This window comes from Lactuca virosa, chromosome 4, assembly GCF_052849685.1.
Source record: "Lactuca virosa cultivar CGN04683 chromosome 4, Lactuca_virosa_CGN04683_v6, whole genome shotgun sequence".
Classification (NCBI taxonomy): domain Eukaryota; kingdom Viridiplantae; phylum Streptophyta; class Magnoliopsida; order Asterales; family Asteraceae; genus Lactuca; species Lactuca virosa.
The window spans coordinates 372,456,646-372,528,734 of NC_136429.1; positions in this window are offsets into that span (position 1 = coordinate 372,456,646).

Genomic DNA, 72,089 nt, shown 5'->3' on the forward strand with positions numbered 1-72,089 from the left:
AAGGTTCTGATGTCAAGGCTTACACGACGAGGTTTAAAGACCTTACGCTCCTCTGTCCGGGCATGGGGAAACCGGAAGGCAAGAAAGTAGAGCATTATATATGGGGTTTGGCTCCACAAATAAAAGGGATGGTACTCTCTTCAAACCCTACCACGTATCTCAGTGCTAAACGTGTAGCTCTGCAAATTGATAAAAAAAATGAAATCGAAATGGGATTAATGGTAGCGAAAGTCGAAACTCCAAAAGTTAACAACAACAACCACAAGCGCAAATCCAATGTGGCGAACCGAAACCAACAAAAAAAACATCAAACTAAAAAGGTTTATGCTGTGACACCAGCCCCGGTTCAGACCCAACAAAAGGGTTACATTGGGAACATGCCTTTATGCACTCAATGCAATCGACACCACATTGGGGAATGTTTCCATTGTGCCAATCCATCAAGAAAGGTCATACTGCAAACTTTTGTCGGGGAATGGCACTAGTTGTTGAAGTACGGGGAAGGGGTAATGGATCGAGTTCTGGTGGAGGAGGAGCTTGTTATGAATATGGAGAAAATGGGCACATCAAGCGAAATTGCCCAAAGTTGAAGAAGGGTGATGGTAATGCTCGTGGTCGGGCTTTTGTGATAGGGAACTAAGATGTTATACAAGATCCCTCGGTGGTTACTGGTATGTTCCTCATCAATAATTTATATGGTACAATTCTATTCGACTTTGGTGCTGATAGAAGTTCTATAAACCCGTCATTTAAATAACTATTAAATCACGAGTCTAGTAAATTAGACGTATCATACGAGGTAGAAGTAGCAAACGGTCAGATAGAAAACACCACCGAAATCTTACGAAATTGCCTCCTAACTCTGAACGACCAAACATTCTATGTCAACTTAATGCCAATGAATATTGGGAGTTTCGACATGATTATCGGTATGGATTGGTTGTCTCTTCATCATGCTGAAATTCCCTGTTTCGAAAAAGTTGTACGACTAACTCTACGTAATGGGGAGACCATGATAATCTACGGTGACAAGTCGGGTCAAAACTTGAAGCTTATTTCTTGTACGAAGGCTCAAAAATATCTACACAAGAAGTATTACGCCTTTTGGCGCACGTAGTAGATAAGAAGAGCAAAACGAAAGAAATCAAGGACATACCCCACGTATGCAACTATCCAGATGTGTTTCCTGAAGATCTTCTTGGATTGCAGCCAAGTCATAGCGTCGAATTCCAAATTTATTTAATTCTGGGAGAAACCCCAGTAGCGAGATCCCCCTATAGACTGGCTCCATCTGAAATGCAAGAACTTTCAAGTCATCTGCAGGAAGCCAAGAACTACTAGACAAGGGTTTTATCAGACCATGCTTCTTACCGTAGGGAGCGCCAATCTTGTTCGTCAAGAAGAAAGATCGTTCTTTCAGGATGTGTATAGAATATCGAGAGTTGAACAAACTAACAGTCAAGAACCGTTATCCACTCCCCATAATAGATGACCTGTTTGATCAACTTCAGGGATCTAGTTACAATTCAAAGATAGATCTAAGATCCGGGTATCATCAACTGAAGGTACTAGAAGCAGACGTTTCGAAAACTGCATTTAGAACTCGATACGGACACTATGAGTTTCTAGTTATGCCCTTCGGATTGACTAATGCTCCAGCAGTATTCATGGACCTCATGAACCGTGTATGCAAACCATACTTAGATAGGTTCGTAATAGTGTTTATTGACGACATCCTAATCTATTCACAAATAAAAGAGGAACATAGCCAACATCTGAAGTTAATCTTGGAATTGTTAAGAAAGGAAATGTTGTACGCAAAATTCTCCAAATGAGAATTTTGGATTAGAGAAGTACACTTCCTAGGGCATGTAGTAAGTAACAGAGGGATACATGTAGATCGCACAAAATTCGAAGCAGTTAAGAATGGGGATGCACCAAGGACGCCAACCGAAGTACGACAATTCTTAGGCCTTGCCGGCTATTATAGAAGATTCATAGAGAATTTTTCCAAGATAGCCAAGCCACTCACTGAATTAACAAAAAAAGAAACAAAGGTCGACTAGGGAGATAAGCAGGAAACTGCATTTCAAAAGTTGAAATAGATGTTGTGTAGTGCACAAATTTTATCCTTACCTGAAGGAACCAAAGATTTTGTTGTATACTACGATGCGTCAGTTCAAGGATTAGGGTGCGTATTAATTCAGAGGGGGAAGGTCATTGCATATGCCTTACGACAACTCAAAGTCCATGAAAACAACTACATAACCCACGACCTCGAATTGGGAGCAGTAGTCCTTGTCTTAATGATTTGGAGACACTACTTATATGGAACGAAGTGTATCATGTTTACAGACCATAAGAGTCTCCCAACACATATTTGATCAAGAACAACTAAATATGAGGAAAAGAAGATGGATTGACTTAATGAATGATTACGAATGCAGGATTCAGTATCATCCTGGAAAAGTAAACGTTGTATCACCCACTTCAGCCCAACACAGAGGAGATTTGCACTTGCGGCCATAGAGGTTTGTATGGAAAAGTAAACGTTGTATCCCAAGCTTTAGCAAAATCTATCACACAAGCTCTCAACATGTCTTCCAACGTTTGTATGGTCCTTTCGCTTTGCCCATCCGTCTTAGGATGGTACGTTGTACTCATGTCAAGATTGTTTCCTAAGGACATTTTTGAAGTGATTGCCAAAATCGCGAGGTAAACCTACTATCTCGGTCAGAGATAATAGATATTGGCACACCATGCAATCGTACTATATCTTTAATGTACGTCCTTGTTAACTTCTCCATTTTATCAGTTTCTTTTATTGGCAGGAAGTGTGCGGATTTGGTTAATCTGTCGACGATTACCCAAATGGTGTCATGACCACCCGTTGTCCTGGGTAGTTTGTTATGATATCCATTGTAATCCGCTCCCACTTCCACTCAGGTATTTCTGGTTGTTGAAGTAAACCTGAGGGCTTTTGATATTCTACCTTGACTTTGGTGCAAGTTAGGCATTTGCCCACATAAATAGCAATTTCAACTTTCATTTTTGGCCACCAATAGAGTTTCTTAAGGTCCAGATACATCTTGTCTGAACCCGGATGAACGGAGTATCGAGTTTTATGGGCTTCGTTCATGACAACATTTCCGTAACCACCAAACTTCGATGTCCAGATCCGATTCATGAGATAACGAACTCCGTCACCCTTGATTTCCAAGTTCTTTTCCATTCCTCTTGATGCTTCACCCGTCTCGTTCTCAGGTTTCAAGGCTTCCAGCTGAGCCTCCTTGATCTGTGTGGGTAGATGGGAATGGATAATCATAGTTAAGGACTTTACTCGGCGGCCCAAGTACTCTTTCTGACTAAGGGAATCTGCTACCACATTGGCTTTGCCAAGATGATAGCGAATCTCACATTCTTAATCATTGAGTAGCTCTACCCATCGTCGTTGTCTCATGTTAAGTTCCTTCTGATCAAATATGTGCTGGAGACTTTTATGATCAGTAAAGACTATGCATTTCGTGCATACAGGTAATGCCTCCAGAGCTTTAGAGCAAAAACCACTGCTCCCAGTTCGAGGTCGTGTGTGGTATAGTTGACTTCGTGGTTCTTAAGCTGTCTCGAGGCATAGGATATAACCTTTCCTCGTTGCATAAGAATGCAACCTAGCCCTTGCTTGGACGCATCACAGTAAACTACAAAATCTTCCGTCCCTTCTGGGAAGGACAAGATCGGTGCACTGCAGAGGGTTTGCTTTAGTATCTGGAAAGCAGTTTCTTGTTTCTACTCCCAGTTGAATGCTACACCTTTCTTGGTCAAGGTGGTGAGTGGCTCGCGATCTTTGAAAAGTTTTGAATAAATCTCCTGTTGTAGCCAGCGAGATCTAGAAACTGGCGAATCTCTGTTGGGGTTCGTGGGGTTGCCTACTTTTCTATAGCCTTGATCTTGGTGGGATCAACATGTATCCCTTCCTTGCTGACTACATGACCCAAGAATTCTATCTTCCGGATCCAGAATTCACAATTTGAGAACTTCGCGTACAATTCCTCTGCCCTTAAAGTTTCCAACACATGTCGTAAGTGTTGGCTGTGTTCTTCCTTACTTCGGGAATAGACTAGTATATTGTCAATGAAAACAATAACAAACTTGCCAAAGTAAGGTCGAAACACACGGTTCATCAGGTCCATGAATACTGCAGGTGCATTCGTTAGACCAAAGGTCATCACTACGAATTCATAGGACCATAGCGAGTTCTAAAAGCAATCTTTGGAATATCAGTCTCCTGGACTCATAGCTGATGGTATCCCGATCTCAGGTCAATCTTGGAGAAGAAACTTGCCCCTTGAAGTTCATCGAAGAGCTCGTCTATCCGTAGTAAAGGGTACCGGTTGTTAATGGTAAGTTTGTTTAGTTCGTGATAGTCTATGCACATTCGGAATGATCCATCCTTCTTTTTCATGAACAAGACCGGTGCTCCCCAGGGTGAGAAGCTTGGTTTAATGAAGCCTTTACTCAGAAGTTCGTTCAATTGGCTGGATAGTTCCTGCATCTCTGAAGGTGCAAGACGCTATGGGGATTTAGCTACAGGGGTAGCTCCAGGAATTAAGTTGATTCGGATTCGACTTGGCGTTCAGGAGGAACTCCTAAGAGATTTTCGGGAAATACATCATGGAAATTACAGACTTCAGGAATATCCTTGATTTTTTTCACTTCTTGTGTTTTATCAACCACATGAGCTAAGAAGGTACAGTAATCTTTGTGAAGATTTGAAGATTTGCACTGGATTTGTCGCCATAGATAACAAGAGATTCGTTACTTGGCAGATTAAGTCGAATGGCTCTTTCAAAACACAGGATATCAGCACGATGAAAACTTAACCAATCCATGCTGGTTATAATGTCAAAACTTTTAATTGAGACCGACATAAGGTCAATTTGGAATGAATGGTTGTTTAGGGTAAGTGTTCATCCTATGTATATGTCATTTGTGCTCTCGGTCTTTTCGTTTTCCAGCTCTACTGTGAATGTATCTTTTAATGATTGGGGATTTTGTTTTAGTAGATGTTTGAATTTCTGGCTCATGAAGCTTTTCTCCGCACCACTATATAAAAGAATGCATGCATAAGAATTGTTGAGAAGAAACGTACCGGTAACCACGGCAGGATCTGTCATCGCTTCTTCATGGCCAATTGCCAAAACTCTCCCCACACCGACAACATTCTTTATCTTTGGGCAGTCTCTCTTGAAATGCCCGATTTCACCACACTCATAACAGGCTTGACTTACTCCCACGGCGGGGACTTGAGATATGGGTTGTGCTGGTGCTTTATAGAAACGAGCAGTGTGCCCCTTCTTGTTGCAGTTTCTGCAGGGCATTTCTTTGAAAACTCCCGTGTGATGGAAGTTGCATTTATTACATTTTGGCAAAGTTCCAGCATATCGACTCGAAGGTGCTGGTGTAGCAGAAACAGTGGTAAGTGTAGAAGTAGGAACAATAGCAGTGTGTACCGCCGTAGTTTGTTGTTTCTTAGAAGGCTCTTGTGATGATTGCCCCTTTCGTTTATTCCAAAATTTCTCTTTGTTGCTTCCTTCTTTGGGATTTCAGGAATGACTGGTATGTACTCTTGAATAACTCCATGATCCACTAATGTTTGTGCCAAACGTTTGGCAATATCAAAAGTAAGTGGATTGGCGGCAATAACATTTCCTTGAGTCGGGGGAGTTAATCCCCATATGTACCTCTCCACATTTTTACTCTCCGGGGTGACCATCCCGGAACACAGTAGAGTCAGGTCACTGAACCTAGCAGTGTAAGCAATGATATCGGAGCCCTTCATATTCAGACTCCAAAGTTCCTGTTCTAGTTTTTGCATTTCACCCCTCGTGCAGTATTCAGCTAGCATTCGTTCTTTCAAATCATTCCAACTCATACCGTTGGCTATCGGGAGAGTCAGGGACTTGACTTGGCTATTCCACCAAGTGAGAGCTCTATCTGTAAAGGTGCACGCTTCAAATTTCACTTTGCTAGACTCGGGGCATGCGCATATTTTGAATATTGATTCGATTTTCTCGAACCAACGAGTTAATGTAATGACACCTCCCGTGCCATCAAAGGATCGAGGTTTAGCATTAGTGAAATCTTAGTATGAACATTCCTTCGGATGACCATGATTATCCCCATGATTTGAGTTGTGAGCACCACTACCAGCTGCACTAGTACCACTGGCGTTGATTTGCGTCATGGCACCAGCCACGACGGCGGCTACTGCTGCTTGAAAGACAACAACATCATACTGCGGAGGTGGTGTGTGGTGGTGGATTTGGTGGATTTTTGTTCTTTCTGTTGGACTTCCTTGGAGACATCTTTATCTATAATGATTTAAGAAAAATGGTTATAAGTACTCTATAGTGATCATGAGTCAGGTAATATTGAACAAGACATATCTTAATTCTAATTGTATTATTTCCTGACTGATATAGTGTTCTATTAAGCGATTTACAATAAAAGTCTACTAATATAGGTAAACAATCGCCAATTTTGTTTATAGCATCACTTAAATAATTATAGATTTATCATGAGTAAACAAAATGTTATGAAAATTATGCTAACTCCCAATGAAATAAAATGCTTGTCATTTGATACATATTTTTTCACATACAATTAGAAATATTTAACCTTGATATAGATCTATATTATATCTACATAAGGGAAAATTTGACAACATTACGACCTACGAGTAGTGTATTCACTTAATCGCAGGGTGGAGTTTTATATACAGATAAAAGTAGTATACATATATGAGTTCCTAGTCTATATCAAAATAGGAGTAGTGTAAACACTACTTGTGGCGGGTACGGTTCTGAGCAATGGACTCTGTCACATGGTGCTCCTTTCCCAGCAAACGCCTCTCTAGTGTAGTTTGATGCTCCCGAAGTTTGGATTGAGCAACAACCATCTCTTCTTGAAGCGTTTCAATGTGGTGTATGGTTTGATCATGATCTCCGTCCAGACGACAAAGATTAACGGTGTTAACTTGGGAGGTAGCGTTAACTTCCATAATTCGTTTGATCGATATTCGTGATTGATCAACCTGGCGTGAAATGTGGCGTACTATAACAGGGAGGGCCCTGTCAGCTGAACCTCCATTGCTGATGTTGTAGAAGCCGCTGTTCATATCGAAAGGAGGGCGTTGTCCTTGCTGATGGCTCCACCTTCGTAGGTCTTCGCCCCATGCTGGTATCGGACCTTGGAAGTTCTGTCTACCTGCGGGGTTTTGTACAATCAGCGGTGGGTTGTTTACTTCTGGATCTGAGTCTGTACCTTTTGAATCCTCTTCTTCTTCATCTTCGTCCTCCTCGGGATCCTCTTCAGGATCATCTTTAACCCAACCATTATTCCCTTGATCAGGGAAGTAGGGATCTCCGTGCGGGGGATATCCTGCCATAAAGTCTATACGAGAAATTAAAGATAAGAAGCATAGAAAGGATGTAGTTTTATAGTATTACATAATACTCCTATACTATTTTAAATTTGTATAATAAAGGTTCTCTGTATGGTTTATCAGTAAGTTTTAGACTTTTTGCACCACTATGATCACTCCTAAACACATGTTGGTTATATCCCAAATAAATATAGTTGATCAGGCTATATTTATTCCATATATAATTACACAACTGTCTAGGTTTGACTGTAGTGTCCAACATCTAAAAACTTCTGTTTTGTTCTTCTTGTGATACTTGTCCTAGTATGTAAGCATGTATATATACTTTTATAAAATGATTGTTATATTCTAAAAGTATAACTCTTGGTCAGAGTGCTTTAGCCCCATTGTATTTTTAGCTGTATGTCTTTTATGGTTTGATATACTTAGTTCACTATAAATAATGCTCTGATACCAATCTGTCACACCCCCAAACGGAACAGTGGAAACGTTCTAGGTATAGTTTATGAGACATATATACAATTTATTCATTTCAAAATGAATTTTCATTATTCTACACGTAACCGTCGATATAGCTTTGTGAGACATACTTCAATCTCAGTCCTGAAATTATAACTAGAGTCTCCTGGAGGGAGAGCGTGACACTTGTACATAGATCTATATGGGACTGACAATCCCGCACCTGAGCTCTTGCAACGACTAGGCCGGCAGGCCTGAGGTGACAAATGTCGTACCAATTACGACGCCTGAAGAACGTCGTGTTCAGGCATTCAGATGTCATCAAGCATGGTTATGATAACTCACAAGTTGGTATTGAGCAATACGATTAATGTTAGAATAAGTAAACAACTTCACATAGTTTTATTAAATAATAAAACTATAATACAATATTTGACAAGTACAGCTGGTAAAATAAGATATTTACAATTACACCATTTTCATACAAACACAAGTAAATAACACTATTCTGGTATAAATAAAGCATACTTTTCATGGTTTTATTTGAACTAAGAACTACATTTTACTATCTCAGAGTACAAAAACATTTGTATGATTTGAGTATAGTATATTGCAACAGAAAATATAGGATTTTCTGGGTAAAACATACTTACACCTACAAAGAACAAATATCAGATTTCAGTTACAAACATGCTTATGAACTCACCAACTTAATTGTTGACACTCTTTTGAAAACTACTTGTATTCTCAGGAAAGAGGTAAGCAGGTACATCCACAGATTTTTGAGAAGACGAAGCTTCATTGACTTATGTCTTCTAACTTTTTGGTGTCATGTATACAATGACTTGAATACATATGTAAAAAATTATACTTTATCAATGCATGGTTCTTGTACTTTGATTACTATTATGCAATTGTTGTGATATTGTACATGACGTCCTCCGCCCCCGAATGTTTCTGCCGTTCCGGTTTGGGGGTGTGCCAGATTGGTATCAGAGTATTGTTTATAGTGAACTAAGTATATTGAACCATAAAAGATATACAACTATAAATACAATGGGGCTAAAGCACTCTGACCAAGAGTTATACTCTTAAAATGTAACAATATTTTTATAAAAGTAGATATACATGCTTTCATACTAGGACAAGTATCAAAAGAAGAACAAAACAGAAGTTTTTAGATGTTGGACACTACAGTCAAACCTAGACAGTTATGTAATTATATATGGGATAAATATAGCCTGATCAACTATATTTATTTGGGATATAAAGAACATGTGTTTAGGAGTGATCATAGTGTTGCAACAAGTCTAAAACTCACCGATAAACCATACAGAGAACCTTTATTATACAAATTTAAAATACTATAGGAGTATTTTGTAATACTATAAACTACATTCTTTCTATGCTTCTTACCTTTAATTTCTCGTATAGACTTTATGGCAGGTTATCCCCCACACAGAGATCCCTATTTCCCTGATCAAGGGAATAATGGTTGGGTTGAAGATGATCCTGAAGAGGATCCCGAGGAGGACGAAGATGAAGAAGAAGAGGATTCAGAAGGTACAGACTCAGATCCAGAAGTATACAACCCACCGCTGATTGTACAAAACCCCGCAACTAGACATGACTTCAAAGGTTTGATACCATCATGGGGCGAAGACCTACGAAGGTGGAGCCATCGGCAAGGACAACGCACTCCTTTCGGTATGAACAGAGGCTTCTATAACATCAGCAATGGAGGTTCAGCTGGCAGGGCCCTCCCTGTTATAGTACGCTGCATTTCTTGCCAGGTTGATCAATCACGGATATCGATCAAACGAATTCTGGAAGTTAACGCTACCTCCCAAGTTAACGCTGTTAATCTTCGTCGTCTCGACGGAGATCATGATCAAACCAGACACCACACTTAAATGCTTCAAGAAGAGATGGTTGCTGCTCAATCCGAAATTAGAGCACTTCGGGAGCATCAAACTACACTAGAGAGGCGTTTGATGGGAAATGAGCACCAGGTGACAGAGTCCATTGCTCAGAACCGTACCCGCCACAAGTAGTGTTTACACTACTCCTATTTTGATATAGACTAGGAACTCGGATATGTATACTAATTTTATCTATATGTAAAACTCCACCCTGTGATTAAGTGAATACACTACTCGTAGGTCATAATGCTGTCAAATTTTCCCTTATGTAGATATAATATAGATCTATATCAAGGTTAAATATTTCCAATTGTATGTGCAAAAATATGTATCAAATGACAAGAATTTTATTTCATTCGGAGTTAGCATAATTTTTATAACATTTTGTTTACTCATGATAAATCTATAATTATTTAAGTGTTGCTATAAACAAAATTGGCGATTATTTACCTATATTAGTAGACTTTTATTGTAAATCGCTTAATAGAACACTATATCAGTCAGGAAATAATACAATTAGAATTAAGATATGTCTTGTTCAATATTACCTGACTCATGATCACTATAGAGTACTTATCACCATTTTTCTTAAATCATTACAAATAAAGATGCCTCCAAGGAAGTCCAGTAGAAAGAACAACAATCCACCAAATCCACCACCCCCACCACCTCCACAGTATGATGCTGCTCTCTTTCAAGCAGCAGTAGCCACGGACGTGGCTGCTGCCATGATGCAAATTAACGCCAGTGGTACTAGTGGAGCTAGTAGTGGTGCTCACAACTCAAATCATGGGGATAATCATGGTCATCCGAAGGAATGTTCATACAAAGATTTCACCAATGCTAAACCTAGATCCTTTGATGGCACGGGAGGTGTCATTACATTAACTCGTTGGTTCGAGAAAATCGAATCAATATTCAAAATCTACGCATGCCCCGAGTCTAGCAAAGTGAAATTTGCAGCGTGCACCTTTATAGATAGAGCTCTCACTTGGTGGAATAGCCAAGTCAATTCCCTGACTCTCCTGATAGCCAACGATATGAGTTGGAATGATTTGAAAGAACTAATGCTAGCTGAATACTGCCCGAGGGGCGAAATGCAAAAACTAGAATAGGAACCTTGGAGTCTGAAGATGAAGGGCTCCGATATCATTCCTTACACTGCTAGGTTCAGTGGCCTGACTCTACTGTGTTCCGGGATGGTCACCCCAGAGAGTAAAAAGGTGGAGAGGTATTCACTTACTTTTGATAGTGCCAAACGTCTGGCATAAACATTAGTGGATAATGGAGTTATTCAAGATTCCATACCCGCCATTCCTGAAAATCCCAAAGAAGGAAGCAACAAAAAGAAATTTTGGAATAAACGAAAGGGGCAATCATCACAAGAGCCTTCTAAGAAACAACAAACTATGGCGGTACACACTGCTATTGTTCCTGCTACTGTTCCTACTTCTACACCTACCACTGTTTCTGCTACACCAGTACCTTCAAGTCGATATGCTGGAACGTTTCCAAAATGTAATAAATGCAACTTCCATCACACGGGAGTTTGCAAAGAAAAGCACTGCAGAAACCGCAATAAGAAGGGGCACACTGCCCGCTTCTGTAAAGCACCAGTACAACCCATATCTCAAGTCCCCACCGCGGGAGTAAGTTAAGCCTGTTATGAGTGTGGTGAAATCGGGAATTTTAAGAGAGACTGCCCAAAGATAAAGAATGTTGTCAGTGTGGGGAGAGTTTTGGCAATTGGCCACGAAGAAGTGATGGCAGATCCTACCATGGTTACCGGTACGTTTCTTCTCAACAATTCTTACGCATGCATTCTTTTTTATAGTGGTGCGGAGAAAAGCTTCGTGAGCCTTAAATTCAAACATCTACTAAAACAAAATCCCCAATCATTAAAAGATACATTCACAGTAGAGATGGCAAACGAAAAGACCGAGAGCACAAATGACATATACATAGGATGCACACTTACCCTAAACAACCATTCATTCCAAATTGACCTTATGCCGGTCTCAATTAAAAGTTTTGACATTATAATCGGCATGGATTGGTTAAGTTTTCATCATGCTGATATCCTATGTTTTGAAAGATCCATTCGACTTAATCTGCCAAGTAACGAATCTCTTGTTATCTATGGCGACAAATACGGTGCAAATCTTCAAATCATTTCTTGCGTCAAGGCCAAGAAGTATCTTCGCAAAGATTACTGTGTCTTTTTAGCTCATGTGGTTGATAAAACACAAGAAGTGAAAAACATAAAGGATATTCCTGAAGTCTGTAATTTCCCTGATGTATTTCCCGAAGATCTCTCAGGAGTTCCTCCTGAATGCCAAGTCGAATTCCGAATCGACTTAATTCCTGGAGCTACCCCTGTAGCTAAATCCTCGTATCGTCTTGCACCATCAGAGATGCAGGAACTATCCAGCTAATTGAATGAACTTCTTGTTGGATTAATGTCTAAGTCCATAACTATAATTGGTAAGACTTGACCCGACCCGGCATGGTTCATTTGGGTTGCATGGCATCATGCATTTGGATAGACTATAATGAGAGAAATAACACTTAAGGATGGTTAATATATTATAAGTTCTAATATATTAATAAGGTTATTTAATTAGTATTGATCAAGAATTAATTTGGAATTAATTAAGTGATCAAAAGGAGACTAATTAAATATATGGGTTGATTGTGTAAATCATTCATTCTTATATATGTGGGCTTGTGATCCAAGATTCCTTATGTTGGACTAAGTCCATGGGGTGACCCATGGATACTCCATGGTTGTTAAAATCCATGGAGCATAAGGAATGGGTAAAGTTATGAGTTACATGGTGTAACCCTAATAGCCACCATATAAAAGAATCCCATGGCTCAAGAAATCGTGCACTAATGTGTGAGTGTGAGGGCTAGACGATTTCAAGGAGTGTTCAAGTTTCTCTCAAGTTATTCCAAGTATATTTGGTGTTGTGTGAACCATTTGAGGTGTCACACTTGGGGCACTAGGCACTCAAGCTTCATGAAGACATTCTACATCAAAGAGGTATGTATTCTATCTTGTTATATTTATTATTTTGTATGCTAGATTAGGATAATACCTTGGATGTTCATAATTATATGTATAATAGAGAAAACATAGATCCAAGGTATTTAGGGTTGCATGTACACTTAGGAGTGTTAGAATGCTCATAACCCAATAGTGGTATCAGAGCCTATGCTTGTTTTCTTGTTATACTTGCAAAAGTAGCTGAAAAATCGAGTTGGATGCACATATTCGATTGTTTTGGCTGGAATTGGACTAGGAACATTACCCTAAGATGTTTTTGGACTTATAAACTTGTTTTTGATGTGGTAATGTTCATGCTAATCCAATTTCTAAGATAATTGTCATAATTTCAAGATTTATATTAGTTTGTATGTTCATGCTAATTTCTTGAAGATTGATGATTTGAATTATCTTGTTCTTATGAGGTTCTTAGATTAATAGAAAAGTTGTGTGAAATAGTTGTTTTCAATCCATTTTAATCTAAGAGTTGACTCCAAAGTGTGTTTTTGTAACTTGTCCTCAAGTTATATGAAAAGTCACATTTAAGAATCATAAAACTCATAAAAGTTGGCAAAGGTTACAAAATGAAGAGTCTAGTTCTAATTAAATGGTTTTATGACTCCATAACTTGTCCTCAAGTTATGGAGGTTCAAGAGTCTCTTCATTAAATTAAAAAAAAAAATTAACCTTAATTAGTTCCATAAGTTACAATAAAAAAAAAGTTATTTTTTTTTATTAATTAGTTTAAAGTCTTCCATAACTTGTCCTCAAGTTATGGAACTTGAAGAGTTTTTTTTTTTTTTTTTTTTTAATTAAAACTACTTTAAACTCATAAGTTATGAAATTAATTAGTTTTGAATAGTTTCAAAACTTGCCCTCAAGTTTTGGAATTTGAAAAGTTTTCACTTATGAATACTTTAATTCCAAGTTAGCCCTTAGAATTTTAAAAGTTAAAATTCAACCCTTATACTTTATAATATTATAAGTTAATAATATTTATATATATATATATATATATATATATATATATGTATAAGAGTAAAGTCAGTCTTACCGTTAGTAGGCCTCATTCACGAAGCCGGTCTATAAGGGGGGTATAAGGTTACTGCCTATAAAATGGCAGTTTAATGGTGTCCACTCTCACCCACCGCTTACTTGACTGGTGGAGGGTCGTTAGCCGAACGGGTAGGACAAGGACTATAATTCTCCTTTCATTAAAAGTATTAATGATAAATACTAAGTAACTAAACTCTTATTAATACCCAATCTTAGTTACTTAGGAAAATGTGAATTTGGTGCTAACCCATGAAATTACACTTTGCACTTTGCTTAAGTCGTTAGTGGAGCGTGTGTGGTTAACCGGCACACTAACCTGGACTTAACAAGGTAGGCAAATGGTAACTTAATATTTATCATAGTATCGGTGGAGCGTTTGTGGTTAACCGGCACACTGATTAAGGGGTAAATATTAAGGGTACCAAGTATATTTGCATGGTTATTCACACCTTGTTTTGTGATCCTCGGCATCCCAGTCACAAAACCTGAAGGGCACACTCGAGATTGAAACATGCCTTTGAACAGTTCAATGAATCTCAAAGATCTAGGACTTTCAAATCCAATTAAAACCTAATAAATTATTTCGTTTTTCATGGTGGAAATTGGTAAATCGTCATTCACCTACCTTCAAATATTTTATAGCTTGGATTACGACATCCCTCTTCTAAGTTATAAAATAGTTTGTTGGCTCCTAGCCTTAATATTTCATATTGGGTGTCATATTAAGGACTTTAAATCAACTATCTTGAATATCTCCCAAAAAGATGTCTGGTCTAGACATTAATGATCTTCCCAAATCTCTTGAAACAAGCTTTCCTAAATGAAGATGATGTCCCATGGATATCATACTTCTTTCACCTCCTCCAATTATTCTCCCTAACCCACAAGTTCCTAAAACGTTTAAGGTCACTCAAGCCCTATTGGCAAGGCAAGGTCTAGGTGTGATCACATCTTGGAGATGTAGTCACATATTGACAAGCCGGGAGAGTTCGGTGTCAAAGTCTTGAGAAAGTTGGTGGCTCAACTACTTTCTAAATCACATAGTGAGTTCTTTTGGGAATCCTATGAAACAGACTAAGACAAGACCCTTAATGATCTTATCTATTTGCTAAGATCAACTTCCTAAAACGCTATGGACATTGACAATGATGACATTGGATATCCAGTAAAGCTCTCTCTTCCCAATGGAAAGGGATCGGCCATAGTCAACTCGGTTGACCCAATGGTAAAGAGAGAGGCGAAGTCTGAGATAGTCCCATTATCAAGGGTCCATAGGTAACTATTGCCAAAGGAAGGGGCATTGGTTACGAAGCTGCCAAATTTACCTAAGGATGTTAAAGTCAATAAGTTTGGCTCTACTTCAGGTAAAGTCCATTGTCTAACTCTATTAAGTACATGCTGATTCTGATCGCGAAGATGGATTTCAATCGCATGGTTCGGTGATCAGAATTTTGGGCTATTACTTAAGAGTTATGATATTTATATTGCTTAGGAATAGATAACAACAAGGTTTTCATATGGATTGTAAGGATAAGTTTTTCCGCAAAGTTTTAAAATAAAAGAAAAAGGTTTTGATTTTATTTATTTTAAGTATCCTTACAATGGCATTTGTGAAAAGTTGTTGCTTATAAGATTCCATTGATATCAATATTGGAAAAATGGATTTGATTCTTTCGGTTGTGGTAGTGTCTAATATTACCAAATAAGGAAAGATTCTCATCACCCAAGGTTCAATTGGACCGAAACTTGGAATCATGCAAGTTGTATAGTATGATGAATGAGAACTTTCAGCTTGGAAAATTAAGACTAATTCCTTATGTGAATAAGGAAAGGACTAAGGGATCGAGTACACATTCTTGTGCACTGGTCAAGTCCACCACAAAAGATCAAGAAGACTATTCGTCATGATTTACTTAAGTTCAGTAAATATGGTTATACTTATAAGTTTAAGTATAAGTCTGTAGCATTGGAGAAGTTTCAATGTGAGACAGAATGAATAAGAAGAATCAAAGTATGGCAGAAAGATAAAAGTTTCTCAAATCTGAAAAGATGGGAGAGTACTTTAGTACCATGTTTATGATCATCTTAATGATTAAGATACCATATCACAATTGGTCCTCTAAAGTCATCTCTTATGACTAAGAAGAGGAGTCATGAATTGTTGAAATGGTTAAATCAAAAAGATGAGTCATACTTCGTTCCAAAACAATTCTTAGAGTCATACTCCAAGATTGTAACTTGAGTGACATATCTTAAAGAGGGTTTGTTAACACTAGTCAAATGTAAGAGTAAAAGGTTATCTATTCTTGTACATTTGAAATTGGTAAGTTGTGATGTTTTGGATAAAACAGAGACCAACTTAGGCCAATTGTGTAAAGTGTTAGTCTTGATAAAGAATCCGCACTATCTCTTGAATATTTGACAAGGGAGTCTTATATGTCAAGAGGACAGTGGGAGTCTTAAAGCTCTTGAAAGTTTCAAGACTTAATCAAGAATAAAACCTAAAGTCCTTCACTAGCACACGACTTGAGGTTTATAACCTATCGTGTTGAAATTTTTGTGCCTATTCAAGTTGGCTTTGCATAGGAGTTCTGAGAGTTCTCAATTGGTTGCACAACTACTTGGAAGCAATGGCAGGCACCTGAGCTGCCAAATGGCAAGAATTTAAGATTGCACAAGTTTAATCAATATGAGTTTGGATTTGTCACTAACCTTGTCTTGTGATTATGGTTTGACAAATTCACATGGATAAGAACACATACACTATTAAATCTAAGTGTCATAAGGTTTCTCTCCGATTCATGAAAATGATGGTGAGGAAACACTTTCACTAAGTAGATTTTAGCTAGATAGCAATTGTGATATTTGCATTCTCAAAGTCGTTAGTGGAGCGTGTGTGGTTTACGGGCACACTAACATGGACTTGTGAGAAGTGGCAAAGGTCTAAACAATTGAGACTATGATTACGGCATCCCTTTTCATAGTTCTAAAATTGTTTAGACACACATGTGAGCTATCTAAGAGAGGTGTATGATTTTGATAAAGTTTTATCAAAACAATCTAGTATCAGAAATCTGAACTTTGGTAAGAAAGTCAGCTGATTTCTAAGTACATGTCAAAGCTAGTGGGAGCATAAGTGTTATGCTAATAATCATCATGTTAGTGGGAGCATGATAATTATGACAAAGGTTGCAAGTTAGCAATGTTAATTATAGAAAACAAAAGTTTCAATTCGTGAGGTTGCGGGGGTTGAAAAAGTTGTTTTGCTATAATTAAGGGAGAGGAAATTATACTTCATTTCAATTCTAAAAGCTTAGATTGAGATTTTAATCGTATTTAATCAAGGATATATATATGAATTTCATGTTGGAATGGCTCAACATAAGGAAATTCTATATATGGGTCCATTATTTGCGTTCTAAAATTCGATTATGATTACGGCATCCCTTTTCATAATCTGAATTTTGAGAACTTGGCAAATTGAAATGGAAATATTATAGCAAAAGACTGGTTTAGTCTTTATTTGCGTTTTAAAATTCAATTATGATTACGACATCCCTTTTCATAATCTGAATTTTGAGAACTTGGCAAATTGAAATGGAAATATTATAGCAAAAGACTGGTTTAGTCTTTATGTGAGACATCATGAATCGTGTCCCATATGCTTCGGATATAGGATCGATTACATGTGCTATATTCATCCTTTCTAAAATTTTCCAAATGTCTGGGGCATTATGAAGGGAAAAGGTCTAGAATTGGATATGACTAAAATGATTAAGCAATTGTCGAGGACAATCTAAGGTTTACCAAAGATTGGTTGCTCAAGGACAGTTGGAAGTATAATGTTAATTCTGGAAGGACCATATTGACATAATCTGTAAGGAGGCAACTCTTGTTCAGAAGTGATAATCAAAATGGAATATGGAAATGTTTCAAAGTTAGAAATTATTCAATCTGTGTAAGATTAGGAAACTTAATGAAAGAAGGATGTTTCAAGGAGCTGATCTCCTTTGGAATGCTCTGTAATGATTGTTGTCAAGTCTTTCTGACTTTGTGCATAATCATTAAGAGGATCAATGCATATAAGTTTAGAATCTAACAGATTTCAGTAAATGGCATGAATTTGGAATTCTTGCATTTGCAGTAAGGATTTGGGACTGTGAAAAGAGGATCATTGGAGTGATGTTCAATTGATCTATTTTACAAAGTAAAGATCATAGACAAACATAGTATGCATACTTGGTGTATGGCATGACTAATGTTTAGAAAACATAGTGTACATGCTTGGAGCATGGGACAACTATTGTTTTAAATTCAAGTATAAAGTTGATAAAACCGAAACAATGAATAATGAGTAATCAGTATGGTGATAAATAAAAGTGTTTATTTATATTCATAGGGTTTGATACCATATTTGATTCATTTATTCTTGTGTTTCACTTTGCATGTTTTGACTTCCAGAATAACTAAGTCGCTCTTCCTGAATGATTAAGTTATTCAAACCATCCACAGTCGGTCATATGTTGGAAGTAGATATGAATCAAGACTGTCATGGGTTGGTTTGTAGAGGTCCAAGTTGGTGGACAAAGTGGTGCTACAACACTCATGAGTGCTCATAAGTTCTGAGTATTGGATTCAACCCGCGCTCATTTGAATCACTTCATGGATTTTATCATGAGTGATCATGAGACGATAATATCTTATATTCTTCAAACCTAGAGATATGAGTTGTTACTATGAGTTGGTTATACATTGATTGCACGAAAACGCATTGGTAACTCGATGTTATAAAACGTGCCTTTGTGTATGATTCAACAAGTAGTAGAACAAGCCATATGAGTCGAAGTTTATCCATTCCTTTTACCTTCGGGATAAAAGAGATATATGTGGGCCCCTCGATGATTTAAAGATGATACATGTGAGTGCTTGGCCAAGCCAGGACTGATTTGATTTGTTCAATCAGTCAATCATCATGAATCGGAAATCGGGAAACAACAAATAGACAGAGAGAATGATTGATAATCCATGTCTCAGTCCATATGATATCTAGAATGGAGGAATATATGATCCCTTATCTAATGGACAAGTCATTGACAAAGGTCAGAGTTCATCGACAAGGTCAGAGTTCGACAGAAGCTTTTGAGAGCTACGATTGCTGATCGGTTCCTGAAGTCATACGCAATAATAGTTCTAGACTTATCCAAGTGGGAGACTGTTGGATTAATGTCTAAGTCCATAACTATAATTGGTAAGACTTGACCCGACCCGGCATGGTCCATTTGGGTTGCATGGCATCATGCATTTGGATAGACTATAATGAGAGAAATAACACTTAAGGTTGGTTAATATATTATAAGTTCTAATATATTAATAAGGTTATTTAATTAGTATTGATCAAAAATTAATTTGGAATTAATTAAGTGATCAAAAGGAGACTAATTAAATATATGGGTTGATTGTGTAAATCATTCATTCTTATATATGTGGGCTTGTGATCCAAGATTCCTTATGTTGGACTAAGTCCATGGGGTGACCCATGGATACTCCATGGAGGTTAAAATCCATGGAGCATAAGGAATGGGTAAAGTTATGAGTTACATGGTGTAACCCTAATAGCCATCATATAAAAGAATCCCATGGCTCAAGAAATCGTGCACTAATGTGTGAGTGTGAGGGCTAGACGATTTCAAGGAGTGTTCAAGTTTCTCTCAAGTTATTCCAAGTGTATTTGGTGTTGTGTGAACCATTTGAGGTGTCACACTTGGGGCACTAGGCACTCAAGCTTCATGAAGACATTCTACATCAAAGAGGTATGTATTCTATCTTGTTATATTTATTATTTTGTATGCTAGATTAGGATAATACCTTGGATGTTCATAATTGTATGTATAATAGAGAAAACATAGATGCAAGGTATTTAGGGTTGCATATACACTTAGGAGTGTTAGAATGCTCATAACCCAACACTTCTTAGTAAAGGCTTCATTAGACCAAGCTTCTCACCCTGGGGAGCACTGGTCTTGTTCCTGAAAAAGAAGGATGGATAATTCCGAATATGCATAGACTATCACAAACTAAACAAACTTACCATTAAGAACCGGTACCCTCTATCACAGATAGACGACCTCTTCGATCAACTTCAAGGGGCAAGTTTCTTCTCCAATATTGACCTGAGATCGGGATACCATCAGCTACGAGTCCAGGAGACTGATATTCCAAAGACTGCTTTTATAACTCACTATGGTCACTATGAATTCGTAGTGATGCCCTTTGGTCTAACGAATGCACCTGCAGTATTCATGGACCTGATGAACCGTGTGTGTCGACCTTACTTAGACAAGTTTGTTATTGTTTTCATTGACGATATACTAGTATATTCCCGAAGTAAGGAAGAACACAACCAATATTTACGACAAGTCTTGGAAACTTTAAGGGCAGAGGAATTGTACGCAAAGTTCTCAAATTGTGAATTCTGGATCCGGAATATAGAATTCTTCGGTCATGTATTCACCAAGGAAGGGATACATGTTGATCCCTCCAAGATCAAGGCTATTGAAAACTGGGTGACCCTGCGAACCCCAACAGAGATTCGCCAGTTTCTAGGTCTCGCTGGCTACAACAGGAGATTTATTCAAAACTTTTCAAAGATCGCGAAGCCACTCACCACCTTGACCCAGAAAGGTGTAACATTCAACTGGGAGGAGAAACAAGAAACTGCTTTCCAGACACTAAAGAAAACCCTCTGTAGCGCACCGATCTTGTCCCTCCCAAAAGGGACAGAAGATTTTGTCATTTACTGTGATGCGTCCAAGCAAGGGCTAGGATGCGTTCTTATGTAACGATGAAAGGTTATATCCTATGCCTCGAGACAGCTTAAGAACCACGAAGTCAACTATACCACACACGACCTCAAACTGGGAGCAGTGGTTTTTGCTCTAAAGATCTGGAGGCATTACCTGTATGGTACGAAATGCACAGTCTTTAATGATCATAAAAGTCTCCAGCAGATATTTCATCAGAAGGAACTTAACATGAGACAACGACGATGGGTAGAGCTACTCAATGATTACGAATGTGAGATTCGCTATCATCCTGGAAAAGCCAATGTGGTAGCATATGCCCTTAGTCGGAAAGAGTACTCGGGCCGCCGAGTAAAGTTCCTAACTATGACTATCCATTCCTACATATCCAAAAAGATCAAGGAGGCTCAGTTGGAAGCCTTGAAACCTGAGAACGAGACGGGTGAAGCATCAAGAGGAATGGAAAAGAACATGGAAATCAAGGGTGACGGAGTTCGTTATCTCATGAATTGGATATGGACACCAAAGTTTGGTGGTTACGGAGACGTTGTGATGAACGAAGCCCATAAAACTCGATACTCCGTTCATCCGGTTTTAGACAAGATGTATCTGGACCTTAAGAAACTCTATTGGTGGCCGAACATGAAAGCTGAAATTGCTACCTATGTGGGCAAGTGCCTAACTTGCGCCAAAGTCAAGGTAGAATATCAAAAGCCCTCAGGTTTACTTCAACAACCAGAAATACCTGAGTGGAAGTGAGAACGGATTACAATGGATTTCATAACAAAACTACCCAGGACAACGGGTGGTCATGACACCATTTGGGTAATCATTGACAGATTAACCAAATCCGCACACTTCCTGCCAATAAAAGAAACTGCAAAAATGTCCTTGGGAACCAATCTTGACATGAGTACAGCGTACCATCCTCAGAAGGATGGGCAAAGTGAGAGTACCATACAAACGCTAGAAGACATGTTGAGAGCTTGTGTGATATATTTTGGTAACGCTTGGGATACCCATTCACCGCTCATCGAATTCTCGTACAACAAAAACTATCACACTAGCATCAAAGTTGCTCCATTTGAAGCCCTCTATGGCCGCAAGTGCAGATCTGCTCTGTGTTGGGCTGAAGTGGGTGATACGCAACTAGCCAAGAACCAAATACCTAATAGCACTCTAACTGGTCTCGAGATCATTCGAGAAACCATAGAACAGATCGTACAAATACGGGAACGTTTGAAAGCTTCTAGAGATAGACAGAAAAGTTATGCGGACAAACGACGAAAACCCTTGGACTTCGAGGTTGGTGACCGCGTCTTATTAAAGGTCTCACCCTGTAAAGGAATGATACGTTTCAGCAAAAGTGGAAAACTAAATCCAAGGTAAATTGGACCATTTGAGATTCTTGCTAGAATTGGTCCGGTTGCTTACAAACTCAAACTACCGCAAGAATTCAGTAACATTCATCCCACTTTTCATGTCTCTAATCTCGAGAAGTGTCTGTCTGACGAGACTTTTGTAATTCCACTTGACGAAATCGAGTTAAACGAGAATCTACACTTCGTAGAAGAACCAGTGGAAATCATGGATATGGAAATAAAAAGAACAAAACAAAGCCGTATACCAATAGTGAAGGTTCGCTGGAATGCCAAGCGGGGACCTGAATTCACTTGGGAAAGGGAAGATCAGATGAAACAAAATTATACACATCTTTTCCCTAGTTCATGAGTACCACTTTAGAAACAATTTCGGGACGAAATTCCCTCTAACATGGGGATAATGTAACAACCCGATATTTCAACTCAATGTAATAGTCTAGGTCAACCATTGTAACTAATTTTAAAGTAATAAAGAGAAATTATTTGAATATTATGTGCATTTAATAATTTATAAAGATGTAATAAAAATTATTGTCAAAAATAAATGTTAGATAAACTCGATATCTATGAAGGAACTTGTAGTGGTCGTGACAAGGATTCCGAAAATATAAACAACATCGAAATCCGAGTTATAACGAAGAAGTTATGACCTATCGAAGTTCCGCGACGAAACCGACACAACGTTGTGTGACGTAAAAAGTGAACTTACAATAAAATGCTTTTTAGCCTTAGGTATCTAAATGAAAGTTGTAATATACGTTAAACCGAGAGTGTGCATAAAAAGAACGTCCAAAGATGACTTCGTATGAAGAAGTTATGATTTTTCTAAATTTCGATATAGCAGTACACAACCTGAAATTCGAATTAAAGATCGAACGATTTTTAGCCGACACAACCTAAACGAGAATCGAAGATCTTGTCAATAGTAGTTCGACGGTAAAAAGACAGACGAAAACGGATGTCGGAGGAAGAAGTTATAAAATTTTAACGAACTTTTCCTGTCCCGGCCTGTTAAAAATATAATATTAAAAACAAAGTCAAAATTAGCCGACGGAGTCTAAACGAAAGTCGTAGAGTATGGTCTGACCTACACGTGGATATAAAGAACGTCGAAAACGGAGCTCGTATGCGAAAGTTATGAATTTTTGAAGTTCCGGGCATAAAATCCAAGAACCTTCGCATGTGCTAGGCTCGGATTCGGCCACGTAGCACCCTCGCATGTCCGACGCGTGTCCGACCTGTGGCGCGTCCGAAGCGAGCCTTCCTCCGGAATCCGACGCATGCCCTCTCCAGATGCGAGACTTCGGCCCTATATAATGGGTGCGAAATCTCCCGGTGTTTGCTACTTTTTCACACATTTCACACTTTTTACCCTGTTAAGCCTTCCTACAACCCCCCGAAGCCTCGGGAACCTCCATAACACCCGAAGAAATCCCCGAAGCACCCGAAGTCCCCAAGAAAAGAGTCTTTCGGTTTGAAACTCGACCCTCGCAAAACCCGATTTTCAATAAAACTCCCGGTTTCGTCAAGAAAAATCATTTCTAGAAGCGAAGTGCTGTCTAAATCACCACCTTTATCAAGTGAGTTTGTTCCCCTACGTTTTCACTATATTTTTATATTTTAAGGGTGGGAATACAAGTAAAACAAAAGGAAATCTTGTGTTAATAAGAAGACTATTCAAATAATTTTCAACTGTCGTTTTACTAGGATAAACATACTACTTTACTAGTTCGGGATTTCATAAAAAAACAACATATAAACTATAATAGGTATAGTTTATGAAACAAACGTACTATTTTACAAATTCATGTTACAATAAAGAAACAAACATATAAACTATGATAGGTATAGTTTATGAGACATATATACAATTTATTCATTTCAAAATGAATTTTCATTATGCTACACGTAACCGTCCATATAGCTTTGTGAGACATACTTCAATCCCAGTCCTGAAATTATAACCAGAGTCTCCTAGAGGGAGAGCGAGACACTTGTATATAGATATATATGGGACTGACAATCCCACACCTGAACTGCTTGCAACAGCTAGGCCGGCAAGCCTGAGGTGACAAATGTCGCACCAATTACGACGCCTGAAGAACGTCGTGTTGAGGCATTCCGATGTCATCAAGCATGGTTATGATAACTCACAAGTTGGTATTGAGCAATACGATTAGTGTTAGAATAAGTAAACAACTTCACATAGTTTTATTAAATAATAAACTATAATACAACATTTTACAAGTACAGCTGGTAAAATCAGATATTTACAATTACACCGTTTTCATACAAACACAAGTACATAACACTATTCCGGTATAAAGTAAACATACTTTTCATGGTTTTATGTGAACTAAAAACTACATTTTACTATCTCAGAGTACAAAAACATTTATATGATTTGAGTACAGTATATTACAACAGAAAATATAGGATTTTCTGGGAAAAACATACTTACACCTACAAAGAACAAATATCAGATTTCAGTTACAAACATGCTTATGAACTCACCAACTTAATTGTTGACACTCTTTTCAAAACTATTTGAATTCTCAGGAAATCGGTAAGCAGGTACATCCACGGATTTTTGAGAAGACGGAGCTTCATTGACTCATGTCTTTTATTTTTTTGGTGTCATGTATACAATGACTTGAATACATATGTAAAAACTTATACTTTATCAATGCATGGTTGTTGTAATTTGATTACTATTATGCAATTGTTGTGATACAGTACATGACGTCCTCCGCCCCCGAACGTTTCCGCCGTTCCGCTTTGGGGGTGTGGCAAAGAGGCTGCTGTCCCTCGGTTTTTCAGCCAACATTTCACATATTTTCACCTTCTTTTTGCTTAATATTTTCACCTCAAAATACTCTTGGAAGTTAATTTTTATGCTACACTAAAATGAGGACTCAAAACAGTGGCTAAACCACTCTTTTCTTACCCATTTTGCTAAGAATTTTCGTGACAGCAACAAAGCCAAAACAGTGGCTGTTTTCGAGCATCAAACCAACACCCAAAAGTCCTCCATTTTGCTTCCCATTTTAGATATTCATATTAGCCCTAATGTTGCTAATTTCAATCACTTAAAACCCCAGATAAAATTTCCTTTCATCCCTCAAAAATCTTGTGTTTTCCACCACCTTTTGGCAACATACTTTAGATCCAAGTAAAAGCTAGGTACATTCTTGATTTTTACTCTTTCCTTTTATCATAAACTTCACTGGTTTTAAGTGATTTAAGACATGATAAACGTCTAACTAAGATGTAAATATATGTCTTTATGTGTTAAGACATCCAAAAGAATACTCAAATCATGAGCTTGAGTGGAACCGGAAACCGCACGAATCGTTCTCAAACCGAATAACTTTACCCAACAAAAGTGAGTTTTCTACATCCCCTCTTTTATGTTTTACAAGTTTTGGGGGATAATACATGCTAAATGATTTCTATTTGGATGAATTAAAGGCTTGATTAACTGAAAATACAAGTCATTTCTCTAAGCATTTCTAAGGTTAATTTTTAGTCTTTATAGAAAAATTAGGGTATGTTCAAGACCTGTTTTGCCATTCTTAAACCTTATGGTTTTCAAAACTGTACAATATGAAAATAGTTCAGGTCGATATCTTTTCAAGGACTACTCGCACGCATTTATACGATTTTTCTATAAATTATGATGATTTTTACAAAACTGCATATCATTTCTGTACCTTTCAAACCAGTCTGTAAAAACGGACATTTTCACCCTGGTTAGCGTCCACATAAAGTCAGGGAAAAAATCATGGACAAATTAGACTCAATTTCTAATATTTGAGAGTTTACGGATCCTAATTCCGACTCACGATGATTTTTCTATAAGTTTTCTAAAAATAGGGAAAGAGTTGACATTTTTAGTTAACCTTGCCGTTTAGTCTTTCAAATACATTGCGCAAACACTTGTTGTAGATTAGAGAAACACAACTTATGATATTGTTTAATTCACACATTTTAGGGTCACAAAAGTGTTAATTATAACAAGTGTTTCTTATATGATCATGTTGAAATCCTTATGGCATAAATGATTTGAAATATGTTTGTTTTGGTCACTCACAGCCGGAGTGCTGTATAAACTTTGTTTTGGTCACTCACAACCGGAGTGCTATATAAACTTTGTTATGGTCACTTACAAACCGGAGTGCTGTCTAATCTTTGTTATTGTCACTTACAGTCGGAGTGCTCTCTAAACTTGTACATGGTCACTTACAGCCGACGTGCTGTTTAAACTCGTGTAGGGACATATACGACCTTTGTGTTGTTAAAACTTTGGTAGCTTTACATTATTAAGCGTTACAACCAAAAGTTTTTGAACAAAAACAATTGGGAATTATAAGAAAATCCCAGATACATAAATACTAATACAAACTAGGATGAGGTTGTATGTAGCATAAATATTGTTTGTAGATTGTTAAACCGGTTGGTAGTGTTTATTTATATAAGCACTTAATATTTTGCTTCACAAAAATATGTTGGTATTTACTTTTATTACAAGTATATTAACATGGATACTCATATTGGATTTCAAGTATTGGGTCTCGCTCGAAGCATATCGGTAACATTGTTGATCATGTTTTTGCACAACTTACTTCGTTAAACATTTTACATTTTATAAGGATCTCTTTTTATAAAACTCACGGAGTCAAAACCTATGGACATCACCAACAATTTTTGTTGACGTATTTTAAAAATGTGTATTCTCAGGTAACTAAGAAGCCGGAGGTAGGACATCGGTTCTAAGGAAATTATAGTTCCTTTCTTTTGGAATAAACTTGACTTGTTTTAATTTACCGCTGTGTGTTTAAATTATGAAGATGTAATTTCAATTCCAAAACTTAAAAGCTTGTAATATACTGATTTAAATATGTTAAGTGTTCGATATATGTGGTTGACTGTGATCTAATTATAAAACATCGCAACCCCGGTCTTTTCCGTCGTCGGTCGGGGCGTGACAGATTGATCTCCCGAAGATGTTGTATGTGCTCCTCCTTGGTTTGTGAATAGATGCGAATATCATCGATAAATACTATCATGCATTTCTCCAAGTCAGGTTTGCATACTCAGTTCATGAGATCTATAAAAACAGCTGGTTAGTCTTGGGAATGTCTTCTTTCATTACACGGAGTTGATGATATATAGGTCTCGAGTCAATCTTAGAGAAATAACTGGATCCTTCCAGTTGATCGAAGAGATCATTGATTCGGGGAAGTGGATATCGATTTTGGATGGTTAACTTATTTAATTCCCTATAGTAAATGCATATTCGAAAAGATCCATCTTTCCTCTTGAGAAATAGAATGGGTGCTCCCTAGGGCGAGAAACTTGGTCTATTGAATCCCTTATCAAGAAGTTCTTGTAGTTGGCTAGAGAGTTCTTGCATCTCTGATGGTTCCAATATATAAGGAAACTTTGCTACTGGGCTAGTTCCTATATTTAGATCAATCTGAAACTCGACTTGACGTGTTGATGACAATCTAGGTAGATCTTCAGGGAACACATCTGGCTAATCAGATATCTGAGGTACTTCCTCGATCCTTATCTTATTGTCTTTCCTATCAACAATGTATAATACTTTTTCTGCATTTATTTTCTGGCCTTCATGCAGAAAATAATCTTAAGGTCTTTACTAAGTTTTTATCCATAGAAGCTTAAGAATTCTCCGCTCGATAAGGGTAGAGGCAATGCTCTCTCAAAGCATAAGACTTCGATGTGGTTAGGGACAACCAATCCATGCCGATGATGACATCAAAGCTTCCAATCACCATATGCATGGGATTGACGAGAAAAGTATGGTTGTTTAATGTTAATGTACAATTCTTTAGTACTTCCTGGTTACTGCCCACTTGACCATTGGCCATTTATAATCTATAGGCTTCCCTAAGTTTACTAGATGGATGGCTTAATAACTTCCTACACTCGGGAGTAATGTAACTTTTATTGCCACCAATATTGAAAGTACATTTGCATATAAGTCATTGATTAGAAAAGTACTTGTGACTAACGTTAGATCCTGGATGGCCTCCTTAGCTCCTACTACAAATGCCCGACCTCTAGCATTTCATCCCTGTGATTTCAACTTTGGACAATTTTTTCCTGAAATGCCCAACCTCTTTGTACTCAAAACATGCTCTACCTTCTCCTGCTATTGTGGTTCCTCAGTTTGTTGGAGCTCTACATCTATTGGCAAGATGACATTTTCTGCCACAATTGGTACATATCCAGTAAGCTCCGGTATGATGATACCCACACTATTTACACTTCGGACTATCTCCTGTGGTAGTCCTTGTTGGGGTTTTTGTAACCGTATATTTTTGAACCTATTCACGTCTGTTTTCTAATGGTTGTCTAGCCCTTTCTTTGGTGTCCTTTTCAAACTTTCTCTTTTTACCCTCCACCTTTTAAAGATCAGCCTTCTGGACCATTGTGTCGCAACAAATATCTTGATTCGTCACGCTGAAGGCAAGTCTCTTATCACTTTCATACATGGTTTGCTTTGAGGCATTAACTAAACCTTGAATGGGCTCGAGTAGACCCTAATTGTATGTTTCTACATTTTTTATATTCTGGAGTGACCATTCCGGGACATAAGGTGTCGAGATTGTTAAAATGGTTCGCGTAAGCAACAATATCATCTTCCTTCATCGTCAAATTCCACAATTCCTACTCCAGCTTCTGCATTTCTTCACGGGGACATATTCTTCAATAATGAGCTGCTTCAGCTCGCTCTAAGCCATGACATTCACAACACTAACGCCCATGGTTTTTTTATGACTAGTCCACAAGCTCATGGTTGCATTTGCCAGGGTACAAACAACAAATTTCACCTTGAAATCCTCCGCACAAAAGCTAATATCAAACACTTATTCTGTTTTCTCTATCCACCGAGTTAAACCGACTACACCTTCATTTCCATGGAAGGATTTCGTTTTGTAGTTCATAATCTCCTTATATGAATAAGATCTGGATGGACCTCAATTTTCTCCATGAGAACTTTCTCCTCCGTTACCTCCTGAACCTGTGTTCTTATTGGTTTCTAAGTTCGTAATTGCATCAGCGACACGTTGGGCCACTAAAGCCTCAATCACAACTACATTCATGGGTTCAGGGTTAGGGTCTTGTGGTCCTGGGTTTCTTCTTGTTCGTGGCATGATTCTATATTCAAGGTATATGTTAGTTATTATAATCCTTCTCATTAGTCGAGATTTTTTTGAGAATTAGATAAAAGAGTTAACTATATGAAGAAAAAAAATCAAGTGTACGATAATTTCATAATGCAACAGGATCAATTGCGAAATATATATCGTAACAACCGGTTATTTCGGGTCAATAAAAGTCAAACAAGTCAAACGAGTCAAAAATAAGTCAAATAATTAAATAGTTAAAAATTAAATAATGAAGATGCACTTTACTCTTGAGGATTTCGGTTTTTGGAATCAAAATCACCTTGGACCGAAATCACTCTCTTAGGCCGAGAACTCCTTTTAGACCGAGAACCCCATAGTCGAGAACACCCCATGACCGAGAACCTCTTTGACCGAGATCATGCAAGGCTGAGATCTCCCTTGGACCGAAATCACATGTGATTTTTGGTGGAAATTAAGAGAGTTATCGGTGAGGATAAGCCGAAATCTCAATTTCGATAGGGTGGCACTTTTACCAATGTGATAAAATGCACATTTCAATGCAAATGTCAAATAAATTTTACCCCCATATATAAATGTATAACCGAAATCACTCCTCATTTCTTCAATTACACTTCAAATTCTCGCAATTTCCTCTCAAGAAGGTGTTCTTAACATCTTCAAATCTTCAAGCCTTCATACAGTTTCCCAAGAACATCTTCAATATGTGCCCAGAAAACCAAATCCTTCAAGCTAATTCTTAAGATATATTGTAAGTATTCTTACATAAGCTATTGTTATACAACACTTTAATTATCAGTTCATAAAATTTACATAATTTATTATGTGTAAAAAACTATTAGGATTACGACTATTTTCACATGTTCTAACTTGAAGAACATTGCCACTTACATCGTTATCCAGCCAAGAACACACCCGAGTAAAGTCGATAACCATGACCATCCATTCACACCTATCCACGCAGATCAAGGAGGCTCAGCTAGAAGCCTTGAAGTCCGAGAACGTGGCAGGTGAAGCCTTAAGAGGAATGGATAAAAACCTGGAAGGTAAGGATGACGGAGTTCGTTACCTCATGAATCGGATCTGGACACCAAAGTTCGGTGGGTACAGAGACGTTGTCATGAACGAAGCTCACAAGACAAGATACTCCGTTCATCCCGGTTCAGAAAAGATGTACATGGACCTCAAGAAACTTTATTGGTGGCCAAACACGAAGGCAGAAATTGCTACCTATGTGGGCAAGTGCCTGACCTGCGCCAAGGTCAAGGTAGAATACCAGAAGCCTTCGGGTTTAATATAACAACCAGAAATACCCGAGTGGAAGTGGGAGCGGATAACCATGGATTTCATAACAAAGTTTCCCGAGGCAACGGGTTGCCATGACACCATTTGGGTGATCGTTGACAGGTTAACCAAATCCGCGCACTTCCTGCCAATAAAAGAAACCGAGAAGATGGAGAAGCTAACCATGACGTACATTAAAGATATCATACGATTACATGGTTTGCCAATATCCATTATCTCCGGCAGAGATAGTAGACTTACCTCATTGTTTTGGCAATCCCTACAGAAGTCCTTGGGAACGAAACTCGACATGAGTACATCGTACCATCCCTAGACTGACGAGCAAAGCGATAGAACAATACAAATGCTGGAAGACATGTTGAGAGCTTGTGTGATAGACTTTGCTAAAGCTTGGGATAGCCATTTACCACTCATCGAATTCTCATACAACAATAGTGATCACACCAGCATCAAAGTTGCTCCTTTTTAAGCCCTCTATGGCCGTAAGTGCAGATCTCCTCTGTGCTGGGCTGAAGTGGGTGACACGCAACTAGCAAAGGGACAAGTTCCTGACAGCGCTCTCACCGGCCCCGAGATCATACGAGAAACTATGGGGAAGATTGTTCAAATCCGGGAATGACTAAAAGCATCTAGGGACCGACAAAAGAGTTATATAGACAAACGACGAAAACCCTTGGAGTTGCAGGTAGGTGACCGTGTTTTGTTAAAGGTCTCACACTGGAAGGGAATGGTACGTTTTGGAAAACGTGGAAAATTAAATCCAAGGTGTTGGGTTTAAGTGTTGCGTCTTTGGACTCGTTTAATAGTCCATTTTGTTTACCCGGTTTGGGCCTATCCAACCGTGGATTATCATCAGGGTTAGCTTATATATTATGCATGCATGTATAGCTTTCTGGTTAACGTTTTCGTCAATAGCTTTTGCATTGTAACCCTTACACACCTCTACAGTCGAAGTTCTTCATCGAGCTCTTCTGAGGTGTGAGATATTAATCATTTGACACCATTTGATCCATTCTTGTGTTCTTTACTTGATTAATATTGTTTATCTGTTTAGAATCTATCGATCTTATAGCGCAATAATCTCATCAATTGGTATCAGAGCAGGAGACTGTGTAATACATATGCATCTCTTCTGTTTGAAGAATCCTTTAGGGTTTTTCGCTTTTATCAATATATAGAAGCCGTCTTCTTCTTGTCGACGGTATCTCTTGTGTTTGATAAAACCATAAGTTCAACTTTACAAGTTTGATTCTAGCAGATTAAAATAAGAAGTTCATCATGTCTCACGATGACTCTCAAATCAATCCAATCAACATCTCCAACAGTATAGGATCCACTACGAGGGTTCCCATTCTCTATACTCAAGATTATGAAGTATGGGCGCATCACTTCGAAGACTATGTCGTTGGATCTGAAGACAACAACTATCTTATCTGGGAGGCAATAACATTGGGTCCGTTTGTTCACTCTGGAACCAATAGAACGATCAAGACTCAAAGGGAGTATAACCAACTCTTGGCGGACGTAGAGAAGATTCCTCAAGACAAAAAAGACAAGGTGTTATGCAACGTTGAAGCGATGAGGATGATCAGATTCGCTTTGCAATCCGACACTTTTCGTATGGTAAGTTCATGCACAACAGCTAAAGAAATATGGGATAGGTTGAAAGAACTATATTCAACTGATGAGGATCTAGAGCACTCGATCCAAACCCTGTTTCTCTCTGAATTCGGTGCTTTCGAACAAAAACCTGAAGAGAAACTCATTCATACATTCGATCGTTTAAACCATTTTCTTAGCAAGATGATGAATCATGGTATTGAAAGGAAGGTGATCGAACAAAAGGTTACATTCATTAATGGCTTAAGGCCCGAATGGATGGTAGTGGTCTCGACCGTGAAGGCCCATGAGCAATTTAAATCATATTCGCTGGTGAAACTGATGGGTATACTTAAATCTCATGAAAGCGTGGTGACAATGGAAGCGAAGGTGGTTTCGGGTGTGGGTTCACTGGCCCTTGTTTCTGTTGGATAAGGTGTCTAAGTCCAAAACTATTTCTGGTATGTACTTGACCCGACCCGACATGGTCCATTTGGGTTGCATGGCACCATGTGGATAAACTAAAATGAGAGAAATAACACTTATGGTTTATTAATATATTATAAGTTCTAATATATTAATAATATTATTTAATTAGTTTGATCAAGAATTAATTTAGAATTAATTAAGTGATCAAAAGATAACTAATTAAATATATGGGTAGATTATGTAAATCTTCCATATCTTATATAGTGGGCTAAGAGGCTCCATGGATTATCAAGTTGGGTTCCACCCATAGGATGCTCCATGGATGCTCCATGGGAGTTACAAACCCATGGGTCATGGAAATGAAGAGTCAGACACATTAGGGTTTACATGGTGTAACCCTAGATGTGTCAACACTATATAAGAAACCCATTCTCCACCAAAATTGGCTACACACTAAGAAACAAGAGGGCTAGAGCCGATTTTGCAAGTGTAAGATTCTCTCAAAGTTTACTCCTTTGCATTTGGTGTTGTGTGAAGCATTTGAGGCATCACACTTGGGGTGCTAGGCTCACAAGGTTTCAAGGATCATAATCAACAACAAGGTAAGTTATTCTATCTTTCATTCAAGTTAAAAATGTTCCCCATGTATGCTAGATAGGAATATAACCTTGGAATTCAACTTTGCATGATTATTAGACAAACATATATCCAAGGTTATTAGGGTTGCATGTACACTTAGGAAGTGTTAGAATGCTCAAAACCCATCAGTGGTATCAGACACTAGGTTTCTTCGTTGTTTTTTTTTTTTTGTGTGCAAACAGCTTGAAAAAAAAAATTGTTTTTCTGTTTTCTGCTCATATGAAAGTTTGCACATTTGTTGCTGGAAATGGACTAGAAACATTACCCTAAACTGTTTTGATGTTTTAAAGCTTGTTTTAGATGGTGTAATGTTTATGCTAATCCATTTACAATGGCAATTATTAAAATTACAAGTTTTTTTAAGTGTAATTTTTGATTCTTGAAAGTGTTCATATTCATGTTCTTGAACTTATGAAGATTAGATGATCATAGGAATTGTTTGTAACCTTCATGGTAGTTTAATTCATGATCATAATGTGTTTTGATGGAGTCCATAACTTGTCCTCAAGTTATGGAAAACCAAAAGTCTCACTTTTATTAAAGCCATTAAAAGAACACAAGAGTTATAAAACTGAAGAGTCTTCATTTTTATTACTCAATTAATTCATAAGTTATAAGAAATGAAAAGTTTTGGAAGTTTACAAAACTTGCCCTCAAGTTTTGGAACATGTAAAGTCTTGATTAAAACTTTAGTTCCAACCCTTAGAATTTTAAAAGTTAAAATTCAACCCTTATACTTTATAATATTATAAGTTACTAATATATATATGTATAACATCAAGTCGTCTTACCGCTAGTACGCCTCATTCACGAAGCCGGTCTATAAGGGGGGTATAAGGTTGTTGCCTATAAAATGGCAACTTAATGGGTGTCCACTCTCACCCACCGCTTCCTTGATCGGTGGAGGGTCGTTAGCCGAATGGGTAAGACAAGGACTTATAAATTCTCATTAAAAGTATGATGAATATTATAAAGTAACTAAATGCTTTTATTAAATTCCCAATCTTAGTTACTTTAGGAAAATGTGAATAAGGTGCTAATCCATGAAATTACACTTTACACTTTGTTTAAGTCGTTGGTGGAGCGTGTGTGGTTAACCGGCACACTAACTTGGACTTAACAAGGTAGGTAAAGGGTGACTTAAGGTTTACCATAGCATCGGTGGAGCGTGTGTGGTTTACCGGCACATCGATTGAGTGATAAACCTTGAGGGTACCAAGTGATTTGCATGGTTACTTCACACCTCGTTTTGTGATCCTCGGTATCCCAGTCACAAAACTTGGAGGGCACACTCGAGATTGAAACATGCCTTTGAAAAGTTCATTGAATCTCAAAAGAATCTAGGAATTTCTAAGAACCAATTAAAAACCTAATATTTATATTTTGTTTTTCATGGTGGAAATTGGTGAATCGTCATTCACCTACCTTTCAAATATGTGATAGCTTGGATTACGGCATACCTCTTCTAAGTTATAATATGTTGTGATTCGATCCTAGCCTTAATATTACATTTGGGTGTTTTATTAAGGACTCTCTTAATATCTAAACTAATCTTGTCCTCTTCTTTCAGATGTCTTCAAACAATGCTGCTTCTGGCTCTAATCCTAATGGCTCCTTTACCCTTATGAACTTGTGTGGGAAAGTCACTTTTGATGGATCCAACTTCAATGAATGGATCAGAAACATCAGGATGATTACCCGCTACGAGGACAAAGAATATGTCCTTGACAAGGAGCTTAAGGAGATTGATGAGACCACTGCAACTCCCCAGGAGATCGCTGACTTCCGGGCACATGAAAGGGATGCTACAAAAGTGGCATGCATCATGTTGGCAACCATGACAGCGGAACTCCAAAAGTCCTATGAGGACTTCTACCCTTTTGAAATGCACCAAGATCTGATGGAAAGATACCATCAAAGTGCACGACAAGAGAGGTATGAAATCATATGCTCTATCATAACAACCATGATGAAGTACGGGGAATCCGTCACGAGCCACATGCAGAAAATGCAAAGGTATGTGGATCGGTTGCTGAAGCTTAATGTGAACTTCCCTGAGGAGCTTGCAATAGATATCATTTTGCACTCCTTACCATCGTGCTATGATCAATTCCGCATGACATATCACATGAATAAGGAAGAGGTCACACTCAGCAAACTTCAGGGACTCCTCAAGACCGCAGAAACAGGTCTTAAGGGTAAGTCGGTTGTTAACACTCCTACTCCAAACTCCGCCCCGGTTTTGGTAATCGGGAAAGGTAGAGGGAAGAAGAGGAAGAGCTCTTCGAAGGGTACCAAGGCTAGGACCCTTGATGGCTCTTCTTCAAGTGGAACCAAGAAAGGTTTCTTCACTCCTTCTTCTGACCCAAAAGAGGCTGAATGCTTCTATTGCCATGAAAAGTCACATTGGAAGCGGAACTGCCCAAAATACCAGCAAGATGTGAAGGATGGGAAAGTTAAACCCAACCATGCATGTATTTATACTATCTTATCTAATAACTCACCCCATTCTAACTCTTGGGTCCTTGATACCGGTTGTGGTATTCATATCTGTTCTGATTTGCAGGGACTAAGAAGAAGTGAGAATGTAGAGCATGGAAGAATAAACTTAATCATGGGGAATAGGAAAGCTTTACCTGTCACCAAGATTGGAGTTTATACTTTATTGCTAAGTAGTGGGTTTAGTTTAGATTTGAATAAGTGTTGTTATTCGCCAGAAATGGCAAGAAACATTATTTCCTTTCATGCATTGTATAAACAAGGTTTCACCTTTTCATTTGATAATGAAGTTGGTTCGATTAATGCTTTCTTTAATAATGTTCTTTATTTTAAAGCATTACCTTGTGATGGCGTGTATGAAACTGTATCTGTGGTTGATAACTTAGGAAATAATGTATTGTGTATTGATTCTGTTAATAATAATAACTTGGATAAAGCATCATTATGGCATTGTCGTCTTGGACATATAAGCAAGAAACGCATAGGCCAACTCCAAAAGGATGGAGTATTGGAGTCATTTGACCTAAAGTCAGATGATAGTTGCGAATCATGCTTACTTGGAAAAATGACAAAGTCACCCTTCACAGGTTCTTGTGAGAGGGGTGAAGGTTTGTTGGATCTTATACACACAGATGTGTGTGGGCCCTTCAAACATTCCACAAGGGATGCTAATCGTTATTATTTGACTTTTACTGATGATTACAGTAGATATGGATATGTCTACTTAATCAAGCATAAGTCAGAGACTTTTGAGAGGTTTAAAGAGTTTAAACAGGAAGTCGAGAATCAATTGGGCAGGAACATTAAGATGCTTCGATCCGATCGAGGTGGTGAGTATCTTAGTTCAGAGTTCCTCGACTATCTTAGGGAATGTGGGATTGTCTCACAATTGACACCTCCCAGGACACCGCAGTTGAATGGTCTAGCTGAGAGGCGTAATCGAACCTTGTTGGATATGGTTCGTTCCATGATGAGTCGAGCTTCGCCAACAATCTCATTTTGGAGGTATGCCTTAGAGACTGCCGCCCATATCCTTAATCTAGTTCCCACAAAGAAAGTTGCCAAACCTCCTCATGAGATGTGGACTGGTAAAGTACCCAAACTAGACCACATTAAGATTTGGGGTTGCGAGGCTTTCGTGATACGCGAGACTCATGATAAGCTCGAACCTCGAAGTGAGAGGTGTATTTTCATCGGCTACCCACAGAAATCCTTTGGTTACCTCTTCTACAGACCTAGTGAGAATGTGGTCTTTCTAGCTAGGAAGGCTTTCTTTCGAGAGAGAGAGTTCATAAGCCAAGGAGACAGTGGGAGGCAAGTTGACCTTGAAGAAATTCAAGAGTCAAGTGGTGAAGGAACTTCAAACCCTAGCACTCAACTTGAGGAGGAAACTCCTGTTGAGCCAATTGACAAGTCTGTACCTCTGAGGCGTTCCACAAGGGTTAGGAATGCACCTGAGCATTACTATGGATTCCATATTACTGCGGAAGGTGATACACTTATCAGTGATGAGACACTGATAGGTCTGGATGAACCTAACAGTTACGCGGAAGCCATGGTAGGCCCTGAGTCAGCCAAGTGGAAAGAGGCAATGGACAGCAAGATACAGTCCATGTATGAAAATCAAGTTTGGAACTTGGTTGACAATGTACCAGGTCGTAAGACTATAGGGTGCAAATGGATCTTCAAGAAGAAGACCGACATGGATGGTAATGTACACACTTATAAGGCACGACTGGTTGCAAAGGGTTTCTCACAAACTCTGGGAGTTGATTATGATGAGACCTTTTCTCCAGTGGCCAAGATTAAGTCTATTAGGGTTCTGTTAGCCATAACTGCATTTCATGACTATGAAATATGGCAAATGGATGTCAAAACCGCTTTCCTTAATGGAAAGTTGGCTGAGGATGTTTACATGAGTCAGCCAGAGGGTTTTGTCAATACAGAGTACCCTAATAAAGTGTGTAAGCTTGAGAAATCCATTTATGGGTTAAAGCAAGCACCTCGCAGATGGAATCTTTGCTTTGATGAGAAAGTCAAAGAATTTGGCTTTTCTAGGAGTGAAGATGAATCTTGTGTATATGTCAAGGCTAGTGGGAGTATAGTTAGCTTTTTGGTATTGTATGTTGATGACATACTACTCATAGAAAATGACATCCCAACTCTGCAGGAAGTTAAGTCCTGGCTTGGGAAGTGTTTCTCTATGAAGGACCTAGGAGAAGCTGCCTATATTCTAGGGATAAGGATCTTGAGAGACCGGAGTAAAAGACTAATTGGACTTAGTCAGAGTACTTACTTGGATAAGGTGTTGAAGAGATTCGGCATGCAGGACTCCAAGAAAGGAGAGTTACCCATCCAGAGTAATGCCAGATTGAGTAAGACACAAAGCCCTAGTACTGAGGCTGAGATAGCAGAAATGAGTCGAATACCTTATGCTTCGGGTGTAGGATCGATCATGTATGCTATGACGTGTACTCGACCTGATGTAGCCTTTGCTTTGAGCATGGTTAGCAGGTATCAGGGGAACCCTGGCAAGGCACACTGGACTGCGGTAAAGAATATCCTCAAGTACCTACGGAGGACTAAGGACTGGGTCCTTACCCTCGGTGGGAGTGAAGACTTGAGAGTTGTAGGGTATAGTGATGCTAGCTTTCAGACTGATAGGGATAATTTCCGCTCTCAGTCAGGCTGGGTCTTTACGTTAAACGGAGGAGCAATTTCTTGGAAGAGTTCCAAGCAAGAGACAGTGACTGATTCAACTTGCGAATCAGAGTATATAGCAGCTAGCGAGGCAGCAAAGGAGGCGATATGGCTGAAGAACTTCATTGGAGACCTTGGAGTTGTACCAGCTATTAAAGAGCCAATGGAAATTTTCTATGATAGTGAAAGTGCAGTTGCCTTAGCCAAGGAACCAAGGGATCACGGGAGATCCAAACACATCGACAGAAAATACCATTTCATCAAACATCGAATAGAAGAAGGACTCCTCGTGGCAAAGAGGGTATCATCGGATGAGAATCCAGCAGATCCCCTCACGAAAGGACTGACTCGGGTTAAGCATCTCCAGCATGCTCGGAGCATAGGGCTGAAGGATGATATTAGATAACCTTGAAATTTGTAAAGTGTAATTGACATTAGATGATGAATAAAAGGTGTTTTATTTATGAGTAAAGTGTTGCTATCTCTTGTCGATCGTTTACTATATTTCTTTTGCATGTTTTGACTTCCAGAATAATTATGTTTGGTATATCATATTATTCGAACCTCCACAGTCGGTCATATGTCGGAAGTAGGTATGAATCAAGACTGTCATGATTGGTTGCAGAGGTCTAAGTTGTTGGACATGGCTACAACACTCATGAGTGCTCATAAGTTCTGAGCATTGGACTCAACCCACGCTCACTGGAATCACTTCATGGAATTTATCTCGAGTGATCGTGAGACGGTAGTATCATATAAGTCTTCAAACCTAGATATGTGATTTGTTACTTATGAGTTGGTTATGCATTGATTGTACGAAAATGCATTGGTAACTCGATGTTATAAAATGTGCTCAATGAGTAGTAGAACAAACATATGAGTCGAAGTTTATCTGTTCCTTCTTGGATTAGAAGCTGATATCTGGGCCCCTCGATGATTTTGTTTTGACCTATGTACCGGGCCCGGTCAAAACTAAGTTGATGTGTTCAATTGAGTTCTATGTCAAACAAATTGGAAATCGGGAAACAAACTGCTGGACACAAAGTAAGACACTGTTCCATGTATTTGTCCGGCTGATATCTAGAACAGAGGATTATATGATCACTTATCGTAAATGGCGTATCATCATCTTCTCAGTTCCGAGAGACCTTCAAAGAGCTATGATTGCCGATCGGTTCCTAAAGTATTGCAGTTATAGTTATTAGACTTATCCAAGTGGGAGACTGTTGGATAAGGTATCTAAGTCCATAACTATTTCTGGTATGTACTTGACCCGACCCGGCATGGTCCATTTGGGTTGCATGGCACCATGCAATTGGATAAACTAAAATGAGAGAAATAACACTTATGGTTTATTAATATATTATAAGTTCTAATATATTAATAATATTATTTAATTAGTTTGATCAAGAATTAATTTAGAATTAATTAAGTGATCAAAAGATAACTAATTAAATATATGGGTAGATTATGTAAATCTTCCATATCTTATATAGTGGGCAAAGAGGCTCCATGGATTATCAAGTTGGGTTCCACCCATAGGATGCTCCATGGATGCTCCATGGGAGTTACAAACCCATGGGTCATGGAAATGAAGAGTCATGACACATTAGGGTTTACATGGTGTAACCCTAGATGAGTCAACACTATATAAGAAACCCATTCTCCACCAAAATTGGCTACACACTAAGAAACAAGAGGGCTAGAGCTGATTTTGCAAGTGTAAGATTCTCTCAAAGTTTACTCCTTTGCATTTGGTGTTGTGTGAAGCATTTGAGGCATCATACTTGGGGTGCTAGGCTCATAAGGTTTCAAGGATCATAATCAACAACAAGGTAAGTTATTCTATCTTTCATTCAAGTTAAAAATGTTCCCCATGTATGCTAGATAGGAATATAACCTTGGAATTCAACTTTGCATGATTATTAGACAAACATAGATACAAGGTTATTAGGGTTGCATGTACACTTAGGAAGTGTTAGAATGCTCAAAACCCATCAGTTTCTAAGAGCAAGAATGTAGCAGACGAAGAGGAGGAATCTGATATGTCAGAGTGCGATTTGTCTAGTGAAGAATATGCAATGATGGTTACAAACCCAAAGAAGTTTGCTCGTAAAAAGTTCCCTGTCAACAAGAACCGAAACTGGCAGGGAAGCTACAGCTCTGAAAAGGTGAAAGAAGAAACCAAGAACACCTCTCAAAAGGACAACGAAAAGAAGGAGAGTAAGCTTGTGGGAGTCTCTGGGTACGATTGCAACTACTGTCATGGCAAGAACCACTTTGCCAAGGATTGCATGCTAAGGAAGATGGCTGAGAAGAAGGATGGTGAAGATGACGAAGCATACTACATGAGAAAGCTGGAGGAGATAAAGAAGAAGAAAGCAACTAACATTTCAATGAATGCTTTCATTGTGCAGGAAAATATTATTGATGATGAGTTTGGTGGAGTAGAAGTCTGGTCTACACACTCTGAAGATGAAGAGGTACGCAGACCCTCGCATGGAAGAGCTTATGTGGCGAAAGTAGGAGTTACTCAGTCGGCTGGAAGATGCTTAATGGTGACAGCAGGGGTGTCACAAATGAGGGGATATACAACCGAAGGTGAGCATGAGGAAGCGAAGCTGACGGAAGATATATGTTTCGCTGCCAAGCCTATAAGCGAAAGGATCAACGATTGCGATCAGTTGATCAAGAAGGTACAATCCATACTTGAATCTCTTAAAATACCAGTGACAAACTACGAAAAGGAATTAAATGAATTAAAATTCAAGTTTTCTAACTTAAGTGGAAGTCTTATGCAAACTCGCTTAGCGAATTCTAACCTAACTGACCAACTCAGCAGGGAATCTTCCAAGAGTGAGGAGAGAAGGATGTGGATTCAGCAGAAGGAGTCAGAGTTAGTTAGAGCTAGGGATGAACTTATTTATTTGCAACGTGACAATTTAAAGTTTTTAAAACAAAGAAATGTTTTCTGTTTGATTGCTAAACGCTTATATACAAATATCACCCAGTTGCATCTAGATTGTGAGATAGGTAACCTACAAATATGGACTGGACAAAATTGAATATTTCATTGAGTCCAAAGAACATAAATGCATGCTTAAGAATTTACTGGACGAAAATGATAAATTAAAAATCAAGACCAAGACTATACAGAAGTTTGACTCATCCAACGCCAAATTAAGTTCAGAAAATAAAATAAATTTAGAAACCACTTCTAAATTTGATGAGGACAGTGAGATGAGCGAAATCTCCGTAGAAGACGAGGTCGATTGTTCAGAATTTCTTAAGAGCGAACCTGATGCAACAAAACCACTCATATATGAAAATTCGGTTGAGTACGCTCGGGTGTCAAAGGACAAATCCAAGAAACTCAAAGAAAAGGCCATTGTTTATCAGAAGGTACAAACTACACCAAACCAAGTGTATGCAGTCACAGGAGTAACTAAGAAACAAACGGCGGAGTTGACGTCCATGGTTGACAAAGATAATGCTGAAGGTTGCGATAACCTCTTCTGGTCAGCTCCAATCGATAATGCAGACGAAACAGTTGGATTGTCAGAGCAGACCTCATGGAGAGTTAAGGGACGATATATTCCCGAACCCATCAACAAGCCCTCAAGATTTGATAAACCCAGTTCAAGTGGTACAAAAGAAATACCAAACGAACCACTGAAAGCTTCCAGCGTATCATAAACAACAATCGAAGCTCATGAGAAGAAAACAAAACCTAAGGCCAACATTCACTTGACTCAAGAGCAACTTGCTGAACAGAAACGCTAGAGGAATAAAAGATACATGAAGAACCTCAATGAGAGAAAACAGTTTTGGCAATCCCAAAACCCCACTTATGTTCGCTCTGAAAAGACTTCCAATCTTAAGATTAAAGAGAAATCAAGTACCACATCTCCTTCTTGCAATCACTATCAATCGAGCAGTGAAATGAACCGGAAGTCAAGTTTCGGTCCCAACTCGTACTACGCCAAGAACCGAAAGTCAGGTCTCGGTCTTAAATCCCATCCTCCTCACTCCCAACCAAATTCCAACTCTATGAAGGATATCAAAGGAAAGGGAAAGCTCGTCTCAGATTCTGAAGTCCAAAATACCAAAAAGTCAGCTAACCCTAGGACTCCAAAGAAAACCTCAACTGTGAAACCAACTAACAATAACACACTCCAGTTAAAACAAGATAAAAATAAAATCAAAGTTTACACCATCAAACGAAAAGATGAAACCAATTTAATAAAAAGAACATATATGGTTGATCTTTCGGTTGCAATTCCCTATTCTGTAAAAAACTGACCAGGGCCCAAGAGACTTTGGGTTCCTAAATCTTCTTAATTTTGAAGGTTATCAGTGACGAGCAGTTTGACGACGAATGGTATATTGACAGTGGCTGCTCTCGTCACATGACAGGAAGGAGGGAAGAGCTTAGGGAGTTTCGGTCCCTTAAGGATGGTGGATGTGTTAAATATGGAAACAACTCATACGGCACGATCAAAGGGTATGGGATGATCACCAACGGAGAATTCTCAATACGAAAAGTAGCCTACGTGGAAGGATTACAACACAACCTCATCAGTGTTTCTCAACTAGTCGTGGGAACCGGTTTGAAAGTCTCGTTCGATGATAAAGGCTCAGAAATATTTGAAAAGCACATGAAGAAAGTTCTGTTGAAATCTGAGCGCAAAGGGGAGATGTATCCTCTAAATCTCAACCCGATAAAAGGAAAGCCAACAATATGCTTGCTGTCAAAGGCGAGCTCAGATGAAAGTTGGTTGTGGCACCGAAGACTATCGCACCTGCACTTCAAAGATATTAATAAACTGGTGCTTGGTGATCACGTGCGTGGACTTCCTGTTCTCAAATTTGACAAAGAACACCTGTGCGCAGCATGCGAGATGGGAAAGCAAAGCAGAAAAAGTCACCCTTCTCGTATCAATACAAAAATCGTCGAACCTCTTGAACTACTGCACATCGACTTATGTGGTCCTTGGGCTATCGAAAGCTTTGGTGGTAGTAAGTTTATACTTGTTATTGTAGATGATTTTTCTCGCTTCACCTGGGTTTTCTTTCTTAAACAGAAATCAGAGGCCACTCCCAAGCTGAAGGTTTTTATGAAGCAAGTGGAATTGCAGCTGCGAAAGGTGGTAAGAAATATAAGAAGCGATAATGGGCTAGAGTTCAAAAACAAAGACTTTGAAGACTTTCTGGCTGAAAAAGGAGTAACTCACTACTTCTCTGCTCCCTATACTCCACAACAGAATGGGATCGTTGAAAGGCGAAACCGTTCTTTAAGTGAAGCCACCCGAACCATGCTGAGCTTCGCTTCTCTTCCACTATACTTCTGGGCTGATGCAATTACTGCTGCATGTTACACTCAGAACCAATCCTTCCTCAACAAGCGATTTTCCATCACTCCATACGAGATTTTGAATAATCGTAAGCCCAATGTAAAGTTTTTCCACGTGTTCGGTTCAAGATGCTTTACTTTCAACTCCAAAGAGAACCGAAACAAATTTGATGTTAAGGTAGACGAAGGGATCTTTCTTGGTTATTCGCTTACTTCAAAAGCATATATGGTTCTGAATAAATGCTCGAAGAGGATTGAAGAAACCTACTATGTTACTTTTGATGACAATTATGTGAAGAAAATACAAACAACCGAAAGTCCAACGGAGGAAATCTTTCCAGAATCAGGTCAAGTCTCGATTCCTATTTCCAATCTGTTTGAAGAGTACATGCTGCTCTTTGATGAACCAAGAAGGCGATTCACTCAGAAGCGAAAGCAGCTGATAACAAAATCGACAACTTGAAGAAGATTATCGACGAAGCTGCAACAGACATGGGTAGAGAGCCTCAACATCCATCCGAGAAGCAACCTACAAGTGAACCTCTAGAATCTAGCAATGGTCCAGCTTCAAATGACCCTCCAAATAAAAGCTCTACAATCCAGGGGAGGGTTCGTCTACACCAAAAACAACCGGCATGCCTTTCCAGGGGGAGAATCCATCACAAACCCCAACCCATGAAGGTCCATTTGAGGGGGAGAGTACTGAACCTGACATGGGATTCGGTTCGCCATTTGAGGGGGAGAGTACTGAACCTGACATGGGATTCGGTTCGCCATTTAAGGGGGAGAATGAAAATGCAAATGACGAAGGCGATCTGGCAGAACTAGAAGAAGAAATTAATGCTGACCTGGATCCTGCCTATGATCCAAATTACCCTCCTCTCATAAAATGGACAAAGGATCATCCTAAAACTCAAATCATTGGTGAATCATCTTAGGGTGTTCTCACACGCTCTCAATTAAAAGCAAAGCAAACTGCTTTATTCTCTCAAGTAGAATTCTGCATGTTTAATTCTTTTGTCTCCAAAGTTGAACCAAAGACGGTAAATGCTGCTCTTGATCACTCTGATTGGGTGCAAGCTATGCAAGACGAACTCCATGAGTTTGAACGAAATCGTGTTTGGAGGCTAATTCCCACGTCAAAGGATGAATCTGTAGTCGGTTTAAAATGGGTTTTTAGAAATAAGTTAGATAAAGAGGGTAACGTCATTCGCAACAAAGCGAGACTGGTGGTGAAAAGATATTGTCAGGAAGAAGGAATAGACTATGAAGAGACCTTCGCTCCTGTAGCAAGGATGGAATCAGTGAGAATCTTTCTGGCATATGCTGCAAATAAAAACTTCGAAGTTTTCCAAATGGATGTAAAATTTGCTTTCTTGAATCGAGAACTAGAAGAAACGGTATATGTTGAACAACCACCCGGATTTGTGAACGAGAAGTATCCTGATCACTCCTACATACTGGATAAAGCAGTCTATGGTTTGAAGTAAGCCACGAGAGCCTGGTATGAAACTCTAACACGTTTTCTCAAAATGTCAAAATTCAAACAAGGTTCAGTCGACCCAACCTTCTTTTGCAAGAAAGAAGGCGAACACTTAATGATAGTTCAAATTTACGTCGATGACATCATCTTCGGCTCCACGAATCCTAGCTTAACAGTTGAATTCAAGAAGTTGATGGAGACTAAGTTTGAAATGAGCGCAATGGGTCCGACTAGCTTTTTTCTTGGATTGAATATAAGACAGGGACCAGAAGGCATCTTCATTAATCAGGAAGCATACACGAAGACTCTGTTGGCGAAGTTCGGCACGACGGGAGATTCCAAAGTAAAGGTTCCAATGGCATTTGACACGAAGCTGACTCCATCTCTTGAGAAACCGGCTGTTGATGTGACTCTCTATCGTCAAATGAGAGGGTCACTAATGTATCTAACAGCTAGTAGACCGGACATAATGTTTTCTGTCTGTTATTGTGACAGGTTTCAAGCAAATCCAAGAGAACCTCATATGATTGCAGTGAAAAATATCTTCCGGTATTTGAAGCGAACCTCGTCTCTCGGTCTTTGGTATCCTGCAAAATCCGGCTTCTTTGTTCAAGCTTTCTCTGACGCTGATCTTGGTGGATATGGATTGGACCGAAAGAGCACAACTGGCGGGTGCCAGTTCCTTGATGGCAAACTCGTCAGCTAGTAGTCAAAGAAACAAACTTGCGTGTCTCTTTCCACAGCCGAAGCTGAGTACATCGCTGCAGCATCCTGTACATCACAAGTCATATGGATACAAAGCCAACTTAGAGATTATGGCTTAAGCATGAAGAAGATTCCTCTCTACTGTGACTCTGAAAGTGCGATTCGAATATGTCATAATCCAGTACAACACTCCAAGACTAAACATATTGCACTGAGGTACCACTTCATCAAGGACCATGTTGAAGATGGTAATGTTGAAGTACACTTCGTTCGGTCCTCAAATCAACTAGCTGACATCTTCACTAAGGCCTTACCAGAAGCAAGCTTTAATAAAATACTCCAAGGCTTGGGAATGATAGAGCAAACGCTCGGTCTACTTCGGTTCCGGAATTTTCGGGAACCGAAATGAACCGAACGCTCGGTCTATTTCGGTTCCGGATTTTTCATGAACAGAAATGAACCGAACGCTCGGCCCATTTCGCTTCATCTTTTTTTAAGGTATGGTTTCAGTTGTATATTTTTTAAGCTTATTTATTCTTTCGTGTGTTTGTCGTTAGTATTATTCTTCAGAAATTCCAAAAATCCAAAAATATTTTCTTTTCTATTTTTATTATTTTTCAGAAATTACAAAAATCCAAAAAAATATTTTCTTTTCTGTTTTTATTATTTTTCAGAAATTACAAAAATCCAAAAATATTTTCTTTTTGTTTTTATTATTTTTCAGAAAAATTCAAAAACTACAAAAATATTTCTATTGGGTTTTAGTTTTATCTCTCAATTCTCACCTTGATTCAAGTTAACAGATGCGAAACCCAATGCCGTTGGGGCAGGTACAACATTCTTATCTTTGTACTAATTAAGTGTCCCTAGAAGCATGCTGCTGCATGTAGACCGAAGCCTCCAAGACTCTGAGTGAAGCCTTAATGATTCGATAAACACCAATCGTTTCTTCCCAATCAGGCTGCTAAAATCACTCAAGTCATGAGCTGCCTTACTCTTCTCATAGTGAGTTAAGAGTTTTCTGCTTTGTCATTCTTATATAGCAGAGGTACTTTCGGTTCCTTAACCATCTCCTCACATTTCTCCATTAAGTTTAGCTTCATAAAAGTAACCCTTGAGACTCTCAGCAATTACCACTGAGGTTTATGGTTACACAATCGCTGTGTTAATGATCTTAGATACGTTCACCACGTGCTAAGTGAAACCCAATATCCATTACCTTGAATGAATTGACGGTGAACGCTAAAATGTTCAAGCATTTACTTGTTACCTCAAGAAATCTTTTTTTTATTTTTGCGTGATCTTTATGAAACTGTCTAAACACTAAGACGTTTCTTCCCATAAGATCCAGTTTCACTTTTTTGAGATTTCTTATTATTATCCAGTCACTAAATATATTCTCCAACCTACTTGTTCAACAGACTACATCGGTCTCACAAGTACTTCATCCAACTTTCGGTCTTATTTTAAGTATTGATGTTCGGTTGAAGATAGACTACCCACTAAAGCCTATATTTGAAAAGATGACTTTCAATGTTTCTTAACAAACATTTGATCGTATTTCATGGGAAACCACACAGACACTTCTAAGTCTCTCTTGACTTTGAAGGAAGAGATTCATGCCCGGGATCCACTACTTCGTGTCTAAATAGACATCACTTAAATCCAACAAATATTTTGCTTTATTTCTTTTTCATTGGCACACTCTTGCATGAAGATCTTTATGATTTTCCAAATTCTAGTTCGTGGTACTAATGGTATTATTCCAGATTTGTGCTTTTGGCTCTAACAGAAATGGTGGTTCACTTTAATATGGAGCGAAGGTTCCTTCGTGTGAAGAGAAAGGATGAGCCTTGTCTATAGCTGCTTGTACTGGGATTTGAAGCATTCTTAAAATTTGAAGAGACGATAAATGGATAAGAACTGAATTGGGCGCATGAATTTGAAACAGTTCCTCAACCCACGCCTAGTGACGTATATCTATGGAAACCAAGCTGTCAAATCGCGCTTTTTCAGGCGACGTTGCAGAGATCATATCATCATTACAGTAGATACTTTCCCTCTCCTGGCAACGGTATAAAAAGGGTTTCTCACACCTACTGTACCTCCTTACCTTCTCAACCTCTCTCTCGAATACAACAGGCGCGTTCAACTGTTCATCTTCTTCTTTACTACAACAATGGCGGAATCATCTTCTCTTCAAGATCAATCAGCTTCATCAACTCTGCTCTCTATCAAACCCAATCAGAATCTCGTCATCCAACTGAATCCTTTTCTTTATGATTCGTACATGCTTCAGGTTGTCGAGTGTCTCAAGTATTCTCCATTGGTGATTTCTCTCATGCAAGTTGAATCTGTTCCCATGTCTCTACTATCATAGGTCTATTCCACTGCTTCTTACAACAAACCCAAGGAACAGATCTTCTTTGAAATCTTTAATCACAGGACTTCTGTATCAAAAGCACGTTTCTGTTCACTGCTAGGGCTTGCTGCAGATGCTTCTATCATCTCTCCTGATTTCATCACAACAACCCAGTTATTTTCGATGTTATACAATATGGGATACACCGACGTTCTTACTACGGTGACGAAATTCAACAAGTCATGTTTGCCACCTCAATGGAATGGTCTATTCACTCTCATCTACAAGGGGTTAGCAGAAAGAGTTGTTGGGTCTGATGGGGCAAGTAAAGGTTTCATGACCATCCTTTATGGTCTCTATAATGGAATCAATTTGGATTATGGTTCACTAATCTGGTCACAACTGGTGCAAAGCCTCAACTCCTCGTCCAGACATTCTGAGATTTCATGTGGTCGTTTATGGACATTAGTCACTCGCAGAGCCATTGAGACTTTTCAGATTCCAGTCATGGCGGATGCTCTGCTGTCTTCTATTGCCACTTTTCACACGAAAAAAATCATTTTCTTTGACTCTACAAAGTACATCTTCGTCGGTTCTATTCCTGAATCAATGTTCCGATGTGTTTCCAATGAAAGTAAAGTCATGGCCGAATACAGGAAGTTGACATCTTCGGGTCCATGACAACTCACTCCTGACAAGCGGGGGAAGAAATCGGAGTCTAAGAAAACCTAGACCGAAGGTCAATCATCTCCTAAAAAGCATAAAGCTAACAAAGCGGCATCTTCGGCTCCCAAATAGAAAAAGGTCAAGATGATGGCAAAGCGACCGAATGCACCTATGCCTACTACTTCAGATCAAGGTCCAAATACTCATGAAGAGGAGGTGTCAGCCGATGAAGAAGAGGAGGTTCAAAACGAAGGCTTACCAAGGGGAAACACACCTCCCCGATCACCAACTCCTGAGGTACAGATTGATGTTCCTACTCCTCCTCCTTCTCCAAATCATACCACAATCCCAATCTCGGTTGCCCCCATTCCACCACCTTTCTCTTCTCAACCTGCTACCACTGTTCCACTCATACCTCCAATCTTTTCTCAAGCTACAACAACCACAACAACTGGACCTTCGGTGAGTGTCAATGTATCTGATACGGGGGCACCTACCGATGGCATCGAAACCCCTGTTACCACCAAACCACTCTCACCATATCCTTCAACAGATTCTGAGCCTACTCTTGGAGGTGATAATTTTGATTTTGATTCCACCTATTATAGTCCTTATCTGCTTCCAAGTGAAGATGAAGCTGATGCACCAGTGACAAGGCAACATTTACAGGGTCTTCATGAAAAGCTTGACAAATTGGTTGCTACCCCGGCCACTTTTTCTGATGTGGTTCTGAAAGCTTTTCTTGACACTACTCTTCAACAGTATACTACTTCCATTGATCAAGCTACAAAGGCTGTGGATGCCTCTACCTCTTCTTGCACGAAAGCCACTGCTGATGTGGTGGATCTAGTTCGTGATTCAAAGATCTTCTTGGAATCATTCAAAGGCCATGCAGACTGCAATGCCGCAAAGTTCAATGCTTATGTTGATTCACTCTCCAAGTCCCTTCAAGAAGAGAAAGAAAAGTTTGACTCTGTTCGAACTGCGTTCCAAGCTGATCACACTTCTCTTCTCGCTTTGGTTAATTCTCGCCTTGATAAGCTTCAAGTTGACCTAGCCATGGAAAACAAGATCATGGAAGAACTTGCTAGGAAGACTACCCAAGTTGAAGTCCAATATGCTCACCTTGCTCAAGCCCAAAAGGAGATTGCATCACTCAAGACTGAGCAGCCAGTTCTTAAAAGTAGTGCTGGGGATGTTCTCTCGATTCTCAGTAATCTTGTTAATGCTCATGATCCTGTTCTCACCCTTACTATCCGGAATCACTTGACTGCTAAACTCCTTCCCGCTATTAAAATCTTGAGTCAGATTCAGGGTGTTACTGAGCCCGTTGTCACTCCGCAACAAGGGGGAGAAGGTGCTCAAGATCCTCTAATTCCACCCAAAGTCACTATTAAAACCGAACCAAAGGTTAATGTAGCTTCGGGTTCTGGTGGACAAGAAAAGCCGAAGGGTGTTGTGGAAGAGAGTGATGATGAAGAGGGAGAAACGATTGCTGACGTTTTAAAGAGGAAGAAAAGGGATAAAGAGATCAATGAAAATCTGAGAATAGCCAAAGAGGAAGAAGAGAAAGAGCGAAAGCAGAAAGAAGCTCAAGACGCACTGATATGCAAGCAGGCTCTCATTCCCACTTGGACCCGGGAAAGATTAATTAAAGAAGCGATTGAGTCTCCAAGCACTCATTGGCTGGAACCAGTTGCCTCGTTTGATTGTGAAAACACGAGAGATTCTCAATTTGACATACCCATCACCTGTAGGGCATTCGTGTTCCATTTTTATTGATTCAACGGTTGAAGTCCCTTCTCCTCACCCACAGGTTGATCAAGATCTAATAGATTATTATCTTGAATTTAATCAACCCCAATACTTGACTTGGAGTGCTCAGAAAATAACCTCTGTCAAGGTATTGAAACCAACTGTTGCTGGAAAATTTATCAACGTTAAGTTCAGGGTGACCCGAGGTTCTGATAACTCGGTTCATATGATTTCATTAGCTGATCTTCCAAACCTGAAATCCACACGATTGGATTCTTCTGTTCAACATTCTGCTAACCAATCAACAACAGTATGAGCCGATCCTCGATCACATTAAAAGAATGTTGGCTTCCTACATCCATGAAGTTGCTAAGATGGACCAGGAGGTTGCAAATGTTTTGAGAAAGAAGCCGATTGTGAAGAAGATCGGGAAGCCAAGTGATCTAAATAAAATGAAAATGGGCAAGATAGATCCGGTTCATTACACTGTTATGTTCACTAGAGGCGAAGGTGAAAATTTCTTTTCGCTCTTGTTGACAAACACCTGTTCTCCACAACTTGTTTGGAGCACGTACTTGATATAACTCACATGTGTAAACAAAACAGTGATTCGGATAAGAAGAACTTCTCTGACGTGCTTCGGTGGTATATAGTATTTCGTCACACTCTTTTGGCCATTATACTGAAGGTATTCAAGACAGTGAAGAAGTCTACACTTGCTCAACCGAATTGATCTCTCGCCTCTATTGACGCAAAGGGGGAGATTGTTGGGTTTAAGTGTTGCGTCTTTGGGCTCGTTTAATAGTCCATTTTGTTTACCCCGTTTGGGCCTGTCCAACTGTGGATTATCATTAGGGTTAGCTTATATATTATGCATGCATGTATAGCTTTCTGGTTAACGTTTTCGTCAATAGCTTTTGCATTGTAACCCTTACACACCTCTACAGTCGAAGTTCTTCATCGAGCTCTTCTGAGGTGTGAGATATTAATCATTCGACACCATTTGATCCATTCTTGTGTTCTTTACTTGATTAATATTGTTTATCTGTTTAGAATCAATCGATCTTATAGCGCAATAATCTCATCACAAGGTACATCGGGCCATTCGAGATTCTTGCTAGAATCGGCCCGGTGGCTTACAAACTTCAATTACCACAGGAACTCAACAACATACACCCCACCTTCCACGTGTCTAATCTAAAGAAGTATCTGTCCGACAAAACTCTTGTAATCCCACTAGATGAAATCGAGATAAACGAGAGTCTACACTTCGTAGAGGAACCTGTGGAAATCATGGTCAGGGAGATCAAGAGAACGAAACAAAGTTGTATACCAATAGTGAAGGTCCGCTGGTACGCTAAGCGAGGACCTGAATTCACTTGGGAACGAGAAGACCAGATGAAAAAAAGTACCTGCATCTCTTCCCTAGTTCATGAGTACCCACTTTAGAAATAATTTCGGGACGAAATTCCCTCTAACGGGGGAAAATGTAACAACCGGTTATTTCGGGTCAATAAAAGTCAAACAAGTCAGACCAAAGTCAAACGGGTCAAACATAAGTCAAATAATTAAATAGTTAAAATTAAATAATGAAGATGCACTTTACTTTGAGGATTTAGGTTTTTGGAATCAAAATCACCTTGGACCGAAATCACTTTCTTAGGCCGATAACTCCTTTTGGACCGACAACCCCTTAGCCGACAACACCCCATGACCGAGAACCTCTTTGACCGAGATCATGCGAGGCTGAGATTTCCCTTGGACCGAAATCATATGTGATTTTGGTGGAAATTAAGAGAGTTCTCGGTGAGTATAAGCCGAAATCACAATTTGGATAGGGTGGCACTTTTACCAATGTGATAAAATGCACATTTCAATGCAAATGTCAAATAAATTTTACCCCCATATATAAATGTATAACCGAAATCACTCCTCATTTCCTAAATTACACTTCAAATTCTCGTAATTTCCTCTCAAGAAGGTGTTCTTAGCATCTTCAAATCTTCAAGCCTTCATATAATTTCCCAAGAACATCTTCAATATTTGCCCAGAAAACCAAATCCTTCAAGCTAATTCTTAAGATATATTGTAAGTATTCTTACATAAGCTATTGTTATACAACACTTTAGTTATTAGTTCATAAAATTTACATAATTTATTATGTGTTTAAAACTATTAGGATTACGACTGTTTCCACGTGTTCTAACATGAAGAACATTGCCACTCACATCGTTATCCAGCCAACAACACACCCGAGGTGAGTTCATACCCCTACAGTTTTCACGATTTTTCCATGTTTTAGGGGGGGGAATATAAGTAAAACACAAGAATATTGGTGTTATTATACAAACCGTTACAATTGTTGTTTTTATAATATATATATATATATATATATATATATATATATATATATATATATATATATATATATATATATATATATATATATATATTGGGTACGAAATTTGGTTACAAATATAAAACTATAACCCTTTTGTAACATATTGAGCAAAAGGGTATAATTATATAAAAATAAATATATAATTATTTCAAACCATTTTATTATCATAGTAGATAAATGATAATGTATATGCAAATGATTCATCATTTCAGTGAACCATTTTTATAAACTATAATAGGTATAGTTTATGAGACACACACACTATTTTACCATTTCGACATACAATGCCAAAAATAATTATTAAAGGCATAATTATTTTACACCATGTAAATACTATAAAAGGATGATACAAACATTTACAAGAAAAGGAGTTTTCATTATACGACACGTAAACAATCACTACAACATTTGTGAGACATGTATTCAAGTACTTACCTAAGTACCAACAAAAGTCCTATATTATAACCAGAATCTCCCGTAAGAGAGCATGAAGAACGTCGTACAGTTGTACCGACAGGTTACAAGTGACAAACGTCGTACCATTCCGACGCCTGAAGAACGTCGTACATGCAATCTAGGTCATTAGCATGGTTATTAACTCACAATTGGGTATTAACAATATATTTGGTTTACGAATACATACATATCTTCAACTGGTTTTATTTAACAATAAAACTACATTACACGGTTTTCCAGTACAATACAGTTTACATTCTGGAAACATGTATACAAAAGGTTTTATAAAGATTAAAACTACATTATACTATTTTAGAGTACAGAAACACTTATACATTTTCAGTCTTTGGGTTGTTAAGACTACATTACATTTAAAAGAAAATATTAGATTTTCTAGAAGAACACACAATCATTTTCAAGGAACAATCACAGATTTTCTCATACAAAATGTTTATGAACTCACCAACTTAATTGTTGAAAAACTTTTTCAAAACCACTTGTATTCTTAGGGAATCAGTAGACAGGTACCCACACAGGTTTTGTGAAAATGGAGCATAGCATTGTTACGTCTTATATTTTTGCCATATGTTTTTGGAGTCAAACAAACAATGATTCGAACTCAATGTAAATATTAGATTATCAATAAAATGTTTGTAATGCTTTGATATCTATTATTCAATTGTTATGGTACTGTACATGACGTCATCCGCCCCTAGACGTTTTCACCGTTTTATCGGTTTGGGTGTGTGACATATATTTTCATTAATTTCAGTTACATTTTTACATCAATCTTCCACAAAAGTATCCAAAATAGTTTTTTGAATAGGAAAAGTGTTTATATTACATACAAAATACATAGCAAAACATACTGTATTCTGCTAACTTTTCCATTCTCCGAACCCAAAAATATACTTACCAACTTTCCTAGTTCAAACTGTCTACCATATACCGAAATAAACCACTATCTGTGCTACTAGTTGTGCCATCTGATACTGTAGGTAACCGATCATCGCTTCTGTAGTAATCACACTGATCTCTAACACTATCACCCTCTTCTCTAACTCTCACACACACTGCTCCAATCCATCTTTCTCAATCTGATGAAGCTGAACTTGAGAATGAGCCTCCTCCAAATGGTTGCATGTATGAAGGATCCTCATCCCATTTACATCCCTACTATGCTATAAGTATTTCACAATATTCGTCAACATCCTCATATCCCTCCTTAATGATATCAGATCCATCTCCATACGATGTATACTATCATCATGTCGGGCTACTCGTGGAACCAACACTGAAATCACCCTATCCGTAGGATCCTATGGAGTATTGTCTTGTAATGGTGCCTGTGAGGAATCTCCAATATCATAAAATCTGATGCTCTCCTCCTTAATCCATTCATAAACTTTAGGGGTCCACTTATGGGTAGGGTATGGATTCTTCGAAGCCCTAGGTGACAATGAAGATGATTATGTTCTCTTTCAGGATGAAACAAGCATAAATTTTATTGGGCTGTTTATCTTCCTAGGCCCTGAGGCATGATATCTGAAGGATCAACTAGAAGACGGGGGTAGCGGCGTCACAACCTCCAGGATGGCTCCGACTCGGCAGTTCCCTCCTCTTGAGTCTTAGCATGCTCGACAGGACCATCATTGGATGATGAATCTGGATAAGGTGAGTTTCTACTGGATCCCCACAAAACTCCTCATCATGATGCTCATCCTCCTCAACGGGCTCCTCCTCGTCCTCAAATGGTCCATACTCCTCAATGGGCTCCTCCTCCTCCTTGAATGTCTCATGATCCTCTTCGATTAATACTAAGGTAGGGGTAAAGGCATCGTAGGATCATAGCCATTCTCCGTCGCTGGTGTGTGTGGCACAACCTGGTCTTCTTCCGGTGAAGGATATGACATCCAAGCCCATATGTCATCCATGTCACTCTGATACCCTGCATAAGACATCAGACATGAAAGATGTTTATGAGAGATAGACTGAGAATCATCAAATACAAAGACTTTCCTATTATAAGTATGTAGTGGATAGTACTGTATCTCCTGTGATTCTCTATATGGGGGTATGGCAGATACCTGCCTCTAATCCATCCATGCGGATATCCACAAAGGTACAACTCAAGCTAAGTGTATAATCCTCATATAGTAAGTCTCGGGCTGAGTCTCCAATCCTCATGAAGTTGATCTAGTTCACAAATCCATAAATCCTCAAGCAGTAGGTTTCAGTCTAATTCTTAAATCAACTAATCGAACTAAACCATTGATCCATAAATCCTTAAGCGTTTAGGTTGTCAACTACGACATCCAGGTTTAGGTTTGAGTCGGTCAGTATAACGCCCGTGTTTCTACAATAGGCATTAATGATGATGTAATATTCTAGGTCAACCTTTGTAACTCATTTTGAAGAAATAAAGAGGAATTATGTGATTATTGTGTGATTATTATGTGTTTTATGCTTAATTGTTAGGATTTAATTAAATAAGAATAAAAATAAGTGTCGAAAATAAATATTAGATAAACTCAATATCTATGAAGAAAGTTGTAGTGGTCGTGACAAGGATTCCGGATATATAAAGAATACCGAAATCCGAGTTATAAAGAAGAAGTTATGACTTGTCGAAGTTCCGCGACAAAACCGGCACGGCGCCGAATGACGTAAAAAGTGAGTTTTTGATAAACTACTTTTTAGCCTTGGTGATCTAAATGAAAGTCGTAGTGTTCGTTAAACCGAGAGCGTGCATAAAAAGAACGCCCAAATCTGACTTCATATGAGGAAGTTATGATTTTTCTAAGTTTCAGCTTAGCAGTAGACAGCTAAAAACTCGAATTTTAGATCGAGTGATTTTTAGACGACACAACCTAAACGAGAATCGAAGGTCTCGTCAATAGTAATACAACGGTAAAAAGACAGACGAAAACGGACGTCAGATGAAGATGTTATGAATTTTTAACGGATTTTCCTGTCCCGGTCTGTTCAAATAATAATATTAAAATTAAAGTCAAAATTAGCCCACAGAGTCTAAACGAAAGTTGTAGAGCATGATTTTACCTACGCGTGCATATAATGAATGTCAAAAACGGAGCCCGTATGCGAAAGTTATGGATATTAGAAGTTCGGACACAAAAATCGAGAAAAAAATGCTAAAACCGAGGAATTCCGCATGGCTGGTGTTCGGCCACGTCACCCTCGTCCGGAACCCGCCTCGTGTCCGAATCAGCTTAGTCATCTGATGCGCGGTCCAACCAAAATCCGACGCGTGCCTGGTGACTCCTCACTTCTGAAGCCGTCTCGCCTCCGTCCGACGCGTGTCACGCCGGTGTCCGAGCCTCGCACGGGCCACCTGCCCCCCCTCACATCTGCTGCCGCGTGTTCACTTCTCAGCCCTCAGATCCGAAGCTCGCACCCTATAAAAGGGATGGCTGCGAGACTTTCCGAATAATTTTGGGATTTTGGCACTTTTTCACCCTAAATCCATATTTTAGCTATTTCCACTTCCCCTGAAGCCCCGGTATTATTTTCAACACCCGAAAAACGTCTCGAAGAGCCCGAGAAATTTATCCTTTCGGTTTTGAAGCTCAACCCTCGCAGAGCCCGGTTTTTCATTAAAGCTCCCGGTTTTATCAAAAACGATTGTTTTAGGAAACGAAGTGCTGCCTGATTATCGTTAAATCAAGTGAGTGTATAGTCACTTTCATGTTACACATAGATATGAAGTAGTTTATATAAAATACGTGCTATGCGAATATATATTGTTTGTTTATTTGAGATGGATGTTGAAGGAATGATTTATACAGGTTTTTAAATAAATTAAACTGTATATGTATTTTATATCTACAAAAATGTTGGGTAAAACATGGGTAGATGAAATAGTTGGTACGTGATGAAAGATGAGTTGGATAAATGAGATGATCGGTGATATAGATCATGATATGAGGGTGAGTGGTAAAATATGAGAGAAGCACTTACCCAAACGTTGGCCCCCGTCATTCAACAAAGTATGAATGACAACCATGGACAATTCTAGACGGTCCGTGGAACACTAGCAGGCTCGAAACTTGTAAGTGTGTGAAATATATGTTCACCAGTTGTACTCTAAAAACCCATTGACATGTATTGCAGGTGGATTCCCGTGAATAATACTGTCGATAAATGAGAGCTATGGACTTAGCACATGTTGTATAAACCTTGGCAGCTATGGACTTAGTGCCTGTCGTATAAACCCTGCCGACGATGTGACTTCGTGCCTATTCCTTAAGATGAATCCTTAGGAATAAGTAATAGATGATTCTTAGGGTAAATCCTTAAGAAATAAATAAGATAACGGGGTTGGGTAATTAGGTTGATTGTTTGATGTTTAAGCATAATAAATTTATTTATTGTGGGTTGAAAACCCTATATGCTCACCAGGCTCCCAAGCCTGACCCACTCAGTTTGTTTGTATCACAGGTATCGATACGAAGCTACTTTACACCGAGAGATTAAAAGAGATGTAGATCACTAGTGTAAATGAATGTAAGTTCTATTTATGCTTATGTTTCTGTATTGACGATGACATCCCAATGGTTTAAATTAATAAAACACATTTCTTCGGAAATGATTTGATAATATATGTATCATGTTTTTCTGGGAACAAATTCCGCAACATTTTTATTAAAGGGTACTCTGATTTTTATAAAGCATAAACAAAATTGGTCTTTTCTGGCTGAGAAATTTGGGGATGTCACAGTTGGTATCAGAGCATTAGTTTAAGCGAACTAGGAATTTGTAGGATTTCTAGACTTAAACTTAGAATGCTAAGTGATGATCGTGAGATGAGTGTCTACCATATTTTAGACACGAGCACTAGTATATTTTAGGAAAGATGCCTAAAATGCTTTTATGTGCTAAATGCTATATGTTTGCCATATATGTCATTATTTGTTTGGATCTATGGTCTGTTGTCGATCGGATCTGGAAACCTTATGTGTTCAGGATTCTAAGCGTATGACTACGATATTAGAACTAGCATGTAAACGTTTCAGAGTGATAAGGAGAATTTAAATGTCTATCGTAATAGAGATCTAAATTCACCTAATTTGGTGTAAAGATCGAAATGGCAAGCACACAAAGTGGATTGGGAAACGATAACCCGCAGCCAGAGCCAATCACTATGGTAAGGGTACAGGCAATGGTGCGGACGATGTTGGATCAACAGATGGAAGAGACAAAACATTTACTTCAACAAAGTAAGGACGAACTTATTGTGCCAGTACGTCAGGCATCTGCTCTTGAGGCAACTATCTGGGTTGCTAAGTCTATTGAAGAAATGATCAACGACAGGACCACCAACAAGGTTGAAGTTGGCAAGGAGAGGAAATTTGAGGGGTCTTCAAGGTCCAACAAGAGCAACATGTTCTCAAAGTCTGGAAAAAGAGGAGGTAAAGAAAAATGGTGCCGGAAGTGCAAAAATAAACACTCTGGAAATTATGGCAGGAAGGTGAATTGCTTCAAGTGTGGAGAAACTGGGCATTACGCCGATGAGTGTACGTTTCCCAAGAGGGTGTGTTACGGATGTAGGAAAGAAGGACATATTTCTAGGGACTGCCCGAAGAAAAATGACGTAGCAAGGCCAAGCGCACCACCAAGGCGAAGGGCAATCCACATGGTCCTTAACGAAGCAAATAACAACACTAGGAATTAAAAGTAAAGACTTTACACCCGAAGACAAGTTATGAAGTAGCAATTTAAATAGTAACATGTGGTGTAGCCTATTAGAGGCATAGTATAGGGTAAACTTAAACCTCGGTGTAATTGTTTCAAGAAATAATATAAACCCTGGTTTTGTTATCAAATGAATTGAATGACTATGTGAAATCCATGTATGGTGACTTGGAGAACTGCGAGACAATGCTTCGGACGAGTATGAGTAGGTATGAATGGTAGTAGAGGCCTATACTACTGGAAGCACAGGACTCGTACTTGGATCAGGGAAAGTCACGAGGTTACCAAGGAGCTAGTAGTTGATTCCGTTTTGTTCTAGTTTGTCGTTATCATCGTTTTGGTAATGACTGAGAAAGATGATTGTTATTCCGACCCAAGAGGTTATATCGAATCAAGTCCGACCAAGATGAGTTAGTTATGTGGTTCAGAGAACCAAGTCCGATGTATTATCTCACTCAAATGGGAAGATTACAGTATCCCAATCATTATTAAAGTAAGAGGCTTGTAGCTAGAAGTACTACATGTTAGAATGTAATCACATTGGAAAATGAAGGAAGATATATTATGTTCAGAAACTCGACTCTAAAGGACTTGAGTCTAAGCAGTACATAATATGATGAGAGGTCATTAGAACATGACCCATCAGTCTACTATGGTAATCGAAGGAAAGAACTTATCTTAAGTTTGTTAAAAATAAAGAAGAGTCTCCAATAAAGATCGAGATTGTGACTTGAAAGTCACAATTGAAAGTTCAAACATGGGATGGGGAGCGGGTGCAAGATCGAAAACCGCATGCATATAAGAATTCCAAAACTAGATACTCATTCGAAGGAAACATAATAGTTATGACTATTACCTAGGATGAAGAGATAACATATGAAGTCATTATACAAGCCATGTCTTGTTAGTGTTTTCGAAAACAAAGTTGAAGACTTTGTAGTCTGTAGTGACACATTTGGAGCTAGGTTCGTTTGTGTACTAACCCAGAGGAATAAGAGATCTTCTGGTGGAAGAAGTTCACAAGACCATGTACTCGATTCATCTCGGCAGCACAAAAAAATGTATAGGGATTTGAAACCCTACTACTGGTGGCCAACGATGAAGCTCGATGTTGCTAAGTATGTGGAGGAGTGTGTGACATGTGCTAGGGTTAAGGCACAAGATCAGAAACCGTATGCGAGTTTAGAACCTTTACATGTAGCCATGGGTGAATGGGAAGACATCACCATGGATTTCGTGACTAAACTGCCCAGAACAAAGAACGGTCACGACATGATTTGGGTGGTCGTTGATCGCTTCACTAAGAGTGCGCATTTCATAGCAGCCAACGAGAAATGGTCTATGGATAAGCTTGTGAATTCTTACGTGAAGTAAATTGTGAGGCTTCACGTTGTTCCATTAACGATTGTATCAGATCGTGACAGCCGTTTTACCTCAAGGTTTTAGAGAAGTCTACAAGAGGAATTGGGTACGAAATTATGTTTTACAACTTACCATCCGCAGACAGATGGTCAGAGCGAACGAACAATTCAAACGTTGGAGGATATGCTAAGAGCATGTACCCTGGAATTCCAAGGTAATTGGGATGAACATTTACCTCTTGTAGAATTTTCCTATAATAATAGTTTCCACTCAAGCATCAAGATGGCACCTTACCAAGCTTTGTAAGGAGAAAAGTGTCGAACGCCGTCATGTTGGCTGGAAGCTGGGGAAAAGCAGTTTATGGGACGTGAAATAGTCCATCAGACTGCTGAAAAATTGAAAGTGATTAGCGAAAGGATGTTAGCTGCTCAAGATTTTCAAAAGAGCTATGCTGACAAGAAAAGACAACCGATAACATTCGAAGTTGGAGATTCGGTTTTACTTAAAGTCTCGTCGTGGAAGGGACTTATAAGATTTGGTAAAAGGGGAAAGTTAAGTCCAAGGTTTATTGGACCGTTTAAAGTTCTTCAGAGGATCGGGAATCAAGCTTACAAACTAGAATTGCCAGAAGAACTAGATGGTATTCATATCACCTTCCATGTGTGTTATTTGAGGAAGTTCACGGGAGATGTACCCGACATAATTCCAATTTCTGAATTAAGGTTGGATGAAAACAAGAGGTTAATTGAAGAACCAGAGGCAATCGTTGACCGTAAGACTAATAAGTTGCGACGCAAAATGGTCGATTTAGTGCTTGTGCGATGGAAACATACGAATGGGCCAAATCTCACCTGCGAAACGGAGAGTGATATGATAAGTCGCTATCCGCATTTGTTTGCTGATGTGTGATTCCGGGGACGGAATCATCCTAAGGGGGAGAGAATTGTAACGCCCGTGTATCTACGATAGGCATTAATGATGATGTAATATTCTAGGTCAACCTTTGTAACTCATTTTGAAGAAATAAAGAGGAATTATGTAATTATTATGTGATTATTATGTGTTTTATGCTTAATTGTTAGGATTTAATTAAATAAGAATAAAAATAAGCGTCGAAAATAAATATTAGATAAACCCAATATCTATGAAGAAAGTTGTAGTGGTCGTGACAAGGATTCCGGATATATAAAGAATACCAAAATTCGAGTTATAACGAAGAAGTTATGACCTGTCGAAGTTCCGCGACAAAACCGGCACGGCGCCGAATGACGTAAAAAGTGAGTTTTTGATAAACTACTTTTTAGCCTTGTTGATCTAAATGAAAGTCGTAGTGTTCGTTAAACCGAGAGTGTGCATAAAAAGAACGCCCAAATCTGACTTCATATGAGGAAGTTATGATTTTTCTAAGTTTCAGCTTAGCAGTAGACAGCTAAAAACTCGAATTTTAGATCGAGTGATTTTAGACGACACAACCTAAACGAGAATCGAAGGTCTCGTCAATAGTAATACAACGGTAAAAAGACAGATGAAAACGGACGTCGGATGAAGATGTTATGAATTTTTAACGGATTTTCCTGTCCCGGGCTGTTCAAATAATAATATTAAAATTAAAATCAAAATTTGCCGACGGAGTCTAAACTAAAGTTGTAGAGCATAACTTTACCTACGCGTGCATATAATGAACGTCAAGAACGGAGCCCGTATGCGAAAGTTATGGATTTTAGAAGTTCGGACACAAAAATCAAGAAAAAATGCTAAAACCGAGGAATTCCGCATGGCTGGTGTTCGGCCACGTCACCCTCGTCCGGAACCCGCCTCGTGTCCGAATCAGCTTAGTCATCCGATGCGCGGTCCAACCGAAATCCGACGCGTGCCCGGTGACTCCTCACTTCTGAAGCCTCGCACGAGCCACCTGCCCCCCCTCGCATCTGCTGCCGCGTGTTCGCTTCTCAGCCCTCGGATCCGAAGCTCTCACCCTATAAAAGGGAGGGCTGCGAGACTTTCCGAATAATTTTAGGATTTTGGCACTTTTTCACCCTAAATCCATATTTTAGCTATTTCCACTTCCCCCGAAGCCCCGGTATTATTTTCAACACCCGAAACACGTCTCGAAGAGCCCGAAGAGCCCGAGAAATTTATCCTTTCGGTTTTGAAGCTCAACCCTCGCAGAGCCCGGTTTTTCATTAAAGCTCCCGGTTTTATCAGAAACGATTGTTTTAGGAAACAAAGTGCTGCCCGATTATCGTTAAATCAAGTGAGTGTATAGTCACTTTCATCTTACACATAGATATGAAGTATTTTATATAAAATACGTGCTATGTGAATATATATTGTTTGTTTATTTGAGATGGATGTTGAAGGAATGATTTATACAGGTTTTTAAATAATTTAAACTGTATATGTATTTTATATCTACAAAAATGGTGGGTAAAACATGGGTAGATGAAATAGTTGGTACGTGATGAAAGATGAGTTGGATAAATGAGATGATCGGTGATATAGATCATGATATGAGGGTGAGTGGTAAAATATGAGAGAAGCACTTACCCAAACGTTAGCCCCCGTCATTCAACAGAGTATGAATGACAACCATGGACTATTCTAGACGGTCCGTGGAACACTAGCAGGCTCGCAACCTGTAAGTGTGTGAAATATATGTTCACCAGTTGTACTCTAAAAACCCATTGACATGTATTGCAGGTGGATTCCCGTGAGTAATACTGTTGATAATGAGAGCTATGGACTTAGCACATGTTGTATTAACTTTGGCAGCTATGGACTTAGTGCCTGTTGTATAAACCCTGCGACGATGTGACTTCGTGCCTATTCCTTAAGATGAATCCTTAGGAATGAGTGATAGATGATTCTTAGGGTATATCCTTAAGAAATAAATAAGATAACGGGGTTGGGTAATTAGGTTGATTGTTTATTTATTGTGGCTTGAAAACCCTATATGCTCTCCAGGCTACCAAGCCTGACCCACTCAGTTTGTTTGTATCATACGTATCGATATGAAGCTACTTTACACCGAGAGATTAAAAGAGATGTAGATCACTAGTGTAAATGAATGTAAGTTCTGTTTATGGTTATGTTTCTTTATTGACGATGACATCCCAATGGTTTAAATGAATAAAATACATTTCTTCGGAAATGATTTGATAATATATTTATCATGTTTTTCTGGGAACAAATTCCGCCACATTTTTATTAAGAGGGTACTCTGATTTTTATAAAGCATAAACAAAATCGGTCTTTTCTGGCCGAGAAATTTGGGGATGTCACAGTCGGACCATAATAAAACTTAGTTATGAATTCTAGGTCTAGTTGTGGTATGGCCGTAGTACCGTACTAACCCTAGGATTCGTTATTGATCTAAAATTTTAAGTTGTGATTTAACTAGTTTACCTTTATAATATTTAGGTATACTTACAAGAGTTTATATATCTTTATCTTATTATTGTTTGATTAAGAGTATTTTTAATAATTCTATATTTTGCACTTCAAGACTATCAAGTAAAGATCAACCAGGTGAGAACTGCCGCAGGGCAGGACCATTTTAGCATATAGTCGTTCTAAAATCCAACAACCGAAGCGACAGTTCAAACTAGACCCCTTTCCCGTAAGTAGTCTATTTGTATGGTAATTAATAATAATACTTTTTATTGTATTTAACTAATTTAGAGTGTATGTCCTAGGTTATAGTCGTAGTTTCTAAGGAAATACTAGTTTGCCATAACCTATAGCTCTAATACCAATCTATCACACCCCCGACCGGCGGCGGTAATGCAAGGGTTTGTGATGTAGGGATATTGGATCATAGTGACATGTATATTGAAAAATACACAGAAATAAACCACAAATATTACTTTTATTTACCATAGATTTGTTGAAGGATTACATTGTTCGGTACTCAAGAACACTTTCTATTCATAACTAAATATAAAAAAATACAATGACTTCCAGCGACTTCCTTGATGACATGCTTCCTTCCACAACTACCCTCCATGCTCATCTTTCTTTGAATACATGTATTTTGAAAATGTCAACATAAAGTTGGTGAATTCACGGGTTTTATAGTTTTCTGTTTTATCCTCTTATTTGATCTAAAAATATTTGTGTTTGAAAACCTTTCTTTTATTTAGGATATTTTACGTATCCTAAATCTTTATAATGTTTATCGAATCATACAACTACTTGAAGGTGTTCCTCTAGGTAGTTTAAATTAAGGTTTATGGACAATATTACAATGAGCCCCCATAATGGACCAACATATGCCCTGCACGACACATCATCAGGCGTTGAATAATACTTTTATAGTTTTATATATTAAGAAAGTTATCATGTCGGGATTGTAGCTAGCAATCGTAGGTGGGGGTGTCAGCCCCATATAGATATATACATATCTTTTTGGCTCTTGCAAGATTAGCGATTATAAGACCAGGGTTAGCCGAATTTAATCAGGTTAAATGATGGATAATAACAGCTCATTTAATTTTGTTTGTTTTACCTTAAGTATGACTATCGTTTTATCGTTTCCTTATTTAGTCTTTCTTTGATACCAATTTCTTTTTCATAATTATCACTATATATATATATATATATATATATATATATATATATATATATATATATATATATATATATATATATATACATATATATTTTAATAATAATAATAATAATAATAATAATAATAATAATATTAATAATAATAATAATTACAATTGTCTAGATAAAAAGATATTAGGGCAGAGTAACAACTAAGTACAATGTATATCCTTAAACTTTTGCCAGCATTACTTCTAGGTATAATAGTTTCCTAGGAAAACGGCTAGCATAACGTCTAGGTGTAATCCTTTCATAGTATACCAGACAGTATAACGATTAGGCATAATATCATTGCTTAAAACTAGGCAACGTTTTTACTAGCTTATTATCCTAACGTTTCATGCTTTGTATAAACTACTAATACAAATTAATTATATTTTTCAAGTTTGACAAAGCATTTTGGAAGCATGTATTCCCCCCATAAAACATTTGAAAATAGTAAAAATGGGACCATGAACTCACCCTCGATGTGTGATACCGCTGATGTAGGGTAGAATCGGGGCTCGGGACTATGTAAGTCGCTTCGCGATTGCAATTGTAACACCTAATTTTTACCATTGCGTTAAATTGTAATTATTAAAATTTAAATCTTTGAATAAGATAATCTATAATCGTGCGCACGACAGGCTATATAATACAAGTTTCGTATTAAGAAAAAATAAGAAAAATCAGTCGAATCGTCTGTAAATAGTAAAAATAAGTGCACCAAAACATATATATATATATATATATATATATATATATATATATATATATATATATATATATATATATATATATATATTGAAAGCACACGTCATATCGAACCCGAAAATATAAATTTCATAGAAATCCGACTCCGTATGAATTAGATATGATTTTAATAAGGTTTAAAAGTCAGTCGCGCACAAAAAATATGTGACATAAAAACCTATGAAGAGAATGGTTGCTTTTAACTAAAGTCGCCAAAAGGAAAATCATAGTACTCTTTAAGATGGGAATTTTGAGAAAAAGAATGACAAATTGGAGTCCGTACGAGAGAGTTATGATTCTAAAAAAAATCATTTAATCATATAAAAATTAAGGACGAAAAATAAATTCAGAATTAGCCGATGAAGTCTACAGGAAAGTTGTAGATATCGTCGATAGATTTACAAGTATATAAAGAACGTTGAAAACAGTGCTCGTATGATGAAGTTACAAAATTTAAAAAATATGAATGTTGTGAAGCGCAGTGTGTGTCGGGTGTGCGACGCCTGCTTCTAGAAGGTGAAAACGTGAACCATAGAGAGATTGGCATGTGGCACAAAATGGTTGGGGAGACGTTGCCCTAAAGTGCACGATGTGCACCCAAAAAATCAGCTTATAAAAGGCCTTTCAACCCTCATTTCTCCCACACACTTCTCTAAATCTATCTCTCAGATTATAAGTTCAATTTCTAAGTGTCTCGTTTGGGATTTCCAAGTATTTTAGCATTAACGAGGTTCTGGGTATCTAGGCTCAGCCTGTAGAAGCCTCTGGTATCAAAGTTGTACCAACACAGATCCTAGTTTATTCTAGAAAATCAGTGTAAGTTAACCTATGCTTATTAGGCTCTTAAGTATAACTTAAATTTCTATTCATAGTCGTCAGTATGAATGTGTAAAAAAGATTTATCAGTAATCCCTGTCATAATACTAATTGATCTACTTACGGGAAAGGTGACTAGAATGGCCATGTTGGCTTGGTTGTTGGATTTCAGAAAGGCTATACGCCGAAATGGTCCTGGCTCCTAACTGTCCTGCCTGACCGATCCTTATTTGATAGAGCTATCAATATTCATTGGGATTAGTGATAGGTTTATCCTAGATTTCCTAACTCCCATAGGAACTAATAAACTATAGTAAAACAGGTTAATCATTAGAGTGTTGCTCGTTAGTCAAAGTACCCAGTAGTATGGGCTTAGGAAATTGGACTAGGATAGTTAGTTGCATGTTAACTGGATTATTACTATATGCATGTTGTTATATATATATATATATATATATATATATATATATATATATATATATATATATATATATATATATAGAGTTGAAAGTGGACCAGCCCGATGCTGAAGGCCAGTAGGCTCGGGCAGACTAGCTCTATGCTAAAGGCCAAGAGAAAGCAGACCGACCACGTGCTGAAGGCTATGTAGGGCGGAACAGCTATATGCTATAGCCTATGGTGCGGACCAACATTAAGAAGAAGGCCATTATGTGTATGCATTGTATATGTGTTGTGGCATGGAAAATTTTGAGGGAATTCACTAAGCTTTGGCTTGCAGATGTTGAATAACTACCTTGCAAGTTGTTCATCTAACCGTGGAAAAGATCACACATGATTGTATCTGCATCGAAGCATTAATAAAGTTTTATTGACTTCCACTAAGATACTCTTTTAAATAATAATGAATTGTAATGTTTTGTAACACATATATTTTAATATAAATAAAAATGAAAAATTTTCCTTAGAAAATCGGGACGTAATAGCAGTGGCTTCGAATAGAGGGAGAGAAAGTTGCTTTGAGGGATGCAGAAATGGGACTGCAGACCCTAGTATTTATATCAAGACTTTGGTGTGCGTGTGTCACAATTAGCTGTGCACGTGGCGCATGATCATCATGGCTCCATCCGGGAGTCGCCACGTGTCACTCTCTCTTGCGCAATCTGCTCGAATCCAGTGTCAGGTGTGCGTCGCATGATAGCGTGCACCACACGTGCACAAAAAGGATTTTGAAAAATCCATATCTTATGCATACGAGCTCCGATCTTTCCCCTCTTTATATAGATGTGTTGGTCTAACCTAATACTACAACTTTCCTTTAGGTTGTTTAGCTAGTTTTGACTTTCATCTTTTTGCCTAACAGGAGTAAAAATAAATGATTTTACAAAGATCATAACTCTCTCATATGGACCTAGTTTTCGAAATTCTTTGTCCAAAAGTTCTTATCTCAAGGAGTACTACGATTCTCCTTTCAATAACTTTAGTTAAAACTTAACCGATCATTATGTGTCGATTCGACACTGTAATAATTATTATGTGGTTGGTTTTATTTCTTACAAAAATCTTAACTCCTCCAGTCGGAGTTGGATTTCTACGGATTTTATATCTTAGGAATCATGTCAACTAGTACTTTCCGAATATATTAACCATTTTTAAATAAGATTCAACTTTTTGGACGCTTATTTTTAAGCCAAAACATCTACTTATTTAAAAATATAATAGCATATTTGATTATATTTATTCATAAATCAAATGTTACAAGATTAAGATATTACATTTATATGTTTCTACTACTTCCTAACGGTGGTCGGTGATGGGAATTTTCTCGGTTGTCACACAAAATACCCATACATGGACTTTATACTTTTTTATGCTACTATATGAGACGTATGCTAGAATATGGCTCTGCACATAATTTCATGATAGAATACTTGTTAGGAGAGATGGCTTTATATGCCTGATATGTGAACTATTATATATACATGATATTGATTAGGATAAGTATCTTTAGAATTGTGTGTTAGGATTACCTCACCTTTATGATGCCTTATTTCCAGTCGGTTTTGCTACTCGAATGTCGCTTACTTTGTGCTATGTGAGGCCTATATTGACATTTATCTCTTTCTACTACTTACTATCTTTCTAGGATATTTTACTGATCCCATCTTACTATCTTTATAGGATATTTTACAAATCCTATCTTACAATCTCTAATTTTAGGATGGTTTAATAATCCTAACTTATTTTATTAACTACTCGAAGATGTCCCTCTAGGTAGTTGATTTCCTTAAGGTCGTCAAGATGTATTACCATGAGCCCCCATAATCAATGATACGGACTAATTATTTCCCTGCACAACGCTTCACCAGACATCGAATGATACTGGTATAATAAAGAATGTTATCCTGTCGGGATTGTAGCTAGCAATCGTAGGTGGGGGTGTCAAACCTCGTATAGATCTATACATATCTTTATGGTTCTCGCAAAACTAACGATTATAGGTTCGGGGTAGCCGAATTTAATCAGGCTAAAGATGAATAATAAAAGCTCACTAACACATTAACCTTAGGTCTTTTTATCTTTTCTTCAACTTTCTTACTTAGTAGTTCCTATAATAATCACAATATAATTCTTTAACTTTATATTTGATAATTATAATTTATATATCTCATAATTATCTTTGTGTGTATATATACATATATATATATATATATATATATATATATATATATATATATATATATATATATATATATATATATATTATTTTCCGATACATATATACCCTAATTATGGTTGATTTGAAATCAGGATATTAGGCAGAGTAACCAATAAGTACAATGCATATCCCTATAATTGACCAACATTACTTTTAGGTACTATGTTATCATAGAAATTGCTCAGTATAACATCTAGGTAATATCTCTTCCTAGACAATCAGACATCATAAATCTCAGGCATAATATCATAGCTTACAACTGGATAGAGTATCTATGGTTACATTATCCTAAGGTTTCATGTTTTCTATGAGTTACTATTATATATATATATATATATATATATATATATATATATATATATATATATATATATATGTATATATATATATATACATCCACCGCCACCCCCACCCCCACCCCCCCCCCCCGCCCCCACGTAAAACTTTTAAAATAATAAAGTGGGGTTGTGAGCTCACCCTTGACGCGTGAGACCGCTGATGTAAGGTTGAATCGGGCTCGGGGCTCCGAGGATTGCCTAGGATAGCAAACACTTCGAGGATTGAGAGAGAGACACAGAGAAAGTTGTGCAGAAATGGTTATACACCGCATTCTATTTATAGGCATAGATTTGGGGTGCGCGCAGCTGAAAGATATGTGCACGTCACGTGTGATCAACGTGGTTTCATCTAGAGGTTACCACATATCACCTCCCCACTTGGCCACGTCTCTCGTAATCTACTCGAATCCGGTGTCAAGTGCTCGACGGGCATAGGCACGCACCTCGCGCACACAAAATGCTTTTGTAAAAATTATAACTCTTTCGTGCGACCTCCGATATAAGCCCTCTTTATCTCTATGTAATGATCTCATGGAGTACTACAACTCTCCTTTAGGTTGTTTTATCTAGTTTTGACTTTCATTTTTGTACCTAACGGGGGTAAAAATAAATGATTTTACAAAAACCATAATTCTCTCATGCGGATCCCATGTTCAGTATTCTTTGTCCTAAAGTTTATATCTCGAGGAGTACTACGAATCTTCGTTTTGCACTTTTAGTCAAAACTCAACCGATCACTAAGTACCATTTTGATGTAACTAACTTTAATTACGCGGTTGATTCTTATTTTTGCTATATCCATAACTTTTTCATTTGGAGTTGGGTTCTTACGATTCTTATCTCGTTGGGATCACGTTAATGAGTAATCTTTAAATACGTTATCCATTTTAAAAGATGGTAAAACTTTGTGGACGATTATTTATAGCCTAATAATCAATTTAATTGTAAATGTAACGACATATTTGATTTTATTACCTCATAAATCAAATATTAGAATAATAAGCTATTACATTTATTTTCCTACTTTCTCATAACGGTGGATATCATATTCTCCCCCTGTTTAGGAAATTTCGTCCCAAAATTTTATCTTATCGTCGGACTTTCTTCGAACATGTGAGGGTACTTGTCCTACATTTTCTCCGCTCATTCCCATGTGTACTTTGGTCCTCTCCTGGAGTTCCATTGCACCTTGACTATGGGAATCCGACTCTACTTGAGTCGTTTGACCTCTATGTCCATGATTTCGACTGGCTCCTCGATGAAGTTCAGTTTAGGGTTGATCTAAATTTCATCAAGCGGAATGACAAGTGTATCATCAAAAAGATAGTTTTTAAGATTGGACACATTGAGTACATCATGCATGTTATTAAGCTCTTGAGGTAATCTATAAGTCGATAGGCAACTGGACCTATCATGTCGAGGATTTCGAATGGTCCTATATACCTTGGATTTAGATTTCCCTGCTTTTCGAATCTTATAACTCCTTTACAAGGAGATACCTTGAGCATCACCTTATCTCCAACTTGGAACTTTAGGGGTTTGTGCCTTATACTAGCATAGCTCTTCTGACGGTCACGTTATGCCTTCATGCCCTCTCGAATTTGCATTATATTTTCAGTCGTCTTGTGAATAATCTCTGGGACTTTTCATAGGGTATTCCCTGCAAATTTCGTAACTAGTTGGCTATCACGAACTTCTACCCAAAAAATAGGAAATCGACACTTTCGTCCATATAACGCTTCGAACAGTGCGGCCTTAATGCTCGTGTGATACCTATTATTCTATGAGAACTCGATCAAGGGAAGATGAGCGTCCCACACATTTCTGAAATCTATCACATACGCTTTTGAGCATGTCTTCCAGCATTTGGATGGTCCTCTCACTTCGGCTGTCGGTTTGAGGATGGTAGGTTGTACTCATATCTAGGCGAGTACCAAAGGATTTTTGCAAACTTTGCCAAAATAAGGAGGTAAATCTGCTATACCTGTCAGAGATGATCGATAACGGTACCCCATGCAATCTGAAAATCTATCTAAGGTACACCCTGGTCATCTTTTCCATCTTATCCGTCTCTTTTATTGGTATAAAGTGAGAAGACTTGGTTAATCTATCCACAACTAACCATATAGTGTCGTAACCGTAGTAGTCTTGGGAAATTAGGTTACAAAGTCCATTGCGATATGTTTCCACTTCCACTCAGGT